This window comes from Hyla sarda, chromosome 3 (genome assembly GCF_029499605.1).
Source record: "Hyla sarda isolate aHylSar1 chromosome 3, aHylSar1.hap1, whole genome shotgun sequence".
Classification (NCBI taxonomy): domain Eukaryota; kingdom Metazoa; phylum Chordata; class Amphibia; order Anura; family Hylidae; genus Hyla; species Hyla sarda.
In genome coordinates this window covers 264996715-265068803 of record NC_079191.1, presented here as the reverse complement: position 1 = coordinate 265068803, position 72089 = coordinate 264996715, and the positions used below count along the sequence as shown (strand labels likewise).

Below are 72089 nucleotides of genomic sequence, written 5' to 3'. Positions count from 1 at the left end.
AGTAGTAAAATCATTTCAGGACTGATTGATAGTACAGGATTTCTGAATCGGTCCAGATCAGGGATCTTGGAGGTCATCAGATCCTTCTACTCACACCTAGAAGGATCTAGATCGAGGCAAGATGTCAGTTTTCCTGGCTGAAACCATTCCTGAGCCAGGGGTAGACCCCTCTCTTGATATTTTGGCAGAGGAAATCAGGGAAGAGGGATCGAGGGGCTTGCCCCCAAGAAGTCGCCAGGTCCGGATGGCTTAACATCCGAGTGGTACAGAACCTTTAAGGAGTCTTTAGCTCCCCTCTTGACTGAAGTATTCAATAAGTGTCTCTCCTCGGGCACTCTGCCGAAGTCAATGAGGAGGTCAGCCCTGATTCTGCTGTCAAAGGGTAAAGATCCTAGCCGTATTGAGAATTGGAGGCCCATAGCTCTTTTCAATACGGACAGGAAGCTTCTGGCCAAGATACTGTTTAATCGGCTGTTTATGTTTGCACCCCGGCTCCTTTCGGGGGGCTCAACACTGCTCTGTTCCAGGCCGAAGCACCTTAAGTGCTGTCCTTAGTGTCAGGGAGGCAGTGGAGCGGAGTAGTGCGGGTTTCTGGAAGGGGTACTTGCTGTCCCTGGATCAGGCCAAAGCATTTGATCGGGTGAACCACGAGTACTTCTGGTCCGTCCATCTGAGATATGGCTTACCGAGTATTTTTGTTAATTGGCTTAAGATCTTGTATGCAAGGGCAGAGAGTTTTCCGCTGGTGAACGGGTGGTCTGGCTGCTCTTTTGAGGTGGGGTCCGGAGTCCGTCAGGGTTGTCCTTTGGCCCGCTCTTATATGTGTTTGCGATCGATCCCTTCCTAAGGAGAGTGAGTCGCGGACCATTGGCGGGAGTCGAAATGAGTCTGGCGGAGACAGCTGTTACCCAGAGAGTGGTGGCGTACGCTGATGATGTCACTATTTTCGTCTCCTCGAAAGAGGAGGTCGATGTGGTGATGTCGGAGGTGGACCGCTACTCAGAGGCATCCGGGTCTAAGATCAACCGGGATAAGTGTGAGAGTCTCTGGCTGGGAGGAGGGGATCCCACGTTTGATCGCCCGGACACCCTTCCAGGGCCCCAAGAATCAGCAAAAGTCTTAGGTATCACATTCGGCTAGGATAATTATCCCACCAAAAACTGGGATGGTAAGCTCCAGGAAGCCGCTCAGAAGGTGGACCAGTGGAAGGGTTGGTCTATGACCCTCAGGGAAAGGGTACACCTGATCAAATTGTACCTGCTCCCCTTGTTTATCTATCTGGGCAGCGTATGTATCTTGCCAGAGGCTTACTATACTAGGATCTACAGCCTGTTTTTCCAACTGTTATGGGGGAACAGGATGAACCTAGTCAAGAGGGAGGTTACGTACCGCACGAGGAGACTAGGGGGTTTATCTATGGTAAACCTGGTGGTGTTCTTTATGAACACCTTCTTGAAAGCTAACATTGCAAACTTCTGGAAAGAGAGGGCTCCTCCGTGGGTAATCTCCTGCAGGGAATGATTTCGGCATTTCTTCCAGGAATGGGAGACAGGAGGGCAAGTGAAGGGCCTCCGTACGCCCCATGGATATCTTCCGGCTTACGCTACCCCGACTCTGAAGGCGATACGTCGGTGGGGTCTGGGAGTGTGGGAGATCAGGACCCAGTCGAGGCAGTTCCTTGACAAACGGGTTCTGTTGACCCACTTCCAAAAGCCTCTGGCGCTCAGGGACTGCCCAGGTCGGGATCTGAGGGTGGGGTTGTACTTTTTAAACATGAAAAGGATCTCCCAGAGGTTTTGGGACTTGGCCTGGCGCTGCTTTCAGGGGAAGCTATATGTAAGGGACAACCTGAAGTGCAGGAACTCTGATGACCAGTGATGTCCCAGTGAAGAGTGTGGGGACACGCTGGAAAGCATGGACCACTTCCTGCTTCATTGTCCCTTTAATATAGGGGTCTACAACAGGGTGGGTTCTTCCGTCTGCTGGAGTCAACTTGACAGCCTTACCTACCCGGAGTGGGCTTATGGGGCATTTATGAACTTGGGTGGCCGAGACCGGGGCACTTTATTCTTAGTTAGTTTAGTGGTTAGGTACTACACATGGAATGCACAGTGTTTAGTGTCGAACCAACAGAAAATCCTCTCTGAGGTGGAGGTCTGTAGGAATAATCACCAGTGACCTCGTGAAGATCCGGTCTTTGGAGTATGGCAGTCTTGGTACCAGTAGGGCTTCTCTCCTGTGGAGAGGTTTTTCTTTTGATATGCCCTAGGTACTATGCCCTTAAGGTGAAGTACCTTAATTTTGGCTAGGTGTAGTGTATATATGTTAGAGTGAGTATAGGGTTAGTTTCATGAAGGGATAGCCATAGGGTTAGAGGTTGATAGGGAGAGGAATTTAAATTTACTTTCATCAGCATTGCCATCCTTCTTCCTGGTGGGGGGCTATGTATGTCACCTTAGCCTTTTGTTTTTTTTTTCTATGGATAGATTGTAAAGGGCTTGCAGGCAACCAAACTTGGGCCTTGTGGTTTGTTGTTTTTTGGTGTATGGTATTGTTAATATTGTTTTGTGGTATAGTATGTGTATATTGTTTTGTATATAATGTTCTGTTTATTAGGTGGGTAGGGGTGTATTTTAGGTTGGGTGTTTTTTTTTTTTGGGGGGGTGGTTGTGATCTTACATGGGTCAGTTATGGACAATATGTGGATAAACTGTGATCTATGGACTTTGACCCATGTCCAGAGGGTGTGGTGGGTAATGGGATAGTATAGTGTAGGTTGTTATTTTTGTTAAATAGTTGTTATTTGTTATATATGTTGTCATGTGTAAGTTAATAATTTTTTTTTTTTTTTTTTTTTGGGGGGGGGTTGTGAGAATAGGAAGTCAGACCAGTTTTCTGTTGTTCTACGGTTTACCAAGTGGAGTCATTTTTAGTTACGGCAGTTAGCCATGTTTTTCTTTTGTTGTTTATTAAAAGGAAAAGAAAAGGAAGAAAGGGTGTGTATATATGTATGTACATGTGTATTTATGTATATATATGTGTATATGTATGTGTGTATTTTTTATTTATTTTTTAATTTTTTTCCCTTTTTCTCTTTCTTCCAAGTTGGATAATTTTTAGTTACGGCAGTTGGCCATATTTTTCTTTTGTTAGTTACTTGTGTGTGTGTATATATATATATATGTATAAAATAGAAAATATTTTCCAAGTTGGATTATTTTTAGTTACGGCCGTTGGCCATATTTTTCTTTTCTTTTGCATGTTATTTAAAAAAGAGAAGGAAAAAAAAAAAGAGAAAAAAGTAAGGAAAAGCTATTTATGTTGTTAAGGAATGTGTGTGTGTGTGTGTGTGTTGGACTGTTTGGTAATAGAATATTATAGGTAGGTCATTATTTGTTATTTATTATAACCTGGGCTGGCCAGTTAGGAAAGTTTTACTTTTTGTTTCTGAGACAGAATGTCTGTATCTATGTTCAGTTTTGTTTATTTTTACTACAGTCAATTGAACTTTTTTTTGTGTTTTGTAAGGTTTTTTAATTTTATAATAAAAGAGTGTCAGCAGAGATAATCATGGAAGAGAAATCCAAAGAGAAAATAATTTCCTCTGTAGTATACAGCCGCTAATAAGAACTGGAAGGATTAAGATTTTTTTTGATAAAAGTAATTTACAAATCTGTTTAACTTTCTAGCATCAATTGATTTAAAAAAAGAAAAAAAAAGTTTTTCACAGGAGTACCTGCCATTCACCGCTCACTACATGATGGCACAGTCAGATATATAACTCATCTCTGACTGTGCCATCATATAGTGAGCGGTGAAAGGCAGGTAAAAAAGAGCAACTGGTCCATTTATAGGCCGCACACTTTACCTTTTTTGCCCCCAGCTTGGGTGAGGCTGAGGCCTCTTAGATTTATTACAGAAATAGCACAGCAGCACAGAGTATTTCTGGGAAGAACTGTAGTGAGGCAGACTGTCTACTTCACTACAGTTCCTACCAGAAAAACTCTGTGCTGCTGGAAAGCCTACCTTCATCTTCTACCTGCCTTTCACCGCCCCCTACATGATGGTACAGTCAGAGATATAAGTTATATTTCACATATAACTTATAAGTCAGAATGTGCCATGTTGTAGGGAGTGGTGAAAGGCAGGTAGAAGATACATACAACTATACAATTCATAAGCCACCCACCTGGCCAGGCTACCTTGTTTTGGGTCCATGCAGCTGTCGACTGAGAAAGCCTGCAGAGAGATCAGGGCACTTCTTCAGGAGGGCTCTGTACACTGAGGACAGGCAGGGCTCTGTACAAAGAGGACAAGCAGGGCCCTGTACACAGAGGACAAGCAGGGCTCTGTACACTGAGGACAAGAAGGGCTCTGTACACTGAGGACAAGTAGGGCTTTGTACACTGAGGATAAGCAGGGTTCTGTACACTGAGGACAAGCAGGGTTCTGTATACTGAGGACAAGCAGGGCTCTGTACACTGAGGACAAGCAGGGTTCTGTACACTGAGGACAGGCAGGGTTCTGTACACTGAGGACAAGCAGGGCTCTGTACACCGAGGACAAGCAGGGCCCTGTACACCGAGGACAAGCAGGGTTCCGTACACCGAGGACAAGAAGGGCTCTGTACACTAAAGACATGCAGGGCTCTGTACACTGAGGACAAGAAGGGCTCTGTACACTGAGGACAAGTAAGCCTCTGTACACTGAGGACAAGAAGGGCTCTATACACTGAGGACAAGTAGGGCTCTGTACACTGAGGACAAGTAGGGCTATGTACACTGAGGACAAGCAGGGCTCTGCACACTAAGGACAAGAAGGGTGCTGTACACTGAGGACAAGCGGGACCCTGTACACTGAGGACAAGCAGGGTGCTGTACACTGAGGACAAGCAGGGCTCTGTACACTGAGGACAAGAAGGGCTCTGTACACTGAGGACAAGTAAGGCTCTGTACACTGAGGACAAGAAGGACTCTGTACACTGAGGACAAGTAGAGCGCTGTACACTGAGGACAAGTAGGGCTCTGTACACTGAGGACAAGCGGGGCTCTGTACACTGAGGACAAGTGGGGCTCTGTACACTAAGGACAAGCGGGGTGCTGTACACTGAGGACAAGCAGGATTCTGTACACTGAGGACAAGCGGGGCCCTGTTCACTGAGGACAAGCGGGGCCCTGTACACTGAGCACAAGCAGGGCTCTGTACACTGAGGACAAGCATGGCCTTGTACATTGAGGACAGGCAGGGCCCTGTACACTGAGGACAAGCAGGGCTCTGTACACTGAGGACAAGCAGGACCCTGTACACTGAGGACAAGTGGGGCCCTGTACACTGAGGAAAAGCGGGGCCCTGTACACTGAGGACAAGCAGGGCTCTGTACACTGAGGACAAGCAGGGCTCTGTACACTGAGGACAAGCAGGGCTCTGTACACTGAGGACAAGCAGGGTTCTGTACCTGATGACATGCAAGGCCTGTACGAGAGAGAGAGAGAGAGAGCAGGGTGGCGGGCGCACTGATCGATGGCACAGTGAACTCCGACGTGGCGCTGCTGCGCTTAGACGTGAGGTCACGTCACCCCCACGGTGACGTGACCTCAGGTCTAAGCACAGCAGCGCCACGCCAGAGTTCAAAGCGCCTCTCCCAGGCAGCCACTGCGGTTCTCTTACAGGGCTGCCATGGCTGTGTGGGCGATGCAAGCCAGCAGCACCGTTCTTCGTGCCTGGGTGTATGCTGGGCCCGGGTGTCGTTATATGGTTAAGAAGAGCATTCTCATTTTCGTACAAAAAGTTTTACAGTCAGAAGAATGGTGGTGCTAAGAGACTCAGGGCCTGGTTTCCGAGATTGTGGGGGGGTCCTATGTTCGTCCCTCCTGCTATCTGACATTCATCCTGTAGATAAGGCATAAGCATTTCAACTCTAAGAATCCCTTTAAGGGTGTATTCACACACACGGGGTCTGCAGTTGTATAATCCGCATTTGTGTACAAAATATATATAAAATTGCCTTTTCAAATCTGCAGTTGCGGATACACAATTACAGATTTTACAACTACAAATCTGCAGTGGATCCTGTGTGTGTGTGTTTGTGTGAATGCACTGAGAGGCCCTTTTACATGGACTAAGGGCTACACGATGAGTGCCCATCTAAATGATCGCACCAGTATCATGAGCATTTACAAGGCTCAAATGAATTGAAAGCCAAGCCAAACAATAGGATGTGCGGCCCATTAATGTTACTATTAACACAGGGCGAAGTGCAACCGATAACAACGATTTAATGGCCACACATAAGATGTCCTATTCCTCTGGATAATTGCTCCACTGCTACCTGCTTCTACATAGAGTATAGAGACAGAACAAACATAATAAGAAAAGAGGACATTACATAATAACAATAATACATAATCTTTCACATAGCAGCTAATAGACCTAGATAAATTAATTGTCAAACTATTATCAAAGTTTAATAATAATAATAATAATAATAATATAATGATTAATAATAATAATGTAAGATATCCAATTTTTATGTAAAACGTTATTTCATTGCACAAAGGATTATAGAAAACTATTGGCTGTTCCTAAAAAACTGTTGCCAATATTTTTCCCACAATAAATGCTGGTACGGCTGGTATCCATAGTAAGCCGTTGTTGGGTATCTAACCAATAAATTTAAATGTTGCTATTCATTAACAGGAGTTGGGCGGTTGTTCACCAGACAGTGTCAATACACATAACAAACAATCCCACACAGAGTAAACAGACACATTGGCCTTAATTTCACATGTTCCAAGCAAACTATGTTGTGAAATGGTAAAGCTGTTCTGTTAACCAAACATGACCAGTAACAGAGCGTACCTACTTCACCCAAGCCTGTTTGTACTCCTTTTTTTACTTTAAGCTGGCCGTATGCATTTGAATTATGTCAACCCAACCTTCTGATTTCAATGGGAGCATCCATCTATCTAATGTGTATAGGGGCCTCCCATAGATGTTGGATAAGTAAGGTTTGGGCAGTTATAGTTCAACAGGCCATGGGGGATTTTTTTTATTAAAACCTCTACAGAGAAAAAGTGGTCAGATTGCTTCTTTTATATTTAGTGGCCTTTTTTTTAAATTAAAGACGCAATCTGATTGGTTGATATGGGCAACTGTACCACTTTTCTTCTGTACAAGTTTTCCCCATATCTATTTTTTCCTGAGGCAAAATAAGCAACCACTAAAGTTGGCTATTGAGGGCTAAACGATACACCCACAAGTGCTCCCCAGCACTGCTAACATGTCCAAACTCAGTAGACTCCACAATGACTAAGGCGTATCCTTTGTAAACCTAGACTAGATGGTGCTAACACATATAAGAAAGAATAAGGCATCCATTACAAATCAATTGAAGAGAAAATATGGAACACTCAGCACGGAAGTCTTGAAAACGTAGCCTTTATATTTCTTTTCTCGATACATTGCAGCAAAGGATATCTATGCCGGGTGGTCCCATCGAAGAAGGATGGGGGAGAAACTCTCATAGGTAACAACTGTTTCACACCGTGTAGGCGTATCGCCAGATAAATATGATACATTTGCAGTATCCTGGTACCAGGTCTACACACTACTGTAGAAATAGATTGTCGTGTGGCAGTGGATTCATCCCAGTTTGTAAAATCCAGTATGGCTACCCTGAGTCACAGCATGTCTAATATGAACTGTATTTCTCTGGGTCACTTTAACTGTTCATACACAAGTTAATTTAAATGTGCAATGATTTTTATTCTCTGTGCTGCCACTTCTGGTGGATTGTATGAAGCATGTAGAAGCATGTTTGGTTATTGTAGTATCCTCCAGAAGTGACCTCTCAATAACCTCAAAATGAGAGGAAACCATGCCCTTCTGGGCCAGAAGGTCAAAATTGCTATCAATGACGCTTGATTTTTTTAAATTTAGCTTAGGACCCTCGCAATTAACAATAAAGGGGAAAATATATAAATGAAATACCCCTTTCATGATATGGATAGGCCATCCAGATTGTCCAGATGAACCCCAATGTAGATTAAGAAGAACTTGGTCACCTTGCTCCCCAACCCAAACTGGACACACCTGTGGTAATCAAGAATTGGGGTAATATGGGCAAATCTTGCCTGTGGACAATACATTCAGATGCAACCACCAAAAGAGATCTGACAGGGGGATTGTGTTCTCATCCAACCTTCAGGGGCATCTGTTTAAGGAACAGATGACATTGCTCTAGAGGGGCCAGATGCGCACTCTGGCCCATGGCACCACATTCAAGGAGGAAGTCATGAGGCCTCAGGTTCTGGTTTGTGTGGTGTCAACGGGGTGCAATGCAGGGTAGCTGTTATAACGCTAGGGGCAGATGTTCTTAAAGGATATCTGTAGTGCAAAATAACTTATCCCCTCTCCGAAGACGTGTGTTCCATGAGACGAGGGACAATCGGGACTCTGTGATGGTCGGACTCACAGTGACCACCACTTGTACCGCAGCAGCTTGTGCCACTGGGGGATGAACAGTTGGTGCCTGTTGGACCGGCCAAACCTCCGCAACAGCTGGAGTAGGCGGAGGCACTTTGGTTGATTTCCATGCCCACGTGCTACTCCGGCTCATCTTTAACCCATTCAGGTACAGGCAATGCTGGATAACAGAACATGGCTTCTGTTCTAATTTTGCACTTAGTTTTTGCGACTTGAGCAGTTTTCTAAATAACAGGCAGCAAACTTTTCTTCACCTCCCCCTCTATTTCACAAGCGCCACGGTTAAAACACATTTCAATGATAGAGTCCCATACACTTTCTGGCGCAAACTTCTGTCGCATCGGCATGCAATTTTTGCAAATAGTATTGGACACAGTTCATACTAAGGGGGAGGACTTGTGGCATATGGCACACACCCGTATCCTGTCCGTGTGATGCCAAAAGTTGTGGTGTCAGCAGGGTGCAATGCAAGGTAGCTGTTATAACCCTAGGGGCAGATTTTATTAACCCCTTCTTGTCGTGACGCCAGGGTGTGGTTTAGCCTTAACCACTTGAAGGTAATGCCGCTGGTCCCGGGCTAGACACGGGGGCAATAAAGACTCCGACACCAAGTTATGGACTATGGTAGCTTTATTGAGGGTAGACAGATGACACAGTCTATGCAGTACAGCCAGAATCCCAAGGAGGTGACCAGTGACACAGGGGGACCTCGCAGGCTTGCTGGGACTTGCAGTAGGTAGAGACAATTTAGTGCAGGCAATGGTGACTAGACAATTGACTTGACTGATGACTGACTTTTGACTGACAAGACGATGACTTTAGCTTACTTGAGCTGACTTGGGGCTGCAGACTTTAAGCTTGAGGCCTCCAATGCTCCGGGCACACACACTGAGATGACTGCACTGGACTTCAGCAGGAATAGCAATGAGATAAGAGAGAGTTGCAGCCCGTTCCCTGGTTTTATAGGGGGCTGTGCAAGGAGCCCATAAGTCACTTGGGGGGGGGGGGAGGGGTCACCTGGGCACTAGTGCCTCCTGGGTAACAATCACATGGTAACAGTAATTAAAGAAACATTACACTTTTAATGTATAATATATGTACACTGTGGGTAACCCTGGGGACATGAAGGGACACTGCCTGACAGGGCAGGAGAGGTACGGGGAAACACCATCCCGTACAGGGCCATCACATTTGCACCAAAGAAACTTCACAGGCTGCAACTGAAGGAAAATACAATCTTTTGAGAGAAACATCAACTCTGGGGTCCATCAAATCCTTCAACAACACAGACTCCTCTGCTGGTAATGGCAATTTGCTGAAAAGTCTGGCCATGGGCAGATCCACATTCCATGGCTTTTCCCACGTAGAATAATAGACTGGATCCTGTCTATACGCTGACTTAAAGGGGTTATCTGCCATAGGGGGATTTTAGTGCATACCTGCTAGACAGTAATGGACATGCTTAGGAAGGATCTGCACTTGTCTAGGGGCTAAATGGCTATGTCATGAGAATACCATAACACTGTGGCTAGCTTTTTGTGAACTGGTATTTCCTGTTTGAGTTTTCTTCTTTTGCCTACAAGTCCCATAATTCCATTTTCCTCCCTCCCACACATCTGCCACCCCACCCATTGAAACAAAAATGAGCTGCATCCATTCAAAAGACCTGTGGTTTTCAATCAGGGTGCCTACAGATGTTGCATTAGTTGCAGATTGATCTCTCTCCCACCAAGCGATCGCTCCACCCATTGAAGCAGACAGGCTCCCTGTCATCAGCTGACTAGTGAGGTCAGGTCTCGGCCACATTGCAACCTGGAAAAATCTGAGACAACAGTCATTTTGTATGCTGTAAAAATGCTGTAAAAAATAAATATCGGAGTGAAAATCACAGAAGAATTGTGAGAAAACCATTACACACAGATACAGACACTATATTATGAACTACACTAACTTTACAGCCCCTGTAGCATAGTCAAATAAAAAGAAAATCCTGCAATACCCCTTTAATCTGAGAACCAATATAATATTTTTTGTCTGGCTTTGGCCAGTCTGCCTGAATGAATGACTCAAAAGGTTGAGCTGGAAGACAATGATTAGAGCTCTGAGAGAAGTCATGTTTAGGTTCTACAGAAAGCCTAATATCTGGGGGTCACATTTCTGGGGGATGTGGAGGAACCCTAAAAAAAACTATTTTTGAAAGGAACCATATTTCACTGTATACAGAAAATGTATCCTTATGTTCAAGCCAGGATAGGACAAAATATTCAAAACTTGTAAACAACAGTAAACACAATTAACGTAGTGATAGCTTATTTTCAGGTACTAATTGATATATTTTCCCTAGAAATGATATTCCACTTCTATTTTGAATACATACATTGTCCATATTAATGTTTTCTAGAGCCTTGAACACGTTATATAACTTCAGGTCCAATGTGGGCACACGCTTTTCCACTACAGTTATTCTAATCCGGATCTTTTTGAGTTCATTATGTATCAGCATAGCATTACATCAGAGGATACAGTTCCCATCTTTAAGATTAACTCCTCAATTGCCTTATTATATGTTTAAACCTCACAGAATTTCAGATAGCATCATAGACAAAAAGTTGATCATCTCCTCCTCACCTGCACCACCCCCCCCCCCCCCTCTACCTCCAAAACTGCAAAACTTGTACCTGGGGGGAGGTTGAGTCATTTTAAGATCTACTTTTCATGCCTTTAGTTAGTGATTTTAAATATTTATTAACCTAAGTGGTGATAGTACATTTTGTAGGAAAGTCACCATCTGCTGCCTTTCTGTGCTGTGCTTTAGTGTTAGACATAAATGACTCTGATATAAAAGTTTCCCAATAGTCTGTATATGAATCCTATGGGATTAAATATGTGCAAACAGCAAAGAAATAAAAATATCAGATTTCTTTTTTGGCAGCAATCTCACTCACTGACCCTGATTCCAATCTAATCTCTTCTAAATGGATTCTTTGGTGACCAGCACAAGTTTAGATGAGAATTTCTGCAGGTGCTTTTCCTTAAAGGGTTACTCCGCCCCTAGACATCTTAACCCCTATCCAAACGGTAGGGGATGAGATGTCTGATCACAGGGGTCCAGCCTCTGTTACCCCCACGATCTTCGTTCAACACCTGGCGTTCTGAACCCCAGCGATCAGACATCTTATTTCCTATCCTTTGGATAGGGGTTAAGATGTCTAGGGGCGGAGTACCACTTTAACCCCTTAAGAAAAAAGATATTAAAGGTATGCCCTTGCATCCTGGTACTTAAGGACCAAGGGTTTACCTGTACCCTTTAGACACAGCAACCAAAGCTGATCGCGGCATCTAAATGCAGGATCTATAGGTGCTGGTAGCTCAGCGGAGCTGATCGGGACATCCGTGATGAAATCACGAGTCCTGAGTGGATGGTGGGAGGGCCCTTACCTGCCTCCTCCCTGTCCGATTGGTGTTTTGATGTCCCAGCCAGGCTCTGCAGGCTAGAGAAGAAGAGCATTGATAATACTGATCAATGCTGAGCCAAAGCTTAGTATTGAACAGTTTATGCAATCGCAAGATTGCATGGTATAGCCTCCTAAGGGGACAAAAAAAAAAGTAAAAAGTGTAAAAAAAAAAGTTTATGAAAGTGAATGAACCCTTTCCTTAATAAGTTTGAATCAGCCCCTTTTTTCATTTTTAAAGAAAATAATGTAATAAAAAAATAAACATAATCATATGCGGTATCGCTGCGTGCCTAAATGTCCAAACGTTTAAAATATAAGGTTAGTGAAACCTCACCATTTATGGCGTACACGTAAAAAAAAAAATCAAAGTCCAAAACTGCGCATTTTTCGGTCACTTTATATACCATAAAAAAATTTATAAAATTCAATCAAAAAGTCCCATCGAAACAGAAATGGTACCGATACAAACTACAGATCACAGCGCATAAAATGAGCCTCATATAGCCCGATATGCGGAAAAATAACAGTTATAGGGGTCAAAAGATGACAATTTTAAGTATACTAATTTTGGTGCATGTAGTTATAATTCTTGTAAAGTAGTTAAATAAAATAAAATCTACATAAATTGGGTATTCTTGTAACCATATGGACCTACAGAATTAAGGTAAGGTGTCATTTTTTCAGAAATGTGCACTGAGTAGAAAAAGAAGTCCCCAAAATTTACAATAGCATTTTTTTTTCAATTTCACCCCACAAACAAGTTCTTATGGTTTCGCCGTAGATTTTGTTTTGAAATTATTAATGTCATTATAAAGAACAATTGACACAAAATGAGCAGTCGAGTCCAGAACAATAAATGTTTCAATGCTCAGTGCAACCACCTCGGCATCCACATGCTATAAGCAATTACCTGATCCCATACACAGGGAGCTGTTTACTCAATGGATCCACAACGTTCTCTGACATAGCAGGACTCTGCACATCATCAGTGTGGGGCAGGAGATTCATTAGGGGAAGCATAGGGGAGAAGTGGAGGTGGGGGATCACAGCTCCTACGCCATGTTTCAGGTGATGTCTCAAGCTAATGTTTGCTTAATCTGTTTGATGGAGCTTAATTTTGGGAATCCACTGTGTTAAATGGTTTGTATCAAAAAGGTTTATATATGTCCTATCTTGCCTATTTTCAGTGTTTTGCAACCACAGTTAGCAGCATGGATTGTAGACATATTTAGTTTTTTTTTGGGCTTAAACTTACCCAATGCACCCTAATTCTCTTAATCCTGCCATCCACCTCCCAGGACCTGTAGTAAGCGCATACTATTTCCCCTTGACTACTATGCAGCCCACATTTGATCACAAACTCTCTGTGGTCAGATACAGAAAAACCACAATACAGAAAGATGCCAGCCTCAGTGTAATAGCATTAGGATTCTACTAAAAAGTTTCTAGGCTGGTGGACATTGAGTTAAAGGGGTACTCCGGTGGAAAACTTTTTTTTTTTTTTTAAATCAACTGGTGCCTGAAAGTTAAACAGATTTTTAAATTACTTCTATTCAAAAATCTTAATCCTTCCAGTACTTATTAGCTGCTGAATACTACAGAGGAAATTATTTTCTTTTTGGAACACAGAGCTCTGTGCTGACATCACGAGCACAGTGCTCTCTGCTGACATCTCTGTCCATTTTAAGATCTGTCCTAAGTAGGAGAAAATCCCCATAGAAAACATATGCTGCTCTGGTCAGTTCCTAAAATGGATGCCATGATGTCAGTAGAGAGCTCTGTGTTCCAAAAATTAAATAATTTCCTCTGTAGTATTCAGCAACTAATAAGTACTGAAAGGATTAAGATTTTTTTTATAGAAGTAATTTATAAATCTGTTTAACTTTCTGGCACCAGTTGATGAAAAAAAAAAAGTTTTCCACCGGAGTACCCCTTTAACATGCATTATTTGATAATACGCAGAGGTGTAGCTATAGGGGGTGCAGAGATAGCAGCTGCACCAGGGCCCTGATGCCTAAGGGGGCCCCCAAACACATCTGCCCCATTATAAGACCAGTATTATAATTGGCACTTGGGGCCTGTTGCAGACTTTACATTTGGGCCTGAAGTTACACCTCTGATAATACGTATTTGACTGATTAATTTTCAGGTTTTCTTAGTTGTAAGACAATGCTTTTTAACTTTAGTTTTATAAACCAAATAACCTCTTGGAATCCTGGGAGATTAGGTTCCCATAATTTAAATGACTTGGCTTGTATTTTTGCGGTCTAGAAATAAACACATGGACAGTCCCTTCCATTATTGAAAGAATGTGAAGTTCCCATGTGCGGTAGGTAAATGTTTCACCACTGCTTAAATATCTTTAAAAGTTTGTAACAACCCCCTGTCCCAATGGAAAATGATTCCCATGCTATTTTAAGTAAACAGAATTCTGAATATAGACTTAATTATTATTCCTTGCTAAAGCCCAGTACATATTTACATTTGGTAACGGAATTACTGAAGACGACCGTACTGTTGAATAAAGAAGAAGATGGAGAAGAGAAGCAGCACAAAGAGCTGGCATTAGGAAAGGATGTAGTTTAGATAATCCCTTCTAACAAAAGACAAAGGGGGAGTTTCCAAATGAACAACAGAAATGTTCTTATTTGAACAACTACAAACCGTGACCTGGGAAATGCTATAGACAGGATGCCAGGGTAAAGATTTATATGCTGCTTATCTGTGCTTACGCATTTAATACGCACATCATCATCTATGAATATCAATAGAATTCTATTGCCTCAAAACCTAAAAGATTCCAATAAGCTGAAGATGCCAGTCTGCATGGATTGCTTGCTCCTACAGTTACTCCTGATGCTGCATATGTTCATGTTATCATCCTATTTTATATGACCTCAGAGTTTACAAGGTAGGCATGAATCGTAAACCTTTTTATGCTCTCTCTTTATATGTTTTATAGTGCTCATGATAACTCATAAAGAGATGTAGTGTATGCGAAAAGTTACATAGAATTTGGCCTCCATCCTAAAACTATCAGAAAATTAGATCAATTTAATGTATTTAAAGAAGAACATGGGCAAGACGTTATACTTCACAGTGGCATCTAAACATAGCTGATACTGTTTAGTTGCTTCTTTTATATATTCCATCTTATGTTTACTATTATGTCTATTATTTAATGTAAGTATTATTTTGTGAATGTAATAAGCCATCTGCATAGATTTGGATAGGTTTGGTCTGCAAGTATTTGTGTAGAACTACCCATTTTTTAAATATTTTTTATGACACTTTTTTTACATGACAATTTTAATTGTTCTGTAACAGCTCAGTTAACATAAGTTTCAACAAATTGTGAGATGTATTGATGGATCGTATTAACTTCCAGATTTCTTCCATTAAGGTTCTGGTTCCAAGTTTAGTGCTGCGGACTACAGTATTCTTGTCCTAAAAAAATCCCCAAGATTCAGACAGAAATGCAGGTGTGAATAGAGTCTTCTAGTGGCAGATTTGCTAAGTTCTCAGCAATTGTGTCAATAGTGAAAATGACGTGTGTGCATTGGAAAGGAAATCTGAGGAGAATATTTCTCTATACAGGGCTAGCTATTGGGGGAGATTCATCAAGACCTATGCTGAGGGAAAGTTGACCAGTTGCCCATAGCAACCAATCAGATTGCGTCTTTTATATTTCAGAGGCCTTTTAAAAAAGGAGAGAAGTGACCTGATTGGTTTCTATGGGCAACTGGTCCTCTACACAAGTTTTGATGAATCTCCCCCATTGTCACCACTAGAAAAACCGAGGATTATAATGCTTTTTAATTCTTTTAAGATAGGGATGAAATGAGAGATAGGTATGGAATGCTTCAGTAGCCTCTGAAATGTCTGAGCACTGATCAAATCACAGGACATCACTTATGATAGAGTGTTGTGGTAAGGTAGAGAAAAACTAAAAAATGCTATGCTTTTAATTCACTCACTTTATTTATTGATAAATGTTTTCATTTTAATCATTTGGAAATTTTAATCATGTGGAATCTTTTTTATTTTAATCATGTGGAAATTAATGTTGGACTTTTAACCCCTTACGGACTCAGCCTATTTTCACCTTAAGGACTGAGCAAATTTTCGTTTTTGCATTTTCGCTTTTTCCTCCTTCCTTTCTAAAAATCATAACGCTTTCAATTTCTCACCTACAGACCCAAATAAGGGCTTGTTTTTTGCATCACCAATTGTACTTTGTATTGACATCGCTTATTTTAGAATATAACCTGCAGCGAAACCAAAAAGAAATCATTTTTATGTGGTGAAATAAATAAAAAAAACACCATTTTGTAAATTTTGGGGGCTTCCGTTTCTACGCAGTGTAATATTTGGTACAAATGACACCTTATCTTTATTTTGTAGGCCCATACAGTTACAAGGATACCCAATATATGTAGGTTTTATTTTATTTTAATACTTAAAAAAATTATAAACTACATGCACCAAAAATAGTATGTTTAAAATTGGCATCTTATGACCCCTATAACTTTTTTATTTTTCAGTGTATGGGGTGGTATGAGGGCTCATTTTTTGCACCTTCATCTGTAGTTTTTATATGTACCATTTTTGTTTTGATGGGACTTTTTGTTCACTTTTTATTAATATTTTTATGGTATATGAAGGGATCAAAAATGCACAATTTTGGACTTTGGTATTTTTTTTACATGTATGCCATCGACCGTGTGATTTAGATAACCTAATATTTTAATAGTTCGGACAATTATGCACGTGGTGGTACCACATATGATTATTTTTATTCTTTACTACATTATTTTATTTCAAAAATAGGAAAAGGGGGGTGATTTAAACTTTTGATAGGGAAGGGGTTAATGAACATTTATAAAAAAAAATGTAGGGGGCTAAACCATACAATCTTCTGATTGCATACACTGATCAGTGCTCTGCCATTGCAAAACACAGATCAGTGTAACCGGCGCTCTGCTGCTCTAACCTGCTGTGCAGGCATGGAGCAATAGATCGCCGATTGGACGACGGAGAGGCAGGTGAGGACCCTCCGTCGTCCGGTAAGCTGATCGGGACATCGCGATTTTGTCACGATAGTCCTGATCAGCTCCGCTGAGCTGCCTAGGTTCTTTTACTTTCGTTTTAGACGCCACAATCAACTTTGAGGGTTAATGCCAAGCATCGGCCCGATCGGCAGTGTCCGGCATTAGCTGTGGTGCACTCCTCTACCATGCACTCTTTCTCTACCTCACGCTTCACAGAGCTGTGGCATTTTCGCACAGTACACTGCTCACATAGCTAGAAGTGCTGGAGCAGCAGTGTGTGCCGAACAAAACTCTGCACACTTGTAAAACCATAAATCTTTAGAAAGTACACAGAGGGGGAGATTCTCAAAGAACTTTGCACGAAAAGTATCAACCACATTTTCAAAGAGCTTTGTGCCACGGTTTACACTGTTCACATCATGTTTCTAAAATTGGGCGTGTTAATGTATATTGTCTGCTTTACATGATATTTTCAAAGGAGTGAAAGACCAGTTTACATAAAAAATTTCACACCAGCTTTTTGATAGTGTAGATATCACAGTAATGGTTGCAGTTTTATTGTTTTTGTTTTCTTCTCATTTTAGGTGAATGCGGAGGACTACGTCAGATTTGGCAGATTGCGATGATGAACAGTGTTATTTTAAAAGTCAATAAAAGGGTTATTGAGGGCTGTGGGGGAGTTTTTTTTAAATAATTTTTTTTTCAATGTGTTGTGTTTTTTTAATTGAATTTTCAGGCTTAGTGGTGGACGCCGTCTTGAAGACAGAATCTATTACTAAGTCAGGGCTTAGTGTTAGCCCCAAAATCAGCTAAATCTAACCCCCAATTATTACTCCCCAATGCCCACCGGCACAGGGGTGCCAGGAATAGCGGTACCAAGAGGATCGGAGCATCAAAAATGGCACTCCTGGGCCTAGTCGGTAACAGGCTGGCATTATTTAGGCTGGAGACCAGTAACAATGGTCCTTGTCCACCCTGGTAACGTTAGGCTGTTGCTGCTTGGTTGGTATCTGGCTGAAAATGAAAAAATGAGGGAACCACAGTCTTTTTTTTTTTTAAATAATAATAATAATTTAAAAAAAATGCATAGTGTTCCCCCTATTTTCAGTATCAACCAGATACCAACCAAGCAACAACAGCCTAATGTTACAAGGGTGGGCGAGGACCATTGTTACTGGCCCTCCCCAGCCTAAATAATGGCAGCCTGTTACCGCCTAGGCCCAGGAGCACCATTTTTGATGCTCTGGGCCTGTTGGTACCAACTCTTCCAGGCACCCTTGTGGCGGTGGGTACCAGGGTAATAATTGGAGATTAGCATTAGCTGATTTGGGGCTAACGCTAATTGATTTTGTCTATAAGACGGCTTCCACTACTAGGCCTGAACATTTAATTATAAAAAAAATAACACATTGAAAACATTTTTTTATTTAAAAAAACACTCCCCCACAGCCCTCATTAACCCTTTTATTGAAATAAAAAATTAATGCTGCTCATCGTTGCAATCCACCAAATCTGACGTAGTCCTCTGCATTCATGTATCTGGAATGAGAATAAAATAAAATAAAAGTTAGTACATTTTTGGTGCTCTCCCTTGCGGAGAGCACACATGATGCTGTGTGTTCAGGGAGCCTCCAATTACTGCTAAACTACAACTCCCATCATGGGGGGCTGTAGTTAAACAACAGCTGGAGTCTCCCTGTTTGGGAGACTCCAAAACGCAAAGTGAGAACATAGTAGTTTGGAAGCAAAACGCATAATGAGAACATTGTCAGGTCTGGACTGTGTAGCTCCGCACCTAATGACTTCATCACTAGTGGGCGTAGCAGTAAAGGTCGCTGGAGTGAGCCCCCCTTTCAATCTGCCCCTCAACCCCTGGACTATAATTCCCATCATGGACAGAGTCTGCCCCATGATGGGAGTAGTAGTCCAAGGGCAGAGGGACAGATCGAAAGGGAGTCTCACTCCTGTGACCCCCTGTGACCTTTACTGCTCAGCCTCCTAGTGATGACATCATCAGGGGCGGAGCTACACAGTCCAGGCCTGACTCTTTTCATTATGCATTTTGCATAATGGATCACCACAGGTCATTCTCTGCTGTGATCCGCATTTATTAACTTTACAAGCCGGCTGCACATGTGGCTCCACTGTGCTGCCCGACGGCTCCAGGCTACTAAAAACATTTTTTATCAGTGTATAACATGCACCCTCACTTTTGAGGAAAAAAAATGAATGTAAAATACATTACTTGGAAGCTCTGAACTATATGCCTCATTATCCCCCAACTTTGATTCCCCCTGCTCCTCAGTTTGCCCCCCCTTCCCCATGCCACATCATTCGTCACCTTTTATCAGCCCCTGTGCCACATTTACCCCCCTCTGATCCCCTGTGTGCCTTCTTTCCTCTGTGATTCCACTTGCTCATCATTCCCTCAGTGCATCATTCGCCCCCCTGCTCATCATTCACCCCCTCTGACTCATCATTTCCCCTGCTCAAAATCCCCCTGCACATTATTTCCCCCCTTGCTCATAATCCCCCCTGCTCATCATTACCCCCCTCTGCCTCATCATCCTCCCGCTGCTCATTATTTTCCCCCTAGCTCATTCCCCCCCCCCTTGCTCATTGTCCCCCCCCCCCCCCTCTCTCCCTACTTTTTCTATTTTTCATATTTCCTTACCTGGCCACACTCCGGCTAGCTCAGGTAATGCGACGGGTCTTGTGGGCTGTTTGGATAGTATGACGAGTGACATCTCCTGCCGGCTCCTCTGCACGGCATCAGAGACTTCACTCCTCATTCTCTGCAGCCGCCGCTGGTCCTAGTGGCCGCAGTGCTGGCTGCTTGTTTAAGTTTAGCAGCCCTACCGTGGCCACTTTAGAACAGTCACCCGCGGCAGCTGCAGTAAATGTGGAGTGACGTCCCTAATGCTGTGCAGAGGAGAAGGCAGCGGATGTCACTCGTCATACTATCCACACAGCCCACAAGACCTGCCACATTACCTGAGCCTGCCGGAGCACGGCCAGGCAAGGAACTATAAAAAGTGGCCACGGCCGGGCTGCTGATCTTTAACAAGCAGTTGGCACTGTGGCCACTTTAAATCAGTGACCAGAACATTTATCACCAATTCATAATCACCGCCGCCAGGAGATGGGAGCTCTGATTGGTGAAAAGCTATGCACGAATCAGAGCTCTCGTCTCCCTGCAGCAGCGATTATGAATTATGAGAGCTGTATACAGGAGCCTGGAGCTGGCAGCGCAGTGTAGCCACATGTGCCGCCGGCTTGTTAACTTAATAAATGCGGATCGCAGCGGTTCTCTGGAGAATGACCCGGTGCGATCTGCACCTCAGCCCCTGGACTATAACTCCCATCATGGTCGGAGTCTGTCCATCATGGGAGTAGTAGTCCTAGAAGTCCCGCAGCCGGGGGATGTGCAAGTGCCATCCCTCAGCGCTGCGGTACTACAACTACTCCCATCATGGGACAGACTCTGCCCATGATGGGAGTTATAGTCCAGATCGAACCGGGTCATTCTCCAGAGCTATTCACCAATCAGAGCTCCAGTCTCCTGGGCAGGGATTATGAAATGTGATACAGTATACAGGAGCTGGCGGCAGTGCAGTGGAGCCGCATGTGCCGCCGGCTTTTACAGTTAATAAATGGGGATTGCAGCGGGTCTCTAGGGAATGACCCAGGTGCCATCTGCACCTCAGCCCCTGGACTACAACTCCCATCATTGGCAGAGTCTGTTCTAACTGTCCCAAAATATTTAATATAATTCTCAGATGCTTTAGAACACTTTGGTAGGTGTCCTCCGAGGTGGTGTATATTTGCGCAAGAAAAGTGCATTTGCTAATTTTTTTTGCGTTTAAAATAAAACACGAAGTTAATAAATTTGATTCTACAGTAGAAAGGGCTCTATGGTAAACTTAACCGTAGACATGGCTATGAAGAATTCTATCAGATTTTTTTTTTTATTTAAAAAAATACTCCCCCACAGCCCTCATTAACCATTTTATTGAAATAAAAAAAACACTGTCATCGTCGCAGTCCACCGAATCTGACATAGTCCTCCGCATTCACGTATTTGAAATGAGAAGAAAAGAGAAACAAGAAATATGGGTTAGTACATTTTTTTTGCTCTCCCCTGGGAAGAGCGCATATAATGCAGTGTCTTCCTAAACAGGGAGCCTCCAATTGTTGCTAGACTACAACTCCCATCATGGGGGGCTGTAGTTAAGCAACAGCTGGAGTCTCCCTGTTTGGGAACACACTGCCAGAAAGGCTCTGTTCCCATTATGCAAAACGCATAATGTGAACAGAGATCTGTCCCTCTACCCTTGGACTACTACTCCTATCATGGAACAGAGCCTGTGCCAAGATGGGAGTAGTTGTAGTACCGCAGCGCTGCTGAGGGATGGCACTTGCACATCTCCCGGCTGCGAGACTTTTAGGACTACTACTCCCATCATGGACAGACTCTGTCCATGATGGGAGTTATAGTCCAGGGGCTGAGGTGCAGATCGCACCGGGTCATTCTGCAGAGACCCGCTGTGATCCACATTTAAAGGGGTACTCCGGTGCTTACACATCTTATCCCCTATCCAAAGTATAGGGGATAAGATGCCTGATCGCGGGAGTCCTGCAGCTGGGGATGCCCGTGATCATGCACGCGGCACCCCGATTGTAATCAGTCCCCGGAGCGCGTTCGCTCCGGGTCTGATTACAGTCGACTGCAGGGTCGGCAACGTGTGACGTCACGCCTCCGCCCCCGTGTGACATCAAGCTCCGCCCCTCAATGCAAGCCTACGGGAGGGGGCGTTATAGCTGACACGCCCCCTCCCATAGGCTTGCAATGAGGGGCGGAGCGTTACATCACACAGGGGCGGGGGCGTGACGTCACACGCCGGGGGCCCTGCGGTCGCCGGTAATCAGTCCGGGAGCGAACACGCTCCGTGGACTGATTACAAAGGGGGTGGCACGTGCATGATCACGGGCGTCCCCAGCTGCGGGACTCCCGCGATCAGGCATCATATCCCCCATCCTTTGGACAGGGGATAAGATGTGTAAGCACCGGAGTACCCCTTTAAGTTAACAAGCCGGCGGTACATGCGTCTACATCGCGCTGCCGCCAGCTTCTATATACAGTGTAATAATTCATAATCCCCGCCACCGAGAGGGGAGCTCTGATTCGTCAATAGCTATCCACCAATCAGAGCTCCCGTTTTCCGGCGGCGGCAATTATGACAGTGTATATACAAGCTGGCGGGCAGCGCGATGTATATGGATGTAAGGCCGGCTTGTATAGTTAATAAATGCGGCTCGCAACAGATCTCCAGAGAATGATCTGTTGCGAGCCGCATTTAAATTAAAAAGCCAGCGGTACATGAAGCTACACTGCGCTCCTGTGCTCCTATTATGACATAATTCATAATCCCTGCCACTGGAACAGCTATTGACCAATCAGAGCTCCCCTCTCCCGGCAGGGATAATGAATTATTACAGTGTATATAGAAGCCGGCAGGGTGCGCAGTGTAGCTGCATGTACCGCTTTTTAACTTAAATGTGGATCGCAGCAGATCATTCTCTGGAGATCTGTTGCGATCCATATTTATTAACTATACAAACAGTTGGTTTATGTGTCTAAACTGCGCTTCCGCCTGCTTCTATACACACTGTAATAATTCATAATCACCGCCGGAACACGGGAGCTCTGATTGGTCAATAGCTATTGACCAATCAGAGCTCCCCTCTCCCGGCGGCGGGAATTAGGAATTATTACAGTGTATATAGAAGCTGGTGGCAGCGCAGTGTAGACGCATGTACCGCCGGCTTGTTATCTTAATAAATGCAGATTGCAGCGGGTCTCTGCACCTCAGCCCCTGGACTATAACTCCCATCATGGGCAGAGTCTGTCCATGATAGGAGTAGTAGTCCTAAAAGTCCTACAGCCGGGGGATGTGCAAGCTGCGGTACTACAACTACTCCCATCATGGGACAGACTCTGTTCCACGATAGGAGTAGTAGTCCAAGGGCAGAGGGGCAGATCCCTCTCCTGTGATCTGCATTTATTAACTATACAAGCCTGCGGTACATGCGTCTACACTGCGCTGCTGCGGGATCCTATATACAGTTCTTATAATTCATAATCCCCGCTGGGAGTGGGGAACTCTAATTGGTGGATAGCTATTGACCAATCAGAGCTCCCGTGTTCTGGCGGCGGGGATTATGATTTATGACAGTGTATACAGGAGCGGTGTGCAGTGTAGCCTCATGTACAGCCGGCTTGTATAGTTAATAAATGCGAATCGCAGCGGGTCTCTGGATAATGACCTGCTGCGATCTGCACCTCAGCCCCTGGACTACAACTCCCATCATGGGAGTCCATGATGGGAGAAGCAGTCCTTACTGTGTCAAAATAGACACTTTGGTACGTGTCCTCCGAGGTGGTGTATATTTGTGCAAGAAAATGCTGTTTGCGCATTTTTTTTGCACAAAAAAACCCCACAATGAGTACATTTGATTCTACAGTAGAAAGTGCTCTATGGTAAATTTAACCGTAGACAAGGGGGATGAAAAATTCTATCAAAACTTGCGCAAAAAACCTGCAAAAAAAACACAAAATTTGTACAAAAAAATTGACACAAAACAGCTCTATATACAATGATAAATTCCCCCCAATGTGTGTGTGTGTGTGTATTTGTGTGTGTATGTTCCACAATCACGTCCAAACGGCTAAAGATATTAACATGAAACTTGGCACACATATTACTAATATGTCAACAACAAACATAGGATAGGTGATTTAACCCTTACTCGCCCCCATTTGCCAGGTTCAGGATTTTAAGTCCAATACAAGTATATGGGAAATATATGTTACTGCATAACTTCCAGACGGCTGGAGATATTTTGATAATACTTGGTCACATGTTACTTATATGTCCACTTAAAATATAGGATAGTTAATTTAACCCTTAACTACTCCCATTTGTGAGGGTCAGGGTTTTTGTTTGAAGTCCCATGAAAATCAATGGGAAATGTATGTTCCCACATAACTTCCGTACGGCTGGAGATATTTCAATACCATGGTACACATATTACAGGTCGGGATATAAGGACGGGATGGGAGGTCGGGATAGGAGGTCGAGATAGGAGGTCAAAATAGGAGGTCGAGCTAGGAGGACGGGATGGTCGGGATGGTCGAGATAGGAAGTTGAGATAGGAGGTTGAGATAGGAGGTCGGGATAGGAGGACAAGATATGAGGATGGCATATGAGGACGGTATAGGAGGTCGGGATAGGAGGTTGAGATAGGAGGACTGGATAGGAGGTTGAGATTGGGATAGGAGGACGGGATAGGAGGTCGAGATAGGAGGTTGAGATAGGAGGATGGGATAGGAGGTTGAGATAGGAGATCGATATAGGAGGTCGAGTTAGGAGGACGGGATATACGGACGGGATTAGAGATAGAGATAGAAGGACGGGATAGGAAGACGGGATAGGAGGACGAGATAGGAGGTTGAGATAGGAGGTCGAGATAGGAGGTTGAGATAGGAGGACGGGATAGGAGGTCGGGATAGGAGGTCGATATAGGAGGTCGAGATAGGAGGACGGGATATACGGACAGGATAGGAGGTCGGGATAGGAGGTCGAGATAGGAGGTCGAGATAGGAGGTCAAGATAGGAGGAAGGTATAGGGGGTCGGGATAGGAGGTCAGGATAGGAGGTCGGTATAGGAGGTAGAGATAGAAGTTCGAGATAGGAGGACAGGATAGGAGGATGGGATATGAGGACGGGATATACGGACAGGATAGGAGGTTGGGATAGGAGGTCGAGATAGAAGGACGGGATAGGAAGACAGGATAAGAGGTCGGGATAGGAGTTCGGGATAGGAGGTCGAGATAGGAGGTCGAGATAGGAGGACGGGATATGAGGACGGGATATGAGGACATGATAGGAGGACAGGATAGGAGGTCAGAATAGGAGGTTGAGATGGAGGACTGGATAGGAAGACGGGATAGGAGATCAGGATAGGAGGTCGGGGTATGAGGATGGGATATGGGGTTGGGATATGACAACAATATATGAGGACGGGATATGAAGTCAAAAGCTTCCTCTGTTGATCTTCCTCCACAACAAGGATTAGGAAGGAAAGACTGGACAACGTCGGGTACTCAGCTAGTACAATGATAAATTCCCCCCAATATGTGTATGTGTGCGTGTGTGTGTATGTTCCAGCATCACGTCCAAACCGCTAAAGATATTAAAATGAAACTTGACACACATGTTTCTTATATGGCAACAACAAACATAGGATAGGGGATTTAACCCTTACCCTCCCTTATTTGCCAGGGTCAGGGTTTTTATTTAAAGTACCATACAAGTCTATGGGAAATTTATGTTACTGCATAATTTCCAAACAGCTGGAGATATTTCGATAATACTTGTTACTTATATGTCACATGTTACTTATATGTCAAATAAAAATATGCAATAGTTAAATTAACCCCTAACTTCCCCCCCATATGTAAAGGATGGGGGTTTTGTTTCAAGTCCCATGCAAGTATATAGGACTTCTGGTGCCTTACTCCACAAGCTCCGCTCTGCATCTCCTGGTGAATGTGTCAGTCTGACTGGTAAGCCACACCCCATCTCACAAAGACACGCTCACCTTTTAAGCCACACCCCTTTTATTTTCAGCTTACAATTTATTTACTACAACGCAGCCCCACTTGAGGACGGGATATAAGGATTAGAAATGAGGATTAGCTATGGGGAGGGATATGAGAATGAGATATGAGGATGGGATATGAGGTTGGGATATGAGGAATGGGAAATGAGGACGGGATATGAGGTCTGGATATGGTGATGAGATATGAGGTCGGGATATGAGGTCGGGATATGTGGATGGAATATAAGGATGGGATATGGGGTTGGGATATGGGTATATGAGGACGGGATAGTAGGTCGGAATTTGGGGTCAGGATATGGGGTCGGGATATGGGAATGGGATATGGGGACGGGATAAGGGGTCATTATATGGGGTCGGGATATGGGGACGGGATATAGGGACGGGATATGATGACAGGATATGAGGACGGGATATGAGAACAAAATATGAGGACAGGATATGAGGAGGAGATTTGGGGTGGGGATATGAGGAGGGCATATGGGGTCAGGATTTTGGGACAGGATATGAGGACAAAAGCTTCCTCCTTTGTTGCTTTTCCCCCAAAAGGATAAGGTAGGAAAAACCGGACAGCGTTGGGTACTCAACTAGTTAGTTATAATAAAGCTGACAGCCATAGTATTTATCAGGTTATGACATATGTTGGCTGCAAATAAACTTTACTTGGGGATTGATGTGTTATGGGCTTATTGTCAACTGATTTATTAGGCATGCCTAAATAAACTTATTCAAAGCAGCCATATGTACACACAGTATTTTACTGATGCTAAGAACTAGAGGCTTTACCAGTGTTTATTATATTTATAAATAATATAATGATACATTGCTAGAACAATATGAATGTGCAGTGATGTAATAAGACCTTTACCAATACACTAAATGGGGGGCATTTATCATTACAAATATACACCGTTTTCACTGTCTATATTGCGCAATCTTTTTTGCGCAATTCAGTTTTTTGCATGTTTTTTGTGTAATTTATTATAGGACTTTACAAGTGGAATTCTAAATCACAGTGTTCAGTAGAGTTGATTATGTGGTGGATATCAATTTATCAACTGCCTCTTTTCCCTTTACACGCACAAATTTTGCGCAAGTCCTGATTTTATTGAGCAAATATACACCATCAGGTAGGACATTTAAGATGTTATAAGAATAAGTCCAGCAATATGTCATACATATTTAGATTAGACTCTGATCTGTACAGATTGGAGATCTTTTAACTGTGTAAAATTCAAACTCCCCCTATTCTTGATGAGTGCAGGAGATTGCACCTGTGTAGAGTGTAACTATGGTGACCGTACAGCCAAGAATGAACTGTTATTGTGTATATGCAGCAGAGCTGAGTGTGATTGTGTATATGCAGCAGAGCTGTGTGACTATGTGTACGCAGCAGAGCTGAGTGTGTGACTGTGTACGCAGCAGAACTGGTTGTGTGGTCATGTGTATGCAGCAGAGCTGAGTGTGTGATCATGTGTGTGCAGCAAAGCTGAGTGTGATTGCGTATATGCAGCAGAGCTGAGTGTCTGACTATGTATATGCAGCAGAGCTGAGTGTGTGATTGTGTGTATGTAGCAGAGCTGAGTGTGTGATCATGTGTATGCAGCAGAGCTGAGTGTGTGATCATCTGTATGCAGCAGAGTTGAGTGTGTGATCATGTGTATGCAGCAGAGCTGAGTGTGTGATCAGGGGTATGCAGCAGAGCTGAGTGTTTGACTGTGTGTATGCAGCAGAGCCGAGTGTGTGCATGGTCATGCATAGACATAATCACACATTCAGCTCTGCTCCATACACATGCTGCACACTCATTTCTGCTACATATACATGATCACACACTCAGCTCTGGTAAATGTACACAGTGTTTACCAACCAGGGTGCCTCCAGCTGTTGCAAAACTGTAACTCCCAGCATGGAGGCATTCTCATTGGTAAACACTGATATAGAGGTAAGGGGAAAGATTGTTTAGCAAAATTAGATATTTTTTTAAACCCAGACATTCTGTGTACTTTGTAAAGATTTACGATATTACTATTGTGCAGAGTTTTGTTCGGCACACATTTCTGCTACAGCACTTTTAGCTATTTGAGCAGTGTACCGAGGGAAAACACTACAGATCTGTGAAGTGCAGCTATGTGAAGTGTGAGGTAGAGAAGGAGTGCACGGTAGGGCAGGGGGGGGGGGTTTCCATATTTGCGAAAAATTTATCAAAGGACGTGCAGAACTTTTGTAAATTAGACAAACAGTGTAAAGGGGTAGATCTGTGTCTACAATAGAAACCTAATGATAAATGTCCCCCAATAACTTTACCTTAGAGAGGTTGCATGGTACTATAATAAATAATAGCACCATACATCTAAATAGAAGAATAGTAGCTGAATATTATCTCTACAGTATATAGTGACCAAACATTACCATCATACACCATGTTCATGGAATGATATCCCCTTATAAATATGGTTCTTTAATGTGTGTGAACAGATATGAATCCTATTAAAGGAAATAAACTGGAAATTGTGTATGATGGACCAAGAATCAGTGGGTACACTGGTTATTATGTTTATAATTAGCCGATTCTGTGTTTTAATGGAGCGGAAATGAATGTACATTATCAACCCATTGTACTAAATGGCATATTCTACATTTTTATCTCAAAATGGATGACATCTTAGTATTTGTAATACAGTTAGCCAAATAAATGACTGCAAAATAAATGTTTGCCTTTATAATGGGTTGTTATATTGTTTAGAGAAACAGGATGTGCTTATGGAATGGGACCATTTTATCCCCCCTCTATCTGGAGGCCAGATGGTGTCACTGCATCAAGGCAGCAATTGAATGAATAAGTGGCCTTTTATAGTTGCTTGTCAGCTTCTATATCTCCCTATACATCCATACATGAACTTCCATTTCATTTAATCTCTGCCTGTATGTGCCAACTATGGTGGAGTAATGTGCACCTACATATTGACCTCTTAAGGACGGCGGGCGTATCCATACGCCCCCCGTTTTAAAGTCCTTAAGGACTGAGGGCGTATGGATACGCCCGTGGGAATTCCGGTCCCCGCCGCTAGCCAGTTGGGGACTGGACCGGGATGCCTGCTGAAATAATTCAACAGGCATCCCGACACATCGCTGAGGGGGGTCTCAGGGGGATTTCCCATGTCGGCGATCGCAGGAAATCGCATGTCAATTCAGAAAGTAGGTATGATTGAAGCCAGGGTCGTTTGAAGGAATTTGGGGGCCCCAAGCAAAATGGACATGGAGCCCCCCCCCTTTGATGTTCACGCACATCACGCTCTAGGGCCGGCGTCAGGACATAGTAATGCCGGCCCTTGAATTCTGGGAGCGCAACGTCGATACAACGCACATTAGGTACAGCAGTGTTCTCCCCACATTAGGTGCAGCAGAGTTCCCCCCACATTAGGTAGGCAGTGTTCCCCCACATTAGGTGCAGCATAGTTCTCCCCACATTAGGTAGGCAGTGTTCCTCCCCACATTAGGTACAGCATAGTTCTCCCCACATTAGGTTGACAGTGTTCCCCCCACATTAGGTGCAGCAGAGTTCCCCCCACATTAGGTGCAGCATAGTTCTCCCCACATTAGGCTGGCAGTGTTCTCCCCACATTAGGTGCAGCAAAGTTCCCCCCACATTAGATAGGCAGTGTTTCCCCCACATTAGGTGCAGCATAGTTCTCCCCACATTAGGTAGGCAGTGTTCCCCCCACATTAGGTACAGCATAGTTCTCCCCACATTAGGTTGGCAGTGTTCCCCCACATTAGGTGCAGCATAGTTCTCCCAACATTAGGTAGGTAGTGTTCCCCACATTAGGCAGGAAGTGTTCCCCCTTAGAAGGCAGGCAGTGTTCCCCCCACATTAGGCAGGCAGTGTTCCTCCCACATTAGGTGCAGCAGTGTTCCCTACCCATACCCCCTGTCCAGACCCCCCCCCCGGGCCATTTTTTTTGGTGGGGGTCTGACTGCTGAGACCCCCACCGATCACCTCGGTTGAAGTGGTTCTCCAGCTGTTGGATAGCTAAAACTCCCACCATGTCTGGAGAGCCTCTGGCATTGGGAGTTGTAGTTTTGTAACAGCTGGAGAGACACAGATTGGACACAGTTTTACCCATCATCACTGCAGAACTTATAAGTGACTACAGCTCTGATGGGACAGTCAGGAGAATACACAATGATGTCAGTGACCTGAGTGACGTCTTCTGACTTGAGTGATATCTTCTCTGCTATCTTTTCTTCTTCATCTGGTCCAGAGACCAGGTCTTCCTCCAGCTCCATCTTCTCTGCAGAGTCTGACATCCAGACATCATTGGCTCCTCACTTTGTCAGTAGATCCTCATCCTCTGCATGAAGACAGTAATCATTATAACCTTGCCAGAAAGTGTACCCTAAATAAAATACTGCCCCACACTGTACCCTGAATATAATACTGCCCCACACTGTACCCTAAATAAAATACTACCCCACACTGTACCCTGAATGTAATACTGCTATACACTGTACCCACTAAATATAATCCTGCCACACACTGTACCCTGAACATAATACTGCCACACACTGTACCCTGAATATAATACTGCTACACACTGTACCCACTAAATATAATCCTGCCCCACACTGTACCCTGAATATAATACTGCCACACACTGTACCCTGAATATAATACTGCCACACACTGTACCCTGAATATAATACTGCCACACACTGTACCCGGAATATAATACTGCCACACACTTTATCCACTGAATATAATCCTGCCACATACTGTACCCTGAATATAATACTGCTATACACTGTACCCACTAAATATAATCCTGCTATACATTGTACCCTGAATAAAATACTGCCACACACTGTACCCTGAATATAATACTGCTATTCACTGTACCCACTAAATATAATACTGCCCCACACTGTACCCTAAATAAAATACTGCCCCACACTGTACCCTGAATATAATACTGCCATACACTGTACCCTGAATAAAACACTGCTATACACTGTACCCACTAAATATAATACTGCCCCACACTGTGCCCTGAATATAATACTGCCACACACTGTACCCACTAAATATAATACCGCCATACACTGTACCCACTAAAAATAATACTGCCACACACTGTACCCTGAATATAATGCTGCCACACATTGCACCCACTGAATATAATACTGCCGCACAGTGTAACCTGAATACTGCCACATGCTGTACCCACTAAATATAATACTGCCATACACTGTACCCACTAAATATAATACTGCCACACACTGTACCCTGAATATAATACTGCCACATGCTGTACCCACTAAATATAATTCTGCCACACACTGTACCCTGAATATAATGCTGCCACACCCTGTACCCTGAATATAATGCTGCTCCACACTGTATCCACTGAATACAATACTGCCCCACATGCATACACATCATATATACATATACACCCCTCTTATCCTCTGTGTCCTCATCACCCCCATAACACCCCTGCACCTCTCATGACCCTCATAACAATCGCTCTGCACCTCTCATCACCCCCAAAACACCCCCCATAACATTCCCCATAACACCCTGCACCTCTTATCACCCCCATAACACCCCTGCACCTCTTATCACCCCCATAATACCCCTGCACCTCTTATCACCCCCATAACACCCCTGCACCTCTTATCACCCCCATAACACCCCTGCACCTCTTATCACCCCCATAACATGCCTGCACCTCTTATCACCCCCATAACACCCCTGCACCTCTTATCACCCCCATAACACCCCTGCACCTCGTTTCACCCCATAACACCCCCCTGCACCTCTTATCACCTGCATAACACCCCTGCACCTCTTATCACCCCATAACACCCCCCTGCACCTCTTCTCACCCACATAATACCCCCCTGCACCTCTTATCACCCCCATAACACATGCACCTCTTATCATCCCCATAACACCCCCCTGCACCTCTTATCACCCCCATAATACCCCTGCACCTCTTATTACCCCCATAACACCCCCTGCACCTCTTATCACCCCCATAACACCCCTCTGCACCTCTTATCACCCCCATAACACCCCTGCACCTCTTATCACCCCCCCCCCCCCGGGCCCCCCGGGCCAGTTTACTTACCCTGCTGCGGATCGTTGCAGCAGCGTGAGTCTGCTGCTTCTCCTGTCACTGCATGAGGAGGATGCTGGAGGTTCGCATGGGGACATAGGAAGGGACAGGTAAGGTGATTGGAGTAGACGTGCGTGCCTGCATGGGGCACGTGACGTCTCTACTCCCATCAGCCCCTGACCTGTCCGGTGCCGGCCCTGCTTTGTTTCTTAAGGGTACACGCCCTACAAAAAGGTAATTTAATTGAAATGTGCGGGCCTCCCGAAGTGCCCTGTCGCTACTGGATGGACAAGCACCGGCTCTGCTCGGGGCCCCCAGCCAGCTCAGGGCCCCAAGCAATTGCTTGGTTTGCCGGTCCGGTAGCGATGGGCCTCATTGGAGCTGTCAGTGAGAGCCCCGATCATCCTGAGGGATAGGAGCGAGGTAGCAGTGTTGCAATCTCATCCTATCCCCTGCCATTAGTCAACAATGAATGCTGACCAATGGCAGTGGAAGGCAGGGGGTTGCCATGGAAACCCCCCGCTCTGCCCACCCCTAGATGTCGGTCAGAACATGGCAAGAAGATGTCGGCCGATACCTGAGGAGAAGATGCCGTGGGGACAGGGAAAGGAAGGTGGCAGTAAAGCGATATTTACTGCTGCCCTTCTAGTGGTTGCCAAACTGCAACTCCCAGCATGCCAAGACAGCAAAAGGCTGTCTGGGCATGCTGGGAGTTGTAGTTTTGCAACATCTGGATCGTCACAGTTTGGAGACCATTATTACAGTGGTGCCCAAACAGTAGCCCTCCAGATGTTGCAAAACTACAACTCTCAGCATGCCTAGACTGCCCAGGCATGCTGGGAGTTGTAGTTCTGTAACATCTGTCCCTTCAGATTTTTCAATTTTCATGAACATTTTGAAAATTGCTGCTATACTTTGAAGCCCTCTAGTTTTTTCAAAAAGTAAAAATATGTCAATTTTATGATGCCAACATAAAGTAGACATATTGTATTTGTGAATCAATATAAAATGTATTTGGAATATCCATTTTACTTACAAGCAGAGAATTTCAAAGTTAGTTAGAAATTTTCAAAATATTCATGACAATTTGGGATTTTTCACCAAGAAAGGAAAAAATTTACCACTAAAATAAAGTAGAATATGTCATGAAAAAACATTCTCAGAATCAGAATAATCGGTAAAAGCATTTATTAGAGTTATTAATGCTTAAAGTGACAGTGGCCAGAATTGCAAAAAAGGGCTCAGTCCTTTAATGGTATTCCAGGAAAAAGCTTTTTTTTATATATCAACTGGCTCCGGAAAGTTAAACAGATTTGTAAATTACTTCTATAAAAAAATCTTAATCCTTCCAATAGTTATTAGCTTCTGAAGTTGAGTTGCTGTTTTCTGTCTAACTGCTTTCTGATGACTCACGTCCCGGGAGCTGTCCAGCTCCTATGGGGATATTCTCCCATCATGCAAGGGATATTCTCCCATCATGCACAGCTCCCGGGACGTGACATCATCATTGAGCAGTTAGACAGAAAACTTCAGAAGGTAATAACTATTGGAAGGATTAAGATTTTTTTATAGAAGTAATTTACAAATCTGTTTAACTTTCCGGAGCCAGTTGATATATAAAAAAAGTTTTTGCCTGGAATACCCCTTTAAGGTGAAAAAGGGCTCAGTCCTTAAAGGGGTACTCCGGTGGTTAATTTTTTTGACTATATGGCATCTTCTTTGTAAGTTTAGTTTTTTTGCAATATACAAGTGTTATATGTTTTGGTAGCATGTGTGTCTTTTTCTTACCTGTTTGTTGGGCAGGAAGTTCTGTAGTTCAGAGGGTTTTCTTTTACTGTTGTCCACAGTTCTGAGTCTGCTGTAGACAAGATGTCATAGCACTTTTTTTCTCTCTGTCTGCATGAGAGGAATAAGCCATGCCCCTCATCTCATCCAGCTGAGTGCACAGCTCCTCCCCTCCCCCCTGCTCTGTATTCTAAGGACACAGGTCTGCACAGTAGAAGAAACACAGAGAAGATAAGTGTTATCTGAAGGGGAGGATGAGAAGGTGCACGGGCTGGGGATGTATAGACTGCAGGGGAATAAATCTCATACTGGGAATGATCTCTATGGGGGGAGATTTATCAAAACCTGTGCAGAGGAAAATTTGGGCAGTTGCCCATAGCAACCAATCAGATTGCTTCTTTCATTTTTCACAGGCCTTCATAAAAATGAAAGCAGCAAGCTGATTGGTTGCTATGGACAACTGGGCAAGTTTTCCTCTGCACAGGTTTTGATAAATCTCCCCCTATATGTGAAGGGTGAGGGGGACTCCTGAATGTCACATGCTGGAAGTTGTAGTCCCTGTTGTGTGTGTGTGTGTGTGTGTATGTGTGTATGTGTGTATGCTAGTGTTTACAAACCAGTGTGCCTCCAGCTGTTGCAAAGCTACAACTCCCAGCATGCCCTGACAGACTTTGGGCATGCTGGGAGTTGTAGATTTGCAACAGCTGAAGGCACACTGGTTGGGAAACACTGTTCTAGCCTATTCAGCATACACATCAAGTTACACCAGTGTTTCCCAACCAGTGTGCCTCCAGCTGTTACAAAACTACAACTCCTAGCATGCCCAAAGGCTGTCCGGGCATGCTGGTAGTAGTAGTTTTGCAACACCTGGAGGCACCCTGGTTGGGAAACACTGGTGTATGTGGTGAACTACAACCCCCAGGAGACTACAGAGGCAGCATGCTGGTGTTATACCACAGACTGAAGACTCCTGAATGACACATGTTGGGAGTTGTAGTCCCTTTTGTGTGTGTTTATGACAGTGTATCCCAACCAGAACTGATTATATTAGTGTGCTGTGTATATGGGGGCTGACCCGGGAAAATAGTAGGATGGGTAAAGAGCGGAACAAAAAAAAAGGAGCCGCCCCCAAACCAGCAAGGCATGTGGCATACTGGGATTTGTAGTTTTCAGCACAGCAAGAAACAGGAAATAGAAGCAAAGATAGGACAACAAAGTGGGGGATAAAAAGGCAACAAAGAACAGAAATAGAGTAGGCTAAACAACAAGAATAGAAATGAAACAAAACAAATAGGGTAAGTCAAAAACAGAAAAACATGTTGACCACCGGAGTACCCCTTTAAGGGGTTAAAAAGGTGCACAAACCCTAATAAATAAGTTGCAACTATGGCTGCCCGTGTGGCACAGACTACACTGATTTCCTCTATATTTTACAGTAGTTTTTTTGTGTGTAAATTATAGTAAATGAGGCGGGCATGAGGAGGTATCTATACTAAGCCTTGCTCACTTTCTAAGAAGTCACAAATTTTTGCACAGAATGAGGTCTTGCAGGGTCTTTCAACTTCTTGACACCAAAAAACTGGTGTACTCATTTGATAAATTTTACCCTTTGAGTTTTAGATTTGTTGTACTATTTTCTTATTCATATACCTCCAACTGCAGATTCTTCAGTCTTCTCCATCTGTTCCCATAGAAATCTAAAGGCAGAATTTTAAGTTTAAAAAGGAAATGTTCATATTTGAAATACATTGCATAAAATATTGGGTGTAAAATACACCTTTTGACTAAAAGCTCACATTACTCAGTTCAGAGTAAAGTGTTTGAATGAGTATCTTGAACTTTCTCTAATAAAAACCTTGTTGTTTACATACAGATGTAGTCTTGTGTTTGTGTTGGGATATCCTAATGCACCAAAGACTATTATTTATTATTATTATTATTATTATAATTACTATTATTATCATTTAGTTTTATGTGCAATGTATTAGGATAATTTATCTCAACCTCAGGAGTTCATTATAATATCTTAATGCACCAAAGAACAGGATGACTGGCTACATCTGTACATAGAGGGGAAAATTATGCAAATAAGTACGTCAGTGTTTTGGCATAGAAAGTCAGTAATTCCTCACAAGCCCAGTTTTATGCAAAAATTTGTGACTTGCAACTTCACACCTCACTCGCCAAGTGGGTGAGGCTAGCAGTAATAGCTGTGCTGGATTTTATAAAACTAAAAAAGTTTTAGGTTAGTTGGAGGGGCACAGGGTGGTCACAGGTGTGCCAGATTTATTAAAGGAAATCTGTCATTAGTGTCACCTACCCTAACTTGTTGGTACAGACAGGTAGTGCAGTTGACACTGATGACAGCCATACTTACCTGGTCCTGTACCGTGCTCCTTTTCTCCCGCTATCTTCCTTAGTATTTTGTGTTCTTGGGCCAACCTGGAGCATGCGCAGAGCTTCCCTACTTTTCTGCTGGGTCCCGATCAGGAAACTCCAACCATGATCCAAGTCAACCCCAGACCAAAAACAATGGAGTAAGAAAGCGGGAGAACAGGACCCGATAAGTATGGTTGTCGTCAGTGTGACCTGCACATGACACATATAAAACTAGCAGGATTTTACTTACCACCTTGCTGATTTAGGTAGCTCCTGCCTGTCTGCACCCAAAAGAGGTGGTTGGAAAAGCCAGAAGCAGCTGAAGAAATATGATGGGCAGGAGTTTGCCAGAAACCTGAATCAGCAGGGTGAGACAACTCATTTAGGACTGGCATGTAAATCCCCTCCATAATGTAAAAACTGTACAAAGTACTATTAAAATAGGACACTAAAATAGTTCATTGTACACACATGGGTGCATAAGTGTTCAGTGGTACTATGTGCATGACATCACAGCTGTTCATAATTTGTCGGTTGTAGTTTAGTTGTTTTTTCTGCTTCTTCTGGGAGCAGAATAATGAGAAAATGGAACAAGATTTTTGCTACACGACAGGGGCCAATAGAACCTACAGATCCCATTGACGTTACTGGTCTGTAAGGGTTCAGGCATGATTTGACCAGACCAAAAAAATTGCATTCTGAAATTTTTTTTGTCTATCTTTTGGATGAACTCTGCGACATGGGGCCACGATGGAGTCTCTGACGCAGATGGGAATCCAGCTTAAACAAATTAACAACCAATTTTTTATTTGTTTTACAGTTTTTGACAACTAGAATAAGAAAAGTTATTCATCATATGCTTTACAACCAGATCTTTACCCACTGCACCCAATGCATGAAGGGAAACATCATCTGAAGGTACAATGCAATTACAATACTGTTTTGAAACAATGAACAAGTCGTGCGAAAAGAATAACTGGTCAAACAGCATAAGGATTCCTATGTATGTGTTCATGGTAAGCACCATTTTGGCCACATTGGCTGGAAATCTTGCTGTGATCATCTCTATAGCTCATTTCAAGCAGCTTCACTCACCAACAAATTACCTGATCCTTTCTATGGCTACCGTGGACTTTCTATTGGGATGCCTTGTTATGCCATATAGTATGGTGAGATCAGTGGAGAACTGCTGGTATTTTGGAGAAATCTTCTGTAAAATCCATACAGGAACAGACATAATGCTCAGTACAGCTTCCATATTTCATCTCTCATTTATCTCTGTAGATAGATATTACGCAGTATGTGACCCACTGAGATATAAGACAAGAATAAATCTTTTTACAGTACTTGCAATGATCGCTACCAGTTGGGTGGTACCTGCTATTTTTGCCTTTGGTATGATCTTTCTTGAGCTTAATATAAAGGGTGCGGAATCCTATTTCTACAATGAGGTCAGCTGTGTTGGAGGGTGCTTTGTGTTTTTTAGTGAAACATCTGGGGTAGTAGCCTCCATGTTGTCCTTTTTTATTCCTGGATTTATTATGATCTGTGTTTATGGAAAAATATACATCATTGCCAGGAGACAAGCAAGGTCAATAAAAGATGCTACGAATCAGACCCAATTCCAGATCGCTCTCGAAGAAGCACAACAAGGATCCCGATGCAGAGAGAGGAAAGCGGCCAAAACCCTGGGAACAATCATGGGAGTTTTCCTTATTTGTTGGTCGCCCTTCTTTTTCTCCACAGCTACCGATCCATTTATGAACTATGGTATTCCACCTATTGTCATCGACGCATTTGTATGGATTGGATATTTAAATTCAACCTTCAACCCATTGGTCTATGCTTTCTTCTATTTGTGGTTCCGGAGAGCTTTAAAAATGATCTTGTTTGGAAAAGTTTTTCATGTTGATTCTTCTAGAACGATTTTATATTATGAGTAATTTATCAAAACCTTTAGGAAAAAAAAAGAAAGAATGAACGCTGAAACAATTGCATGTGACTGAAAAGGCATATCGGGGGAAAATAAAAAGACAAACAAAACCTTAGCAATATTGTATCACAAAGTACTCTACTTCGAAAATACCCTTTTTTTTTTTTGTACTACTGCTGGTATCTTGAGAGAAGGATCAACTTTAATAAATTATTTTAGTAAGTATATTTATTTCTCATTTCGAAAACCATTTAATGCATAAACAGTAATTTGTGATTCCTAATCTTCCCTTAGTGGTCAAGACATCTGTGTATTTTAAATGTGTGTGTCTATTCCAAAAGGTTGGACCTTTGTTTCAGAAACGTAGAGCTCTAACATCTAATTTTGTACGCTGTTAAAAATATATCTTGGGGTGAAAATCACAGAAGAATTGTGAGAAAACTATCATACACAGGTACAGACACTATATGATGAGCTACACTAACTTTACAGCCCCTGTAGAATAGTCAAATAAAAAAAAATCCTGGAATACACTGGGGGAAGATAGCTTGCAGGATTGCCATCTCCAGGTTGATATACAGTAATCTGTTGTCACTTAAATGGGCACTGTCAGATACAAAAACTTTTATATGTTGTACATCTTGGCAAAACATTAACCTTCCTAATATACTTTATAAGAAAATGTTATTTCCTTTTATAGAAATCATGGCTGATAAAAAAATAAAAAAAACTCCCGATACCATCCAGAACATAATCCTGCCTGGCTGCATCATCTTTGTCTGAGCTGAAGCACAGGTATGGATAAAGTCCAGTAAGTGAAGGTGGGACTAGCCTTCCTCTGTGCTCACTCCTGTCCTATAATCCTGTAGCATGAAAAAACGGAGAAGAGGGTTACAGAACAGCCTGCAGTAATTGGATGAGGAGAGCCCGCACTCAGGGATAAAGATGAGTCATGCAGCGTGATGACATGCCCCCTCAAAAGCACAAAATGATTAAGCAAGTAAACAACAGATAGAAGGTATTTGTGAGAAATATAGGGGCTAGACATATAAAAAAATATATACATGGTCAGGAAAAGGTCCTGAGTAACTTATTTTTTTTTCTGTGGGATATGAAAGGTATGCTTTAACAATTAACCCCTTCCCAACCCATGATGTACATTATGTTATGGGCAGGTGAGGCAGTATGGTGCTGGCTCAAATGTCAAACCCACACCATACCCAGCAATTGTTGCCTGCTATCTGTGGTTGACATCTGTCTGTAATAACACTCTCCACTGTCCACCATTTAATTGTTTAGATATGTGCTATGTCTTTGGGATGGCAGTCCAGAGATGATGGCACTTACCATCTGAGGAATCAATGTCATATCATCAAACACTTTTTCCTCCTCCTCACAGGACTTTAAACAAGTCAAACTGTCCACAAGGGTTGTACTTCTCTCTGAAACCACACCACCCCTGGAAGATGGTGAGAACTTTTGCTTGCTGATGTAGCTGCTACTACTACCACCAGGCACCTGGTTGCTCTTGCTACCTGTACTGGTGCTGGTAATGCCACCAACTGGCAGAGGACATGGCAGGTGTCTTCTGTCCTCTTCCGATGATTCCTTAACCAGACATCATTTTTTTTTTTTTTTTTTTTTTTTTTTTTTGGGGTGATTTGTCACTCACCTACTGTAAAATTTCAGTTTCAGTTCTAGAAATGCATATTTATGTTAAACCCAGGTACAAATTCAATGTTTTATTTTAATTATTTTTTATTAAAACTAGAAACTACACCTAACTAGTCCTTAGAAGGCTATGCCCTGTTCACTCTCAAGGCTTTTTAATGTGTAGTTATGTTAAACCCAGATAGAAATACTATGTGTTCGATTAAACCCAGAAAATACATGTAACATGGCCTAAAATGCATATTCCACATTCACAATGCTTTTAATGCTGTGCTCAACTTGTTAGGTATTGTATTGTGATGCTTTTATGGGCTTGTTCACTGCTGGCTGGAATTTGTAGTACACTAACTGTCTACACTAACTGACTAACTACTAATCAGTAGTTCTTTCTCCCTCAGCTTTCTCTCTCTAAAATAGTAGCTGCAATGCAGTGCATATGGCTGTATTAGCCTCTGAAACCCCCCTCTATGCTGTGTCCTCATTGACCTGGGAGCTGTATGGCACATAATGCAAAGCAATGATGGGTAATGTGATTTTGCCGATAGCTGCAAGTTGTGCTGGGCTGCCCTCACGTCATTTCAGTGTTTCTAGTTCCTAGCTCTTTCATTCAGGAACAATACACCACGGGGGAGATTTATCAATTCACGTGCAAAGGAAAAGTTGCCCAGTGGCCCATAGCAAACAATCAGATTGCAGAGGCCTTGTGTAAAATGAAATCTGATTGGTTACTATGGACAACTGGGCAACTTTTCCTCTGCACAGGTTTTGATAAATCTTCCCCCATGTGTTTCTCATCCCTTCTGCTAGCCGAGCCTGCCAATGTTCGAAAGTTTGCCGAGCTGCTGTCACCTGAAAGTTATATGCCAGAGCAGGTTCTCTGGACTTTCTCATCTCTACTTACGTCTGTAGGTTTCTGATTGGGTCACCTCATGTCCCTTTGTTTCTGTGTTTCACAATTAGCGGATGTTATTTATGTATGGATAACATTGGTGTCCTTTTAACCTATTTTCCCTTTTCACATATTCTTTAGGTATTTTGGTGTAAAGGAAAATTGGATGCATTCCTCAAACTCATGTTGCTCTTTTAGTCACTGGATTTGAACACGTAGAATGGTAGAGCTTTTCAAAGTTTTCTTCTATGGAACTTGTATGCAGAGTGACTATATTCTATTAGCTGAACCAGCATCTCCTCTAAAAGAATCACCCATCTGCACAGAGCAAGGTACTGGTTGGCTAGAAAGCTGCCTCCGATACAGCTGAGGGTGGGAAATTACTGACTCTTATCAGAGAGATTAACTGTGTGTATAGACTTATTGCTACATGCAAAAAGAAAGTATAAACATTTGCTTTCCGCCAGAAGGAATAAAACTGTCTCGTACTACTCTGGAGAAAGTTAATGAGAAAAATAAAAACAAATTAAGGATACAAATAAAGGAAGATAATTGTATAATTGAATAATTGAATAATTGTAATGCTGTTTATTATGATTTATGGCCACCATTCTCATGAATTCATTACATAATTAATATTTTAATTTATTTAGGATTTGTGTAATCTTCGTGTGTGGTTATTTAGTTTCAAGACTTGTGTCTTTTTTATGTCATTAATACTTACTACTAAAGATAAGGAAAATATTACACTACAGAGGGATCTGAAGAAGCTGGAGGTTTGGGCAGGGAAACGACAGATGAGGTTTAATGTGCATAAATGAAAAGTTATGCACTTGGGCTGAAACAACAAAATGCATGATTATGTGCAAGTAAGATTATATAATGTAATAAAAGAGGCATAGATGCTCATGACAAGAACATAGAGGCATTTACTAAGCTTTTTGAACCTGTTTCATTATGCACTTGCACAACGTTTTCTTTCTTGACTTTTTTTTAGACGAATTTATGAAGCATTTGCACTCTTTTTTTGCAACTCGATAATTTTTAGCCTTTGGCCTAAAAAGTGTGTGTGATTTTAGTGTTGTTTAGACAAGTATTATGCGAAAGTTTTTTTTATTAATTGTACCTTTGTTACATTGTAAATGTAAATTGTTACATTTGAAACTGGCAGAAAGGTAGAAAGTGTAAGCTCAAAAACTATATAAATATATATATATATATATATATATATATATATATATATATATACACACATATAAAATATTGGTAGCAACTATAAGAGGTTTTTAGAACAAGCATTAGAATTAGCTGGTCATGTTAGAGGATAAGTTGAAAAATCTATTCCGGAAGCTTTCTAAAGATCTTTTAGTCAAGATAGGAAAAAACTGCTATACAGCACAACCAGTGAAAAGAAGAAAGACCGTAACCTTTCTGTATGTCATTGTTCAGGGGTTTTATACTCTGAGAATTTTTGGATGTGTATGTACATTATTATATTAGATTGTACATACAGTGGGGATCAAAAGTTTGGGCACCTCAGGTAAAAGTTTGTATTAATGTGCATAAGGAAGACAAGGAAAGATGGAAAAATCTTCAAATGGCATCAAATTACAGATTAGACATTCTTATAATATGTCAACAAAAGTTAGATTTTATTTCCATCATTTACACATTCAAAATAACAGAAAACAAAAAAAAAATGGTATCTGCAAAAGTTTGGGCACCCTGCAGAATCTATAGCATGCACTGCCCCCTTTGCAAAGATGAGACCTGCCAGTGTCATGGATTGTTCTCAATCATCATCTGGGAAGACCAGGTGATGTCAATCTCAAAGGTTTTAAATGCCCACACTCATCTGACCTTGCCCCAACAATCAGCACCATGGGTTCTTCCAAGCAGTTGTCTAGAAATCTGAAACTGAAAATAAATGACGCTCACAAAGCTGGAGAAGGCTATAAGAAGATAGAAGATCTGGAAGACCAAGAAAAATATCAGACAAAACAGCTCGCAGGATTCTGAGAAAAACAGTTCAAAACCCACGCTTGACTGCACAATCCCTCAAGAAAGATCTGGCAGACACTGGAGTTGTGGTACACTATTCCATTATAAAGAGATACTTGTACAAATATGGTTTTCATATGAAGAGTCATCAGAAGAAAACCTCTTCTACGTCCTCACCACAAAAATCAGCGTTTGAACTTTGCAAATGAACATATAGACAAGCCTGATGCATTTTGGAAACAAGTTCTGTGGACCGATGAGGTTAAAATTGAACTTTTGGAGAAGAAGGGGAACAGAATTTAATGAAAAGAACCTCTGTCCAACTGTTAAGCATGGGGGTGGATCAATCATGCTTTGGGGTTGTAATGCAGCCAGTGGCACAGGGAACATCTCATGAGTAGAAGGAAAAATGGATTCAAATTTTGGATGCTAACTTAAGTTGAAGTTAAGGAGAGGATGGCTTCTACAAATGGATAATGATCCTAAACACACCTCGAAATCCACAGGGGAGTATATCAAGAGGAGTAAACTTAAGGTTTTACCATGGCCTTCATAATCTCCTGACCTCAACATAATTGAAAATCTATGGATAGACTTTAAAAGAGCAGTGAGTGACAGACAGCCCAGAAATCTCAAAGAACTGGAAGCCTTTTGTAAAGAAGAATGGGCAAAGATACCTCAAACAAGAATTGAAAGACTCTTGGCTGGCTACAAAAAGCATTTACAAGCTGTGCTACTTGCCAAAGGGGGCAGTACAAGATATTAACTCTGCAGGGTGCCCAAAATTTTTCAGACGCCATTTTTTAGTTTTCTGTTATTTTGAAAGTGCAAATGATGGAAATAAAATCTAACTTTTGTTGACATATTATAAGAATGTCTAATCTGTAATTTGATGCCTTTTGGAGATTTTCCCATTTTTCCTTGGCTTCTTTATGCACATTAATACAAATTTTTACCTAGGGTGCCCAAACTTTTTAACCCCACTGTATGAACTGCATCTTTTGTACTGTTTATGAAATTTTGTAGCAGAGGCTTTTTGTATTTTTGACTGTGCATAAGGGATTTCTGTTTGATTCCCAACAAGAGCCTCTTTTGTAATCTCTGAAGATATATGTATCTAAGATGTGTTAATGTATTTTTTTTCTGTTCGATTATTAATAAAGTTATTTGGATATTATTAACTTTTGGTTGTCCTACATGAGTGTAAATTGAGTTACTAAGAGATGCTAATCCAGCATGGGTTTAAAGGGGTACTCCACTGGAAATTATTTTTTTTTTTAAATCAACTGGTGCCAGAAAGTTGAACAGATTTGTAAATTACTTCTATTTAAAAATTGTAATCCTTCCAGTACCTATCAGCTGCTGTATGCTCCACAGGAAGTTCTTTTCTTTTTGAATTTCCTTTCTGTCTGAACAGAGTGCTATCTGCTGACACCTTTGTCCATTTTAGGAATTGTCCAGAGTTCGGAGCAAATCCCCATAGCAAACCTAAAATAGACAGAGGTGTCAGCAGAGAGCACTGTGGTCAGACACAAAGGAAATTCAAACAGCAAATAACTTCCTGTGGAACATACAGCAGCTAATAAGTACTGGAAGGATTAAGATTTTTTAACAGATGATTAAAAAAGAGTTGATAAAAAAAATGTTTTCCAGGGGAGTACCCCTTTAAGAGTGATCAGTCCTCTAAAACTAATCTGATCATGTTCAATAAAGAGTAGAGATGGGCGAACTTTTGAAAAAGTTGATTCGGCCGATTTGCTAAATTTTCCCAAGAATTTATTTGCGGCGAATCGCTATTAAAAATTGCTATTTCTGGCCTACAGAGAGCCTTAATAGGGGTGTAGAGCACTTTGCATTGTCCTAACACGCATAGGGAGTGTGCTGTGTTAGTGAAATAATAGTGTTATTCAGTACTATAGAGATTACAGGCATTGCTATTAGAATCACTGCTGCAGAGCATCGATGTGGCAGCAGGGAGACCATATGGTGTCAAAATTGAAGAGAATATGAAGATTTTTATATAATTTTATTTAACTTAACTTGAATTTATTTAAATTTTTTGAGTTCCCATTCTGATGAGCATCGAGCTGGCGGTCCTCCACCAGGCCAGATACCACCTGTTCCAGCCCCCTCCTCTCAGTGCCCCTCTGAGTATGAAAGTGCGAATGTTTCATTTAATCAGTTACGGTTAATTGTTATCGATCCAAGCTGTTCCATTGGATTCTTGTGATAATTCCACAGATAATATGGCGTAGATGACCATAGGGCCTCAGTCTTGAAAAGATTACATAGATTTTTTTTTTTAATTTAAATTTAAGATTTATAGTAGACTAGCTAAGTACCCAGCGTTGCCCGGTTTTTCCTTCCTAATCCTTGTTAGGGAGGAAAATAAACAAAGGAGGAAGCTTTTGACTTCATATCCCGTCCTCATATATTGTTGTCATATCCCAACCCCATATCCCGTCCTCATATGCCAACCTCCTATCCTGACCTCCTATCCCATCCTCCTATTCCATCCTCACATCCCGACCTCCTATTCCGTCTTCCTACCCCGACCTCCTATCCAGACCTCCTATCCCAACCTCCTATCTTGTCCTCCTATCCCAACCTCCTATCCCGACCTCCTATCCCATCCTCCTATCCCGTCCTCCTATCTCGACCTCCTATCCCGACCTCCTATCTCAACCTCCTATCCCGTCCTCCTATTCCGACCTCCTATCCCGACCTCCTATCCCAACCTCCCATCCCGACCTCCTATCCCGACCTCCTATCCCGTCCTCCTATCCCATCCTCCTATCCCGACCTACTATCCCGTCCTCATATCCCGACCTCCTATCCTGTACTCCTATCCCGCCCTCCCATCTCGACCTCCTATCCCGACCTCCTATTCTGACCTACTATCCTGTCCTCCTATCCCATCCTCCTATCCTGCCCTCCCATCTCAAACTAAACTCCTATCTTGACCTCCTATCCCGACCTCCTATCCCGACCTCCTATCCCGTCCTCCTATCCCGACCTCCTATCTCGCCCTCCCATCTCAACCTCCTATCCCGTCCTCCTATCCCGTCCTCCTATCCCGACCTCCTATCCCATCCTCCTACCCCGACCTCCTATCCCGACCTCCTGTCCCGTCATCCTATCCCGACCTCCTATCCCGCTCTCCCATCTCGACCTCCTATCCCGACCTCGTATTCTGACCTCCTATCCTGTCCTCCTATCCCATCCTCCTATCCCGCCCTCCCATCTCAAAGTGGACATATAAGTAACATGTGGCCAAGTATTATCAAAATATCTCCAGCTGTTTGGAAGTTATGCTGTAACATGTATTTCCCATTGACTTATATGGGACTTTAAACATAAACCCCACCCCTGGCAAATGGGGGTAAGTAAGGGTTAAATCACCTATCCTATGTTTGTTGTTGACATATAAGTAACATGTTTGCCAAGTTTCATGTTAATATCTTTAGCCGTTTGGACGTGATGCTGGAACATACACACATACATACATACACACACACACACACACACACACACACGTTGAGTTTTATATATATAGATTCCCAAGTTTTTTTTCCCGGTGTTTACTTTGAACTAATACTGTATGACCACAAAACCCAATCTAACAAGGAGTCACATGGAGGCACAATGACAGAGCTGCAGAATGAAGAATGGCTGCAGAATGAAGAAACCATAATCTGTCAGAATGACACAGCCTGGAAATGGCGGCAGCACAAAGAGACCATATAGTGGCAGAACGACCCAGTCTGGACGTAGCAACAGCCTGACAAGACCACAGGGCCTCACAATAGAGAAGATTAAAGATATTTTAGAAATTTTAAATTGAAGATTTGAAATATATAAAAATTTTAAAAGGTTAATTTAAGGTGCCAACAGCATAAGGAGACCATATGGTGGCACAATGACACAGCCTGGAGCTGGCGGCAGCATAAGTAGACAATAGGCCTTCACAATCCCTAAGATTAAAAGATGCATTTTAAAATTGAACTTGAAGATTTATGGTAGCTAATGTCCCAGGCCCAGCAGCATCAGTAAACCATATAGTGGCTGAATTCCACAGCCTGGAGCTGGCGGCAGCATGAGTAGACAAAAGGGCTTCACAATCCCTAAAATTAAAAATGAATTTTAAAATTGAAATTGAAGATTGTGTAATTGAAATGTAAGATTACACTCCCAAGTCCCCGGCCCGGCGTGTGGTTACAAAGGAACTAATCTAACAAGGAGTCACATGTCACATGGCACAATTACAGAGCCTGGAGGTGGCATCAGTATGAGGAGACTATATAGTGGCTGATAGGCACAGCCTGGAGTTTGTGGCAGCATGAGGCGACCATATAGTGCCTGAATGGAAAAGCCTGGAGGTGGCTGAAGCATGAGGAGACCATATAGTGACTGAATGCACAGCCAGGAGTTTGCTGAAGCATGAGGAGACCATATAGTGCCTGAATGGCACAGACTGGATGTGGCTGAAGCATGAGGAGACCATATAGTGGCTGAATGGTACAGCCTGGAGGTGGCTGAAGCATGATGAGACCATATAGTGGCTCAATGGCACAGCCTAGAGTTGGCTGAAGCATGAGGAGACCATATAATGGCTGAATGGCACAGCCTGGAGTTGGCGGCAGCATGAGTAGAACATATAGCGGCTGAATGGCACAGCCTGGAGTTTGTGGCAGCATGAGGAGACCATATATTGTCTGAATGGCACAGCCTGGAGTTGGCTGAAGCATGAGGAGACCATATAGTGGCTGAATGGCACAGCCGGGAGTTGGAGGCAGCATGAGTAGAACATATAGTAGCTGATTGGCACAGCCTTGAGTTCGTGGCAGCATGAGGAGACCATATAGTGTCTGAATGGCACAGCCTGAAGGGGGCTGAAGTATGAGGAGACCATATAGTGGCTGAATGGCATAGCCTGAAGTTGGCTGAAGCATGAGGAGACCATATAGTGGCTGAATGGGACAGACTTGAGTTGGTGGCAGCATGATTAGAACATATAGTGGCTGAGTGGCACAGCCTGGAGTTTCTGGCAGCATTAGGAGACCATAGATGGCTAAAGGGCACAGCCTGGAGGTGGTGAAGCATGAGGTAACCATATAATGGCTGAATGGCACAGCCTGAAGTGAGTGGCAGCATGGAGACCATATAGTGGCTGAATCAGACAGCCTGGAGGTGGCAGCAGCAGTATCAGGTGTCCTGAAAGTGACCCGGTGACAGAGTGGTGTGGTGGGTGGCATCAGATGTGTGGAAGGATCAGAATAGTAGCAGGTAGGCAGAAGAAAACGGTCTTTTTTGTAGTGTGCACAAGTAAGTATTGAGGATATTACATTGCATTACATATAGTTACATAAAACATAACTTTTCTTAGGATAAAATATATGGATCCAATTTTTTTTTTTATACATCTAACAAAAGGAAAGGTGTGCAAAAAACACCATGTGCCTCCAATACCACCAAGTATTTATGCGATGCAAAGACCTATAAAAGGTGGAAGGAAACAACGTATGGTCCATTGTAACAGGTGTGGGTAAAAACATCCCCTGTAAGGCCCTACTTTCGCACTATTAATTCCCTTATCGGCAAGTGTTTCTCATCCTAAAAAGGGTGGCCCCTACACAGGAACCTCTCCCTATTTACACCTAAAAACACTACCATTTTCCATGGTTTTTATTTGGAAATAGGGAGAGGTTCCTGTGTGGGGCTGCCCTTTTTAGGACAACTAACACTTGACAAGAGGGGAATTAATAGTGCGAGAGTAGGGTCTTACAGGGGAAGTTTTTATCCCCATCGGTTACACCTGCGCCTGATGAATTTAGGCCTCTGCCACTCCTCTGTGCATGTCCTGGCACAACTCTGCCTGACATACTTATATGGGGGGAGATGATGCGTATATGGGGGAGTACATTACGCTTTACTACACTTAACACAGTATTTGTCTAGAACAGCATCAGGTGTGTACTATTGGCTGTCCTTTCACAATATCTAGGTACAAACAGGTACAAAATATGCAGGAACCTCTCCTTATTTAGACCTAAAAACACTGCCATTTTCCATGGTTTTTATTTGGAAATAGGGAGAGGTCCCTGAGTGGGGCTGCCCTTTTTAGGACAATTAACACTTGCCAAGAAGGGAATTAATAGTGCGAGAGTAGGGTCTTACTTGGGAAGTTTTTACACCCACCGGGTACACCTGAGCCTGATGAATTTAGGCCTCTGCCACTCCTCTGTGCATGTCCTGGCAAGACTCTGCCTGACATACTTATATGGGGGGAGATGATGCGTATATGAGGGGAGTACATTACGCTTTACTACAATTAAAACAGTACTTGTCTAGAACAGCAGCAGGTGTGTACTATTGGTTGTCCTTTCACAATATCTAGGCCTCTGACAGATTAACAGGTACAAAATAATACACTTCTTAAATGTACGTATGTGGTATGCACTTCTGAGTGCAGAAAAATGCGCTACAGTATGATAAAAAAATGTATTGGAGTAAAACACCAGCAGGTGATTACTTTGCCTGGACTTTCACAGTATCTAGGCCCTTGACGAATTAACAGCTACAAAATAGTACACTACTTAGATGAACATATGTGGTATGCACTCATGAGGGCATAAAAATGCGCTACAGTACACTTAAAAAAGTATTTGAGTACAACACCAGCTGGTGAGTACTTTTGGCTGTCCTTTCACAGTATCTAGGCCCTTGACGAATTAACAGCTACAAAATAGTACACTACTTAGATGAACATATGTGGTATGCACTCATGAGGGCATAAAAATGCGCTACAGTACACTTAAAAAAGTATTTGAGTACAACACCAGCTGGTGAGTACTTTTGGCTGTCCTTTCACAGTATCTAGGCCCTTAACAGATTAACAGCTACAAAATAGTACACTACTTAGATGTATGTATGTGGTATGCACTTATGAGGGAAGAAAAATGTGCTACAGTATGATTAAAAAATGTATTGGAGTAAAACACCAGTTAGTGATCACTTTTGCCTAGAGTTCCACAGTATCTAGGCCCTTGATAGATTAACAGGTACAAAATAGTACACTACTTAGATGTATGTATGTGGTACGCACTTATGAGGGCAGAAAATGCGCTACAGTAAACTTAAAAAAACATGTTGGAGTAAAACACCAGCCTGTAATTACTTTTGGCTGTCCTTTCACAGTATCTAGGCCCTTGACAGATTAACAGGTACAAAATAGTACACTACTAAAATGTATGTATGTGGTATGCACTTATGAGGGCATAAAAATGTGCTATAGTACGCTTTAAAAAGTATTTGAATACAACACCAGCCTGGAGTACTTTTGCCTGGCCTTTCACGGTATCTAGGCCCTTCACAGATTAACAGCTACAAAATAGTACACTACCTAGATGTATATCTGTGGTATGAATTTATGAGGGCAGAAAAATGCGCTATAGTATGCTTAAAAAAAACAACGTATTGGAGTAAAAAAACAGCCGGTGATTACTTTTGCCTGACCTTTCACAGTATCTAGGCGCTTGACAGATTAACAGGTACAAAATAGTACACTATTTAGATGTAGGTGTGTGGTATGCACTTATGAGTGCAGAAAAATGTGCTACAGTATGCTGTAAAAAAAACATATTTTCGCATAACACCAGCAGTACACAGCAGTGCTGGAGCACACAAAAGCTGTGTACTAAATGCAAAATTTCACTCTGTCAAAGACTATTAGGAATGGACTGCTGGGTATTATACAATCTACAGACTAGTATAATCAGCAGATGATTTGTTGTGGAACAAAGACACAGAATTGCGCAGAATTTTTTTTCTGCCTCCTCTGCTAAGGTTTATGAAGTTTAGGCAGCTTATTGAAATGTTTGAGGCAACACACAGCTATCTGCCCCTCTCTGTAATACAATGGGAGGTTACTGGCTTCAGTAAAAATCCTTTTCAGTAGAAAAAAGCACTGCTCTCTGTCCACCAGAACACTGATGTGACTAGGATGTCAAACGCTGCTGGAATGAGCTTTTCTGTGTAACACACACACAGGCTGTCCGTCCTTTCTCTCTGCAGTGTAATGAATGAAGTGACTGGCTGCAATATGGCTGCCGATTATATAGGGCTGTGACATCACAGGGGTGACTGGCTGCTGATAGGCTGCATCCTGCATGTGATTCAGGGTCATCCTTCCTACCCGCCTTCCCAGAATTCCTTGCCCCACGTCCTCAAATGTGGATCCGCCATTTTAGATGCTCTGGAGCCTGGACCGCACTAAATGGAGTTTAATGAAGCGATTCACATGATAGAATCGTGGCGATATTCACATTTGTTGCAAATCTAATTTTTCATGAAATTTGTAACAAATTCGGATTTGTCAGCTTTGATTCGCTCATCTCTAATAAAGAATTAAGTAATACACTGAACTAGGGTAAGGTTGTGGATAATGTGGACTTTTCAAAAGTGTTTGACATTGTTCCATATAAAAGGTAGACACATAAAATGAAAATGCTGGAACTGAGGGAAAATGTGTGTACACATGTTAGAAACTGGCTTTCTCTGCATACAGAGTATAATTTAATGTTTGCAGATGATACTAAGCTGTGCAAGGTGATCAACAACGAAAATAATCATATCATAGTATATATGAATTTAGGAAGGCCGGAGGCTTTGGAAGAGAAATAGCAAAGGGAAGTGTTGAGAAATGTTGTAGAATAAAACGTAAAGGGGTACTTCACACCTAGACATCATATCCCCTATCCTTTGGAATAAGATGTCTGATTGTGGAGGTCCGGCTGCTGGCGTCACTACCACAGCATTCTGAACATAATGTTCAGAACACCAGGTTGTGCACGGTGATAGCGGGGAGTCCCAGCAGCCAGACCCTCACGATCAGACATCTTATCCCCTATGCTTTGGATAGGTGATAAGATGTCTAGGAGCGGAGTACCCTTTTAAGAATTTGGGCCAGAGGCAACAAAATGTATTACTACAAAGCATTCAAAAAGACCTATTTACTTTTGCAAACTCCAGGTGGGCTTTATGTGTCTTTTCTTGAGAAGCTTCTTTCTAACCCCTCTGCTATGTAAGGGGTACTCCAGTAGAAAAGAAATGTTTTCAAATCAACTTGTGCCAGAACGTTAAACAGATTTGTACATTACTTCTATTTAAAAATATTAATCCTTCCAGTACTTATCAGCTGTTGTATCCTACAAAGGAAGTTCTTTACTTTTTTAATTTCTTTTCTGTCTGACCACAGTGTTCTCTGCTGACACCTGTGTCTGTGTCAGGAAATGTCCAGAGTAGAAGTAATCCTCTCCTGCTCTGTACAGTTCCTGACAGGGGCAGAGGTGGCAGCAGAGAGCATTGTGGTCAGACAGGAAAGAGCAACACTGCTTTCTCTAGAGAATACAGCAGCTGATAAATACTGGTATTAAGATAAGTATTAAGATTTTCAATAGGCGTAATTTACAAATCTGTTTAACTTTCTGGCACCAGTTGATTTGAAATAATTTGTTTTACACTGAAGTACCCATTGAAACCCAGATTGGCGGTGTGCTGCAGTAATTGTTGACATTTAGGAAGTTTCTCCCATCTTCACAAACGATGTTTGGAGCTCAGCTAGAGAGTCCATTAGATTTTTGGTCACCAATCTTTCCACAGCCTTTCATCTCCTCCGAAGTTTTTTACATATTCCAAACTTTATTTAGCAATATAAAAAGTGGGATGGAAAAAGTAAAGCGTGCCATAAAAATCAGGATACAGTAAGAGAAAAGGAAACATAACTCTCCCATCCCAGGAGATGCAGCAGAATCTTTATTTAACCCTCCCATAGATTTGTGCCACTGTCTCTAAACTCTACAGGCAGTTCTTTCTCCTCATGACTTGGTTATTTTCACTGATATACACTGACAGCCTTATATAGATAGGGCTGTGTCTTTCCAAATCCTGTCCAATCATCTGAATTTACCACAGGTGATTCCAATCAAGGTGTAGAAACATTTTAGAGATGATCAAGAGAAATAGTAGCCACCCTAGAGATAAATTTGAGGGTGGATCTGGCTTGCTAGAATGCAATGATTCCATTACTTGTACTATACAGTTTTAGAATATAGATGTTCACTAGAATGCTGGGCTAAATTGAAGTTACTGTGAAATAAAAATCTAATCTAAATACTGTGGTAAATATGATGGAAGATTTTTTTGTACTTGATTTTGAAAATGTTCTCTCTAATAATTGTGTTCTTGCACCTCTATTCCCTATGATCTTCAACATAGTCTATGGGGAAAAGTCATTATCACGTGTAGGTTGTATCACTCAATGTGTTGTTCCCTGACATCCCAGTCTGTCATATAAAAGGGCGGTACAGAGGCCTCTGCTGTTTATTATACACAGCTACACTACATGTCACTGCCAGGTAAATCCACTTTATGTATAGTATTTGTTTATGTTTCTCAACAGTCTATCTTTTTGTTGAACTAAAGAGAATTTTTATTGCTAGCCGTGCATTACAGATTGTAGGCTGCCACCTGCTGGACATGTTATTTTTTACGGTTGATCTATGAAGGTTATGATTCTGGACAGCAACATAACTTAAAGGGGTACTCCGGTGGAAAACTTATTTTTTTATGAACTGGTGCCAGAAAGTTAAACAGATTTGTAAATTACTTCTATTAAAAAAATCTTTATCCTTCCAGTACTTATTAGCAGCTGTATGCTACAGAGGAAATTCTTTGCTTTTTGAATTTCTTTTTTTGTCTTGTTCACAGTGCTCTCTGCTGACACCTCTGTCCGTGTCAGTAACATGTGCTATGAGGATTTTCTCTTGCTCTGGACAGTTCCTGATATGGTCATCAGGTGTCAGCAGAGAGCACTGTGGACAAGACAAAAAAGAAATTCAAAAACAAAAGAATCTCCTCTGTAGCATACAGCTTCTAAAAAGTACTGGAAAGATAAAGATTTTTTAACAGAAGTAATTTACAAATCTGCTTACCTTTCTCGCACCAGTTGATTTAAAATAAAAATGTTTTCCACCGGAGTACCCATTTAAGGTTTTACCCCTTAACCCCTTAAGGACAGAGGGTTTTTCTGTTTTTGCATTTTCGTTTTTCCTCCTTGCCTAAAAATCCATATGAACGCTGTTTTGTAAATTTTGGGGGCTTCCGTTTCTACGTAGTACATTTTTCAGTAAAAATGACACCTTATCTTTATTCTGTAGGTTCATACGATTAAAATGATACCCTACTTATATAGGTTTGATTTTGTCGTACTTCTGGAAAAAATCATAACTACATGCAGGAAAATTTATATGTTTAAAATTGTCATCTTCTTACCCCTATAACTTTTTTATTTTTGCGCGTATGGGGCGGTATGAGGGCTCATTTTTTGCGCTGTGATCTGAAATTTTTATCGGTACCATTGATAGGACTTATTGATCACTTTTTATTCATTTTTTCATGATATAAAAAGTGACCAAAAATGCACTATTTTGGACTTTTGAATTTATTTGGCCGTACGCCATTGACCGTGCGGTTTAATTAACAATATATTTTTATAAATCGGACATTTCCGCACGCAGCGATACCATATATGTTTATTTTTATTTACACTGTGTTTTTTTTTTATGGGAAAAGGAGGGTGAGTCAAACTTTTAATAGGGAAGGGGTTAAATGATCTTTATTCACTTTTTTTCCCCTTTTTTTTGCAATGTTATAGCTCCCATAGGGACCTATAACACTGCACACACTGATCTTTTACATTGATCACTGGTTTCTCATAGGAAACCAGTGATCGATGATTCTGCCGCTTGACTGCTCATGCCTGGATCGGACAGCAAGGAGGTAGGTAGGGACCCTCCTGCTGTCCTGTAAGCTGTTCGGGATGCCGCGATTTCGCCGCGGCTATCCCGAACAGCCCACTGAGCTAATCAGCATGCTTTCATTTTAACTTTAGACACGGCGTTCAACTTTGTACCCCGCGTCTAAAGGGTTAATAGCACGCGGCAGTGCGATCAATGCCGCGCTCTATTAGCCATGGGTCCCGGCCGTTGTTAGAGGCCAGGCCCGACCCGCTACGCTGTGGCCCCGCGTTATAGATCGGGAGCGGACACATGACGTTCTAGTAAGTCATGTGTCCTTAAGGGGTTAAAGGGGTATTTCCGATTTTCTTTTTTTAATTTGACTATGCTACAGGGGCTGTACAGTTAGTGTAGTTCTTAATAGAGTGTTTGTACCTGTGTGTGATGGTTTTTTCACAATTCTTCTGTGATTTTCACCCCAATATTTATTTTTAACTGCATACAAAATGACTGTTGTCTCAGATTTTTCCCAGGTTGCAATGCGGCTAAGACTCACTATGACAGGGAGCCATTCTGCTTCAAAGGGTGGAGCGATCGCTTGGTGGGAGAGAGATCAATCTGCAACTAATGCAACAGCTGTAGGCACCCTGATTGAAAACCACAGGTCTTTTTAATGGATGAAGCTCATTTATGTTTCAATGGGTGGGGTGGCTGATGTGTGGGAGGGAGGAAAAAGGAATTATGGGATTTGTAGGCAAAAGAAGAAAACTCAAACAGGAAATACCAGTTCCCATAATGCTAGCCACAGCATTATGGTAACCTCACAACATAGCCATTTAGCCCCAGGACAAGCGCAGATCCTTCCTAAGCATGTCCATTACTGTCTGGCAGGTAAGTACTAAAATCACCTTATAGTGGATAACCCCTTTAATCTGTGTCTTGGGCTAGGTGTCTGCCTTGATCCGTAACCTGTACAACTGTACATTTGACTTCAACATCATTCCAAGTATTTTCAATGACTGCACAGAAACAATTAAAAATAGCAGACTGACCCTTTCTGAGATATCTTTCCTCAGTGGACATTTGTCATGTTTCTGTGTGCAACTGGCCCTGAAATGAGGAAGAAAAATGTCTAAGCTTAAAGTATAATGCATTACCAGCTTCAGGCATAAATGCAAATGTTGTATGTCGCAGACCTGAATGTCACTGTTTGTTTTCTGCCTTGTAGTAAAGATAACTCGCCAAGTAAATAAATAAATGGTATTACAATGCTATAAAAACTGCAGCCTACGGTGTCACAATAAATTGTGTTATGTTATACTGTATCGGCAAATTACCTTTATATTCCTTTATAACTATGCAATTTTATATGTACCGTATTTTTCGCCGTATAAAACGCACTTTTTCTTCCCCAAAACTGGGGGGAAAAAGTCGGTGCGTCTTATACGGCGAATACACCCCTATCGCGGCGGTCCCTGCGGTCTTCAACGGCCAGGACCCGCGGCTAATACAGGACATCACCAATCGCGGCGATGCCCTGTATTAACCCTTCAGACGCGGCGATCAAAGCTGACCGCCGCGTCTGAAGGGAAAGTGACACTAACCCGGCTGTTCAGTGGGCTGTTCGGGACAGCCCAACTGAATAGCCGGGTTAGTGCTTACAGGACACCGGGAGGGACCTTACCTGCCTCCTCGGTGTCTTCTCCGTTCAGGGATCCCCTGTATGGCCGGCGCTCTCCTTCCTCGTCATCACTTCGTCGCGTACGTGCGTCGGCGCGCGTAACGATGTGATGGCGGCGACGGAGAGCGAGGATACCCGGCTGGCAGCAGAGACGTTCCGGAGCGACGGGGACACGATGACAGCGATGGAGCGACATCCAGGGCAGCGGTGACGGGGAGCGGCGGGGATACGTGAGTATTACCTCCTCCTGCAGTGTTCTTCAATCTGCGGACCTCCAGATGTTGCAAAACTACAACTCCCAGCATGCCCATGCTGGGAGTTGTAGTTTTGCAAAATCTGGAGGTCCGCAGGTTGAAGACCACTATTGGGTTCAAAATCTCTATTTTTTTAGATTTTGCACCTATAAATTGGTTGCGTCTTATACGCCGGTGCGTCCTATAGGGCGGAAAATACGGTATATAGAGCCAGAATTATGCTTTAACTAAAATTGTCATTTTTCTCTTAACAGAAACCCAATATGAACGCAATCTTCTTCTCTTCAGTGAACATAAATCAATAAGACAATTATCACGTCACTGAGTTCTATCCCTATTTGCTCAACACATAAAATTCCCTTTAACTCACTCGAAACTAACTTTTTCCCCAGTTTTGCACACAACAAACAAATCATATCTAAGGAAAACATTACAACTCTCTGCTAATAATGTGTAACATTTTAAATGACTGAACAGTTGGAATGGAAAAATGTATTTATCTCTCCATTCACTTTAAAAGTAAAGTGAGAGCAAAGCTTAAAAGCTTTGACTGTGCCAATGCCTTCGCTGGCACCAGTCCACCCACCTCCCTTGTCTGCATCTCTGTGGGAACTGGTTTTCAACCTGTCTCCTGTACCAGTAAGTGTGGCTCTCTTTCTGTCATTTTGATGCAATGTTTTGCCATTTGCTGTCATTTGTGATTCAGTTATATAGAATTGGGGAAATATGTCAATGCAGGTGATGACGGTCTCTGTTTAATATGTTAGCACTATATATATATAAAGGAATTGTTGATTTTTTTTAGAGGTGAGTTTCACTCACAGTTTTTTGTGGAAGTGTTACATTAAAGCATACAGTACCTGTCAGATCCCCCCCCCCCCCCCCCCCCCAAAAAAAAAAAAAAAAAAACAGTTATTTGTTACTTAGTACGTAACCCTGATCATGTACATGTCATTTTTATGTATCTTTTACCTATATATCACAAAAAATAGCATATTACAGCTGCTAAATGTCTTTTCCATCTTCCCAGTGGGAGGGACGTGTCCCTTTATAGCCTGAACTGGGATGACTCCTCCCTCTCCCTCACTCTGCTGACTCACTGCTCTCAGGATCGAGCTTGGCATCCCTGCACTGTAACCCTTTCCTCTCTGGTTTTATGCTTTAGACATACACACACACACAATTATTATTGGGGATTTCATGTACTCTACCACCAAAGACAATAGGGTGAGTGTATAGCTTACATATTCTCAAATTAGTGCAAAGGTTTAGTGCTAAAAGTACAATACATTTTCTATATGTTCCTATGTCATTCATGTGTATCATCCTTTGGCAGTTTTGTAATGCTGGGACTTGCAGTTTTGAAATAGTTGAAGGTACAGTGTTTGGATAACTATTTTTTGCAGCAGTGTTTTTTTCAGCTTTGCATACAGCTTTTGCAAAACTACAACTCCCAGTATGCCCAGAAAGCCGTTGACTGTCCAAGCATGATTGGTGGGATTTTCAAAGGCAGATTTCTTTAATAAAATGTGACTTTTTTTTTTTTCAAAATAAGTATTAAAAAACTATTGTTTTGCCAGGATGTACCACATATAAAAAGTTTTTATATTCTGACAGTGCCCATTTAAGCTTTTTGAACCAAAAAATGCCATAAATGTATTAAAAAATAATGAGGATATTACTCAAAAACTGATTGAAAAGCAGCCATGAAAATCTGAGTGTGAAAGTCCCCTAAAGTGTACCTGTGTTTTAAAACATGTTTTCACATGTCCTAAGGATATGTCAAAAGTTTGTATTGATCAGGGTTTGAGTATTTAGACCCCAATGACCAGTAAAACGAGTGGGAAGAGGGACGTGCAACTGCGTATCCACTACCCGCTCTGTGTCGGCCCCATATACTAACACTGTAAGCTTGTTCAGGTCATATGGTACAGTGCTGGGAAAGAAGGCTTTAAGGCTTCCTTTACATATTGTTCAGTTGTCCCATGGCGTTTCCCTCCAGCATGCACCGTAAGTAAAACTGATCCTATTTATTTGAATGGGACAGTTCACAATCATCCAGCGTCAGTTTGGACACCAGATGATTGGACTTGCCAGACCGGCACCGACAGGGGAACACATCTTGCTGCATTCTCCCATATGGCCATCACAAACAATGGACGCTGGATGATACACAACTGATGCCAACTGATGCACTTCTGTCATCAGTTGTGGCGAGTTTTGCCCAGTTTCGCCAGAGCTGGACGCCAGATATCTGTAACTCTAGCATAAGTCTTTTTCTTCTGGCTCATTCTCAACATTTTGACCCCCCCTGATAAAAACTTTTGGTATACTACATATGAAAAGTTTTTATTTATATGACAATTTAATGTGTGTATTACATTCACTTTACTTAGATTTTTGTACTATTTTAGCACTTTATAAATTGATCCATTTTGCTTTTATTCTGATTCTATGGTATAATTATAGAGGGTATGCAGAGATTGTGGTCACTTTGGGTGCTGGAGCCTTAGGGGACCCCAGAGCAACCTTTGTTATATTGCACTATGAACAACACATGACAGTTGTTGGTCCCTGTTACACGTTTTGCATTGGAGGAGCTTTAAGTTATGCCTAGAAAAATGTTTAACCCCATTGTTATTTTATTCATTTATTTTTTAGGATTCTAAATTACATTTGGGAAGAAGAAACATTTCATATAGTGAACATCGGTGACGGCACCTCGGCACACAAAGAATGTCTCTGACTACTCCCAACTGCTCCCAATTTGAAAACTCATCTTTCTCCTGTTCTAGCAGTCACCCTCTGGGTATCCGAATAGGACTATATATGTTCTTCACTTGTTCTATAACCATTACGGTCTTTGGAAACCTTGGTATTATTATTTCCATTTCTCATTTTGTGCAGCTCCATTCCCCTACCAATTATCTTATACTTTCCTTGGCCATAACTGACCTTTGTCTTGGAATATTTATTATGCCGTACAGCATGGTGAGAACTGTGGAAAACTGTTGGTACTTTGGAAATATATTTTGCAAGATACATTATGGCTTTGACTTGACTCTTAGTGTAATCTCCATCTTTCACCTCTGCATTATAGCCATTGACAGATTCTATGCAGTGTGTCAGCCACTTTATTATCCCATAAGGATCACAGGGCCAGTTATTAAACGTCTGGTTTTCTTGTGTTGGTCTATTGCTATGATATTTTCCCTTGGAGTGGTTGTTTCCAACTCCCATGTCTCTGGCCTTGAAGGCTATGACATTTTAGTCACCTGTTTTCATGTCTGTCCAATCACATTTAACAAATTATGGTCACTGGTTCTTTTCTTTATATGTTTTTTCATTCCCGCATCTATAATGGTTGGAATTTATATAAAGATATTCCTTGTGTCCCTGAAACACAGGAGGAACATTAAAAGAAACATTTTGGCTGAAACGTCACAAAGCATATTCAAGAAGAGAGAACACCAAGCTGCTAAGAAGCTGGCTATTTTAATGGGTGTGTTCCTTACATGCTGGTTACCCCTGTTTGTTACATTTTTAGTCGATCCATTCATAAACTACTCCACTCCGACTGTCATTTTTGAAGTATTTAATTGGTTCTCTTATATAAATTCAACATGTAATCCAATATTGTACGGCTTTCTTTATCCATGGTTTAGAAAAGCTTTAAGGCACATTGCTTGCGGCAGAATTTTTTACGGGCGCTCTCCAAAAAAATCTGTTTTCCGATGAGTAGTTTAAACTTTCATTTTACATTTTTGCTAGATATTTCATGTATTCTGGATGTAGAGAAATGTAATAGTTATCAAAAGTTTGTCCATCAAGCATATATACTTATTTGAATATAAATTATTCTTAATTTTTAGTGACTATGATTACTTTATGAATTTTGGAAAAACCATTTTATGACAAAATAAAATACAAAAGAATGATGTATAAATTCCTGGAGTGTCTCGTGTGTCAATTCATTTTCTTATAATCTGTTTTTCAGTTATCTTAAAGGGGTACTCCAGCGCTAAGACATCTTATCCCCTATCCAAAGGATAGGGGATAAGATGCCTCATCGCGGGGGTCCTGCCGCTGGGGACCCCCGTAATCTTGCACGCAGCACCCCATTAGAATCAGTCCCTGGAGCATGTTCGCTCCGTTTCTGATTACTGGCAATCACGGGGACGGAGCATTGTGACATCACGGCTCCGCCCCGGTGAGACGCCACACTCCGCCCCCTCAATGCAAGCCTTTGGGAAGGGGCGTGACAGCTGTCATGCCCCCTCCCATAGACTTACATTGGGGCGGAGAGTGATGTCACACGGGTCGGAGCCGTAACATCAAAATGTTCCGTCCCCGTGATCGCCAGTAATCAGACCCAGAGCGAACATGCTCCGGGGACTGATTCTAACGGGGTGCTGCATGCAAGATCACGGGGGTCCCCAGTGTCGGGACCCCCGCGATCAGGCATCTTATCCCCTATCCTTTGGATAGGGGATAAGATGTCTTAGTGCCGGAGTACCCTTTAACTAAAAAACAAAAGAAGAACAGGCGCTCCCCTGTGGAGAATCAACGAGATCACAGTTGTGTGGGAAAGAGGGGAAAGTAGAGTCTCACCCTGCTATGTTGTGCAAATTCCCACACAACAGGGATGTACGTATGAAGCAATAGTAGAGGTCTGCAGCATTCCTGGGAACGGAGGAGATAAATACGGAGACACTTCAAAGATACAGGAGTGCAGGCGCTGACCAAGAAGAGAACAAGTATAACCAGGTAGGTAACGAACAGATTTAATCCAAATGCACCCTACCCTATGAATATGACTCTGTGTGAATAGATCAGCAGGCATTGCAGGATCTGAAACATCCAAGACACCTTATATACACCTAATAGAGGTGGATGGGGTGCAAGAGCCAACATGGAGGTAGCCACTCCCCCAAATGTGGTGTCCCGGTACCGTATCCTATCCGGTACCTTTTATTACGGGTCCCCATAGCCGGAGTCCCTAGGACGTCGGGGTCCCAATTGTCTAGTTCACCTCTAGTCACCTCTCATCCAGTTGGTAATTGTCCAGGAACCACTTAGGATTTAGATCTATAAGATTGTATAAATGTAAATAAATAGTTAATTACCTGCCCATAGCGTGAATGACGGATGTTCAGACCAATCAGATTCTCCCCGCCCCCTGCCCATATAAGGGAGCGGCGGCCATTGCTCTTTCTCTTTGCTCCTGCGCTCCTGACGTGGAAGGACCTATACAGCTTTCTCCCGCAGTGAGTTAGGCCCGAGCCTTGCAGCAACGGCTGATCGATTCTAAATTGAGAGTGTATCAATCCCTAAGCACTCTGCAGCATCACCATACCTTATCTATCCCCTAAATCCTGACGGATCTGCAATAAATACCCTAAATTCAGAGACTTTTAATATCATTCAAGGTCCGCAACAATTGTCAGTCATTGAGATATATAGAGACTGTTTACCTGAGACTGTCATCGTTCATTGGATGTACTGCAAGTACTTAAGTAAAGTTTGTTCAAGTTCAAGTACCTTGTGGACCTTCAGTCACTTTATTACATGCACCTATCGTTTCTGGGAAGGGCGGCGATAGGCCGGAGAATTACCTCAGCAAACTAGCCCTCAGCCTGGGTCACAAACTATAGGGTTAACATTAACCCCTTATCTACTACAACATCCCAACTACCATACACCCCCCAAGGCTTACCACAAAGCCTTTTTCGCGTTGCACGAACAGGATACGGGTGTGCGCCTACTACAGTCGCCATTAGTGAAAGTGTACTCCCCCCCCAGAAAAATAACTTTATTCATGTACTGTAAACCATGTTGCTGTGTCGCAGCCAAAAGGGAACTCAGAGATACAGGAGTAATTTCTGGAGGGACTGGAAGTCAGGGCTGCACCGACAGTGTCCTTCCTACCCAGCGCCATTTTAAAGAAGCCCACTATAAAAGACGCCACACACAGCAACCTCTTCAGTCTGCACAGAGAGCCGGAGAGTACAGACATGGTGGAGAGCAGCGTTCCACGTGGTGAAGTTGGTAAAATGGTGCCGGAAACACGGAGTGGCAGTCGCAGCCCAACTTTTTCAAGAGCTTGCTGACCGTCTGCAGCGGTTGTCAATAGATGAAGAGGGGGCCTGCAACCTTCCCCCACTGCCTGATGATGACGACGATTGGCCAGAGACACCTCCAGCGGAAAGTGCAGGGACACCTGGAGGTGCATCACCGGTGAGATTGTCCCCTCACCACAGAATCTGGTGGAGGAGAATCCCGTCGGAGGAGTCTCCTGTGAGTACCCCGCCAGAGGCGGCCTATTCTTCCTCCAGCCCTGAGGTCATTCCTCGATCAAGCTTGCCAAGTGCACGACCGTGCTCACCAAAATTGCCGCAATGGGTGTTCGGAGATGAGCCGGAGGTGATCGAGTACATGCCACTCCCACCAATCCCAACTGCAGAAAGGGAAAGGGCCCCTCAAGAAGCCGAGCTGGCTGAATTGATGGAAAAGCTAAAGGCCTGATACAAAGAACTCTATGCTCCCAAGCACGTGCATTTGCCTTATGAAGAAAGAGTGCGGTATCAAGAAAATACCAAAGAAATGGAGGCATTGTATATCCGTAAATTGGATCACCCCCGAGAAGGGGAGGAGCCATTAGAAAGAAGAAGAGCAACTGTAGCCAAGTTTGACAAGGTCAGAGGTTATGGGACACTCCTTGACTGCCACACTGGGCAGACCATCCTCGTAAACCGGCGAGCAGTGCAAAGGCCATATCTCCATAAGAAGTTCTAGACTTTGGAGGTGGGTGAAATTGTGGAGTACACCCCCATCCAGAGCCTTTGTGGAGAATGAGCTCCAGCGGTCTCCAGACCAACAGCCTTAACACAGCTTCCTTTCAAATATTTCCTCTCAACGGATTGGGAGTCCGATCCCTTCAACTTGATGCCGACAAGGTCTGTTTCTAAAGCCTCCACCACAAGGAGGAGGAGCCTAAAGAGTCAAGATCATCATCTTCTATGTACAGCAAAGAGTCAAGTTCATCATCTTCTATGTACAGCAAAGAGTCAAGTTCAGCACAGGGTGAAGAAAATAGGCCAAAGTTGCGGCCATCCAAGTCAGTAACTAGACTCTCTCAGAACGATGAGAGTTTGTCTAACCCTGGGGTACCAACATTTGTACCTAGGCCCTCTCGGAGCCATGAGAGTTCGCCTGTTCCTGAGGTACCAACGAAAGGGTCATGGGTTGCTCCTAGTTTGGAGATGGTATTCAAGCCCTATTGCCTCACTTTGATCCCAGCTAGTAAGCCTATAATTCCTTCTCAAGCTGCCATCCACAACTCCATCCTCACCAATGTGGTGTGGCAAAGCTATGTCAATTCTGCACCTGCCCCTGATGTTGGCAGATATAGAGGAACCAAGAGAGGCACTACAAGAGTAAAGAAGAACATCTTCTAAAGAGACTCTAAAGTAATGTCATATTGTTTTCCTGTCTAACCGTTTTTGTCTTACAGCAACCGAGTTCAAGAATTGTGCCTAGCAGGACTGTGCTAAGTTGTTCCAGTTCAAAGTTCAGCAATGTAACCACTAAGCTTGTGCCTGACTATTAAGTAAAGAGACTCCTAGCCTGTAGGAGATTCATTAAGGACTGTACCCGGCTGATTTGTGGTAAGGCCGTGTTTACCTTTCCCTTCCTATGAACTCTTAGTGTAGGTGGACTGCTGATCCTTACACGCCAATTTCTATATTTGCCTTGGACTCTTAGTGTAGGTGGACTGTTGATCCTTACACGTCTGCTTTATGTACATACCAGCAGCTTCATAAGAACTCTTATGCTAAATGTTGCACTTATCGGGTGAATGCACCTGAAACATGTTGGAGTGTTGATAAATGTATAGTAAATATGTATATGGTTCTGTACACAGGAAGATATCCTCATGTCTGTATACATAAAAAAAAATAGGTAAGGTTTGTACATAAAAAAGAAAAATAGCCTAATGTCTATGTACTGTGGTAAAGTGTATGGAAAAGTGCTGAATGGTGTCTATTTTTCCCCTGGTTTTCTCAATCAGGCACGATCCATGCCGGGTTAAGTCCAGCCCACATTCCCTGGTCCGTTACGAGTTTTTCCCTCCTCTCTGATCTGGTCCAGCTGAAGTTACCTGGATTAATTGAAAGCCATATATAAAGACTTTCTGGGACTTTTAGTGAGGGAGAGGAGAGACTGGGGGATGCAGCTTGACTGGAGCTGCTCCCAAAACCCACAGGTGTGAACTGTATTATGCTTTGGATTTGCTTTACTTCATGTGTTAGCTTAGTGAGGTATCCTGTGTGTTAGAGCCGTGCAGGCTTAGATGTTTATTATTTTGTATTGCACTATGTTATGTGCCAAAGTCCTGTGAATAAACAGCCTTTTGGATTTTATGAAACCTGATGCCTGTGTGAACACTGTCATTGCCGTCCCATCGTATGAGCTGATCCCTACAGTACATAAAAAGTAAGTTAGAGCTGTACACAGAAAATATCGACATACTGCACGTGTACACTCAACACTAAAAATATATTTAATTCTTGTACATACAAATTTATGTTGTTTAGTAGGTAACTCAACAGGGGACAACTCGGCTCCTCCGACGGTAGTATTATTGCTGTCGCCCATCGCTAGCACCTGTCTCAACAAAAATAGTAGGGAGGATTCCCCTTAAAATAGTACTTGCACACATAGTACCCTAGATTACTAACTTAAATGTACTACCTCAAGTTTCTTTTTTGAGGTCACCTTACCGTGGTGGGACGGTCCAAGCTATTTGGCCGCCAAATTGCAAGCTAAGTACTATTTCATTACTTCACAATTGTATACTTTCATTTACTGCACTATAGCTGAATAGCTTCTCATGTTGTATCTATATACTCATGTTTTATCTATATCTTTGTGCTAGCAGTGTGCTGCTTTATTCTCCTGTTGCTGTATATTTAGCCCAGCAGCCTGCACCTGTAAGCCAGGTCTTTACAATAGTTTGGAATCAATAGTGCTGGCCAACTTATTCTTTGTTTGTATTACACATATGGGGGAGTGGCTACCTTCATGTTGGCTCTTGCACGCCACCCACCTCTATTAGGTGTCTATAAGGTGTCTTGTATGTTTCAGATCCTGCAATGCCTGCTGATCTATTCACACAGAGGCATATTCATAGTGTAGGGTGCATTTGGATAAAATCTGTTTGTTACCTACCTGGTTCCACTTGTTCCCTTCTTGGTCAGCGCCTACACTCCTGTATCTTTGAAGTGTCTCCATATTTATCTCCCCCTTTAACTAAAGGAATACTAACTTACCAGAAGCGAGTGGAAGGTGACAGATAGTAATGGCAGCCATGGGTAAGCAATGCTTGTGAGCTGTGTTACTGATGCTCAACTTTTTTTTAACAGGGACATTGAACAGTAGAGCACATTAATTTAGCTAGGAAAAAGTAAAGTAAAAAGATTTTTTTTAGTCGGCATTTCAACTTGTCATTTTTTGGGGAAAACTGCCACAGCAGCTTTTGAGCCAAAGCCAGAAATAAATTCAAAAGGAATTGGAAAAATAAAGGAAGAACTTATACTTCTTTATTCTCATGGATCCTATTCTGGCTTTGGCTCAAAAACTGTTGTGGCAGTTTTCCTAAAAAATTGACAAGTTAAAATACAGCCTAAAAAATCTTTTTACTTTACTTTTTCCTAGGTAAATGAATGTGCTCTACTGTTCAATATTAAAAAAGTTGAGCATCAGTAACACAGCTCAAAAGTGGAAATGTAGCCTTATAATGTATTTTCATAAAAATAAAATCAAACAAGACAATTTACAAGTGCCATTCTTTATTCTTCAAAAGTGCAGGTGGATGCAGGTATTTAAAGGGGTTCTTCGGCTATAATACATCTTTCCTTTGAATAGGGGATAAGATTCTATCCTTTGGATAGGGGATAAGATGTCTGATCTCGCTGCTGGGGACCCCCGCAATCTGTCATTCCGCACCCACCTTTGTGAGCTCTCCGCAGCGCTTGAGGCTCCAAGTGTGAAGTGTAATGACCACCAGGTCTGAGTATCATGATGTAACAACTCTGCCCCCGTGTGGCATCACGCCCCCTCAATGCAAGTCTATCTGAGGGGGCGTGACAGCAATTCCCCATTGTGACATAATATTGCCTAGATATGATATCACAATACCCCATTCAGACATCATAATGCACCATGAATGTCACGATGCCGGCTGGCAGGAGGTGGTTCCTCTGTGCCAGAGAGGGATTGGCGTGGACCGTGCTAGTGGACCGGTTCTAAGTCACTACTGGTTTTCACCAGAGCCCGCCGCAAAGCGGGATGGTCTTGCTGCGGCGGTAGTGACCAGGTCGTATCCACTAGCAACGGCTCAACCTCTCTGACTGCTGAAGATAGGCGCGGTACAAGGGAGTAGACAGAAGCAAGGTCGGACGTAGCAGAAGGTCGGGGCAGGCAGCAAGGATTGTAGTCAGGGGCAACAGCAGGAGGTCTGGAACACAGGCTAGGAACACACAAGGAAACGCTTTCACTGGCACAATGGCAACAAGATCCGGCGAGGGAGTGCAGGGGAAGTGAGGTATACATAGGGAGTGCACAGGTGAACACACTGATTAGAACCACTTGCGCCAATCAGCGGCGCAGTGGCCCTTTAAATCGCAGAGACCCGGCGCGCGCGCGCCCTAGGGAGCGGGGCCGCGCGCGCCGGGACAGGACCGACGGAGAGCGAGTCAGGTACGGGAGCCGGGGTGCGCATCGCGAGCGGGCGCCACCCGCATCGCGAATCGCATCCCGGCTGGAGGCGGTATCGCAGCGCACCGGGTCAGTGGATCTGACCGGAGCGCTGCAGTAGCGAGAGTGTAGCGAGCGCTCCGGGGAGGAGCGGGGACCCGGAGCGCTCGGCGTAACAATGAAGACATCACAACACCCCATTGTGACATTATTATGCAGATAATGACATCACAGTGCCTCATTATGACATCACAATGCCCCCACTGTGACATCATGATTCCCTATTATGACATCGCAATGCCAAATTGTGACATCACAATGCCCAATTATGACATCAAAAAGCACAATTGTGACATCTAAATTCCCCAAATTAAAACTTGCCTGATTATGAGATCGCAATGCCCTATTACAACATCATAAATCCTGATTGTGATATCATTATGCCTGAATGGGACATCAAAATGCCCTATTGTGACATCAAAATGCCCCATCGCAACACCACAATCCTCAATTGTGACATTATAATGCCTGATTATGATAGCATAATGCTCAATTATGACATCACAATACCCCATTGTGACACCATTATGCCTGATTATGACATAAAAATGCTCCATTGTGACACCACAATACCCAATTGTGATATTGTAATGCCTGATTGTGAAAATACGAAAAATACAAAAATACTAAAATAGGTGCACTATTGTGGTAGATGTAAATAATAACATTAACTAACCCTCAAAACTGAGGGGGCCAGTGGGCAATTACAACAGCATTAGGTCAGACTTACAGGCTGCTGCCAGGTTACCTCCAGTGTGGCTAAGCACACATACAATGGGAGGAGGGAGACAGGCTATAAGCCTCACCTAAGTTGGCTGATATGTGGCCGGCCTCACAGTTGCACTTAAATGCTACCTTAAATGATAATGAGGCGCATTAGTAAAACATCAAAATTTTTACAACTACGAAGACGTGGTTAAAGATGGTAGGATGTGCTCAACCCAAAATGTAGATGTGCATTTATGTTGGGGAGGCCTATCCTGCACTTGTGGTCCATTGCTATGGGCAATCCCCAGCATAAAAATGCATACAATGGAGGATGCCTGCAAAGAACCACAAGTACCAAATGGCATCCTACACCAGATGGAGGTGTGGATGTGTAACATATAAGTTAATACAAATATACGAAAAATACAAAAATTGGTGCACTACTGTGATAGATGTAAATAATAACATTGACTAACCCTCAACACTGATGTAAAATTGAGACATTAGCCAGTATATCCTTATATGAAGGACAAGGAGCCCGCACACCAACGCCAAGGTTTCTCAAGTGGAACGGGACCTAAAACTAAACCTACCTGTGCATGATAAGCACAACCAGGGGCCAGTGGGCAATTACAACAGCATTAGGTCTGACTTACAGGCTGCTCCCAGGTTACCTCCAGTGTGGCTGGGCACACATACAATGGGAGAAGGGAGAAAGACTATAAGCCCCACCTAAGTTGGCTGATATGTGGCCGGCCTCACAGGTGTATTTTTGTATTAACTTATATGTAATATCACAATGCCTGATTATGACATCACAATGCTCCATTGTGATATCATAATGCCTAGGTTGTGACATCACAATGCCCCAATATGAAATTACAATGTACCATTGTAACATCATGATGACTAATTATGACACCCTAATGCCGAATTGTGTCATCATAATGCCCCATTGTGAAATGATTATACCCGATCATGTGACGTCACAATGCCCTATTACTACAACATAATGGTTGATTATGACATAATATTGCCCCATTAGGACATCTCAATGCCTCTTCATGACATCACAATGCCCTATTGGGATTTCCCAATGCAGAATTATGACATCACAATGCCCCATTTTGACATCACAATTCCAGATTGTGACACCAAAATGCTCGATTGTGTCATCATAACAGAGTTTGTGCAAGGATTTTTGCCACCCTAGGCAAAAGGGGTGCACACCTTTTTTCTTTTTGCACTATACTGTAACTCAATAAAATCTACTATACCAAAATCAATATTACTACATACAGGGACCATATAGTGGTAGATATTAGCTCTACACAGTCTCCACAGACCGTATAAGTGATTACAGGTACATGTAGATGACGTCTTCTCTGATCGGAGTCAGTCACTTTTCTTTTTTTTCTTTATTTGGCCCGGGGCATCATGAATTCTCCAGCCATGACTTGTCTTCACCGAATCAGCAAGACAAACATTTTAGACTCCTTGTTCCAGCACCGTCTCTCTCTGGCTGAGGCAGTGAGTAGTATGCCCTGGCAGTTTGGCTGTATGAGGAGGAGAAGCATGGATCTATGTTGACACTGCGCTCCTCTATCAGGATGTGATAGGAGTGATGCGTGCGGCCATGCTGGCTGTACTTTATGAGGGTGGCAGCCATAGTCATTACTACTGTCAGTCAGTCACTGTCAGTCAATGTCCCATCATGTGCTAGGAGCGCTGCAAGTTGAGAAAGTGATTCAGATGCAAGTTGTCTAACTTTCTTGCGGCGAGCAGAGCGGTGCCCTCATAAAAAGTACGCTCTAGGTGGCTGCCTATTTTGCCTATAGGCAGAGCCGGCCCTGCATCAAAATGCTCCATTGTAAACTCATAATGCTCTATTATGACAAAACAATTACGACATCTTGATGTCCTATTGTGACATCATGATGCCAAATATGAAATCACAATGCTCCATTATGCCATAACAATGCCCTGTTGTGAAATCAAAATGCCCCATTAGGATATTATAATGCCTTATTATGAGATCATTATGTGATTGTGACATCATAATTCCTAATTATGACATCACAATGCCCCATTACTACATCATACTGCCTGATTATGACATCATAATGCCCACTTGTGACATCAAAGCGCTCCAATATGACATTACAATGCCACATTGCAAAATCATTATGCCTGATTATGACAACATGTTAGGGGTTACGTTGCGGCCAGACAAGCTGGCCGCAAGCGCACCCCTGTTCTGTCCCCCGGTGCCGGCGGCGCCACTGCCCGCATGTCGGGATGCGGTCACAGACGTTTGCAGGCCCGTAACTCACCTTTCCACGCTCCTGCTCCCTCTGTCTGCTGGTGCACGCATGGCCGCCTCCTAGGGCACGCGCTGGCTCTTAGTAATTTAAAGGGCCAGTACGCCCTTAATTGGTTGTTGCTAATTGGTGAAATTATAAGTGTTGGCACTTCCTCTAGTGCCTTGCCGGATCTTTGTGCCATCATTGGCTTAGAGAAAGCGTTCACTTGTGTCTTGCCTTGCTGTGTATCTGACCCCATTGCTACATATCCTGACCTTGCTTCTGTGCCGCCAGCCTGCTGACCTCTTGCTACGTGACCTGACCTTGCTACAGTGCCATCAGCCCTGACCTCCTGCCTGTCCTGACTATGAGTTGTCTAATCCTTCCCGTGCCAAGTTTCACCTCGGCAGCCTGTGTGGACGAGTCATATCAGAGGGAGCGACCTGGGTGCAGCCTGCCGCAGCAAGTCCATCTCGCTTTGCAGCGGGCTCTGGTGAATACCAGCGGCACCTTAGACTCGACTCCCAGGTACGGCCCACGCCATCATCCACACAGGTCCAGTGGATCCACTTCACCACCTCCAGCCGTTAAACAACACAATGTCTCATTGTGACATAATAATTCACAACTATAACATCAAAATGCCCAATTATGTCATCATAAAGCCCCTATGTGAATTCATTATGCTTGTGAGGCTTTAGGCAAAACTCATCCCAGTAAGTAATAATAACCCCCTGGATGCCTACACAGTAGAGTAAGTAGATAAGATTTGTTGATCAAGCCTGTTCTGGAGTGTTTTTTTCTGTTTTGTTGAAGACATTCTGTAGAACCACAGCATGATAACCTCTACTTAATAAATATGCCAACTCTTTTGATTGTTTCTGAAAAACTGTCATGTTTCTGTTGACTTTTTTTAGGCATAAAAACTAATGGAACAAGATTTCTTTTGTGTGGTTGGGGTGGAATTGTAGTGTAAATATAGTAGGGGGCTGTAGGTTTTCTATACTCTTTCATAACACTCACCACCAACCATCACATTAAGGAACATGATTTATGAAGAACTAAAGATAGATGTGAAAAGCATATGCATTTCATTCTTTCCATTTAGGTACTGGATGCAATTTTAAAAATCTATTTTGTCATTGACAAATCTTTTATACAATTTGATATTCTTTACAAATGGATTTTCACTGTTGTATATTAACTTCACCTTCAGATATGTCAGATATACATTGGTGAATGTGCAGGACACTGATGTGCCCATCACTGTAACTTTGTATACCACTGATCATTGAAATCTCTGTTTGATGCAATGCCCCATTGTGACATAGAATTCCCCATTATAACATCACAATGTCCCATTAGTACATCATTATTCCCGATTATGACATCTTAATGCCCCATTGTGATATCATAATACCGAATTTGACATCACAATGTCCCATTGTGACACCATTATGCCTGATTATGACATCACAATGCCCGATTGTGTCATCATAATACCCCATTGTAAAATCATAATGCAGATTATTACATTACAATGCCCCAATATGACATCATAATGCCCAATTGTAAAAGTCACTTATACAGTAAAAGGCCACGAACACACATAATATAGCTTTTACTTTCTTTGAAAACGGCATCTATAAAAATACTACAAGCATTATTTTTATCCCATAGAATTTGTTTCAAGATCAATTTAAAAATACCTTTTCTATTTTTTGTACAGTTCCCATGTACATACAAGTTCTATTTTCTACATTATTTACATCCATGTTTCAGCAATATTAAAGGGGTATTCCAGGAAAAAAAACTTTTTTTTTTATATACATCAACTGTCTCTAGAAAGTTAAACATATATGTACATTACTTCTATTAAAAAATCTTAATCCTTTCAATAATTATCAGCTGCTGAAGTTGAGCTGTTCTTTTCTGTCTGGCAACAGAGCTCGCTGCTGACATCTTTGCTTGTCTCAGGAACTGCACAGAGTAGAAAAGGTTTGCTATGGGGATTTGCTTCTACTTTGGACAGTTCCCGAGACATGTGTCATCAGAGAGCACTTAGACAGAAAAGAACA

At 42.7% G+C, this 72089-nt stretch overlaps 2 protein-coding genes across 3 annotated transcripts; both read left to right on the top strand.

Moving 5' to 3' along the window:
- The first annotated feature begins 14632 nt into the window (after positions 1-14632).
- Positions 14633-41045, top strand: TAAR1 (trace amine associated receptor 1). 2 transcript variants are annotated; one of them, XM_056563318.1, is made up of 3 exons: positions 14633-14850; positions 36779-38109; positions 40593-41045. In XM_056563318.1, the coding sequence occupies exon 2, from the start codon at positions 36882-36884 to the stop codon at positions 37899-37901; it is 1020 nt and encodes a 339-aa protein (XP_056419293.1). In that variant the 5' UTR covers positions 14633-14850; positions 36779-36881; the 3' UTR covers positions 37902-38109; positions 40593-41045. The 2 variants fall into 2 exon arrangements, with proteins under 2 accessions (XP_056419293.1, XP_056419294.1); XM_056563319.1 differs by lacking the exon at positions 14633-14850 and adding an exon at positions 33804-33841.
- Positions 41046-58918: 17873 nt separating this feature from the next.
- LOC130361048 (trace amine-associated receptor 2-like) lies at positions 58919-59920 on the top strand. The gene has a single exon (XM_056563609.1). It carries the CDS (start codon positions 58919-58921, stop codon positions 59918-59920), a length of 1002 nt encoding a protein of 333 aa, XP_056419584.1.
- The last annotated feature ends 12169 nt before the right edge of the window (positions 59921-72089 follow it).

Coding starts and splice junctions, on each gene's coding strand:
- LOC130361048 (XM_056563609.1), top strand. CDS start 58,919: ATGTCTCTGACTACTCCCAACTGCTCCCAATTTGAAAACTCATCTTTC.
- TAAR1 (XM_056563318.1), top strand. CDS start 36,882: ATGCAATTACAATACTGTTTTGAAACAATGAACAAGTCGTGCGAAAAG.